The following is a 70670-nucleotide window of genomic DNA, read 5'->3' as shown; positions in this document are numbered from 1 at the left end:
AATTACATACACAGTTGTGATGCTCATCTCAAACCAGTGAGTCCAATTTTCTTTTTGTTTAAAGAGCACCTGACTGGAGACACAGAAGAACACCTGGATGTGTTTGCACAACCTACTGAGGAGAGGATCTGTGTTCTGGCCTCATACAGGATACTTGGAGCTGCCGGGGTGTGACCCCCTCAGCTCGAGGTGGAGAGACCTATGATTAATGTTCTTTTCTCCAGTGCTGGGAGGGCGGTAGAGTAATAGCAGTAGTAAGTCGGATATCGGCAAGGCTGCCTTCTTGCAGTTTTCAAAGCAGTTTCACCAACTTTTACTCAATCTTTCAAAAGGTCTTTTGAGATGGAAAGATGAAACTGATACTCAAAGTGCTTAAATGACACCTGTGTCCGAGGTCACACAGCAGTGGTGAGACCCGAACCCAGGCCTCCTGAGTCTCCTCTATCTTGTTTTCTTGCCACCACACTCAGTGTTTGATGAAACCCAAAGACGACAGAGTCCAGTATGTTTAATTCTGGTGGATAAAGTTAAAACTTTAATGAATTCTACTAAATTATTTAAATTCATTTGTTGGATTCAGCATAAGCTTTCAATGCTCTCTTAAACTGTTTAATAGGTCCAATTTGTAAAATCCATCGAAGGATTTAGGATCAAGTGATTCTTAATATCTAATTGGTTTCTAATAATTAGGTGTATCGTATCCTTCAAGAGGACTGAAATTGGTTTCTTTTTTAAAACAAATCTTCCTTATGCATTGTCTCATTCTGTGAAGGTTGAAATGAATACTCATATTTAATTTTAAATTTTCCAAATGTGCTTTAGCCTGTGACTCTCTTGCCATATTTCCAGTAAATTTTTACTTGTCAAATTTCAAATAAGCCCATGGGAATACTTTTTCTTAAAGGAAAGAATGAAGTTCATAGAAAAACTACCTTGATTATTAACCAAGTTGGAAGTCTAAATAAAGTATGTAAAAATAGTTAAAAACATCGTGCAAAATCAGGGTCCTGCTAATATTCTCTTTATAGTGCTAAGCCTATGTTAATGCAAACATTAGGAAATTATTTTTGTATATATATGTATGTGTGTGTATGTATCTGTGTGTATATGTATGTATGTGTGAACATATTTTTTAAATAGACCCTTTTCCTGGTGCTAAAAACTTGCTTGAATTAGAGTTATCAACTGCTGGCTATCCAATGTGAAGTGACTGGGTTTGCCTAAAAAGCTGCCTTCAAACACAGTAGGACCGCTAATTCGGCAAATCGGTGCCACTTGATAACATGGGGCAGGTCAGGGATAGCAAGCATAGGGTGAAAGAAGAACTTTGTCATCTCCCTACTCATAAAAATGGGGTTATCAATATTTGCCTTTCAGGTTGGTGCTGTGGGTTCCACTGGAGTGTAACTCCCGGACAGTAGGGAATTTGTTCATGGCTGTATGTTTTCACTGCCTAGAACAGTGCCTGGAACATATGAGGCATAAACTAGTTTGTTACATAAATGTATTAATGGATGCAGATCGCTCTTTATGGTACACAACAGAAAGTTTTCAGACTTAAAATCATCAGAGGTATCAAAGGTGTTAACTGGCTTGACAATCAGTCTTTATGTATTTGCTTCCCTCCCTTTCTCTCCCCTTCCTACATTCTTCAAGGGAAGTATACATCCTCTCCTGACGTTCTTTACCTCTACAGCATAAGGTCATGAGAGCTTGTGTTCTGCCAGGAGGCAATAGCTCTCTTCCGTTATCTATTAATTACCAAGGACCTGCGCTGAGCCAGGCATCATGCTAGGCACTGAGATGACAGAGTCCATTGAATGGCTCCTGAGAGGTTCCCAGGCCAACCTGCTCTGTGTGACACGCAGAGGTGATCACCAAGTTATTATGATTGCAGAGATGCTGACAAGGCAACAACTCTGGAGAATCAGTGAGATCCCAGGTATTTTTCTTTCTGGATTATTTTCCTGCACTTTTTAAAAGTGTGTGAATATAAAGTATAAAGAAACCTATTGTGAATATAAAGATTTTTTTTATCATGTCAGACATTCAAATCCTCAGACACATAAATCCAAATACAATTAACCCTGAATCATAAATTAGACCTAAGAATTTGAACAAGAAAGTTTTATGGAAATTGAGATATCTGATTTATATATTTTATCCCGAATGAACTAACTTTTCACAAACCTAATGCAGTTGGACACTTATTTATTTTAAAGTTATTCATACATAACTTCAGTTATGAGGAATAACTCCAGTGCTTTTATAACTAACAGTGCTTATTAAAAACTTACAGTGTGCATGTTCAAGTTTGTCTAACGTGTAACCTAAATTTTCCCATTCCTTGGCCACCTGATATTGCTGCTTCTGTCTCCCCCACCCAAAGAACCTTGTCAAATCAGTTCTCTACTCCAGTTGCTGGTGAAGCCAAGAACAGGAACATACATACCTTTCTAGCAAGCAGCCTACTGACAGCAAGGAGAATCAAGGCCAAAAAACAGGGTCATTTTTATATATAGAAAAATAGATGGAAGCAAAAGGGACCCAGTCAGCTCGGGCCAACAGTCCGGTTACCTATATAGGCAGAAGAAGGGGAGAGAATAGTAGTAGAGATTTTGTGGATTGAAGTAGAGTGTTCTGAGTCTTAATACAGAATGATTTTACAAAAAGACATTTAAAAATATTGTAAGGATATAATTTTTGTCCAAATGAATGTCAGCAAAAATCATTACACCTACTTTGAAAGGTAGGCAGCCTTTTTGCTTCGTTTGCCTTAACCAGGGAAAAATATGATTGACTTCTCTGTGTGTGTGTGTCAACCATATTTTCTTTTCTTTTCTTTTTTAAGATTTTATTTATTTGACAGAGAGACAGCCCATACGTAGGGGGAGTGGGAGAGGGAGTAGCAGGCTCCCCGCCGAGCAGAGAGCCTCATTCCAGCTGGATCCCACACCTTGAGATCTTGACCTGAGCCGAAGGCAGAGGCTTAATGGACTGAGTCACCCAGGCACCCCGTCAACCATATTTTTGACTTGGTTGGGAAGTACTGAATTCTCTTGAATGGTCCATAACTATTGTGTGAGCCTAACTTTTTTTTTTTTTTAAACCTTAGGGATTTGATTGAATTAACTACTAGCTTATGTATTTCGATACATAGGTAGAGGGATACCTGGGAAGTAATTTTAATCCTTTCGGTCCCACGTCTGAACATGGAAAATGAATCCACATTGGGCAGACAGTGGAAAACCATGCAGCACAAACACGGAAGGAGCTGTGGGTTGTTGCCGGCATTAGAAGAGATGTTTCAGTTCCCAACTGGAACACATCATTTAGTCATCTGACTTTTACTGATCAGGTACTATGTGCCAGACATTGAGCCTGGCCCTGTAGAAGAAAACCTCCATTCTTTTCACATCAAACCATCTGTGAGGTCCAAGGCGGCAGAAGTCCAGGGAAGGGAAGATGAAGTGCTAATGGAAGGCCTGGGGGTCCTGCAGTTTCTTGTATTCTCCAAGCAGACAGTCCCTATATTCTAATGGAAAGCTCGGGAACACTTCAATAAAGGTTGGGATGTGTGGTGAGTCAGAGCTCTGCAAGACAAATTTTGAAAGATTAATTAGGAAACAAGGGAGAAGTCCTCTTCCCTGTAAGCAGTTTCAGACTGGGCGTTACAAGTAGTGCAATTTGGCTGGATCTGTGCAGCAGTTTAATTTCCTCTTTTCAGGTCGTAACCAGCGTGATGGAGCCTCTCTCTGTCCCTCCTCTTCAAGGCAAAATTCCAGAAGGCACTTGGAGTACCTTGTGTGTGTGGTCCACCTCCAGCAGCGAAGACCTTCAGCTGCCTGCCCCCTTCCAGAAGCGTCTCGGCCACAGAGCGCTGCTGGGCCCCATGGTAGGCGTCGTCCTAGAGCTGCGCGACTCCGAAGGCTGAGGCTTGTGGCCAGTCAAGGCCCAGCGGCCCTGCCCCGGGCCCCGGCGCCGAGGGGGGGCACGCCGGCTGCCCTCTGAGCTCAAGCCGGCTTGCTCCGGGTCCCTGCAGACGAGCGCCCCGAGGGCTGGTCTACAGGGCACATCTGCTTCCCTAGGAACCCCGCTGGCAACGCTGCTCCGCGTGTCCGGAGGGCTCGGAGGCTGGTGTAGCCACCGAGGCCCTTTCTGAAAACAGCGTCCGGACTAACCATCTTTGTGTTTCTGCCCATCACGGACGACGGGCTATTGGAGGCCTGGGGCAGGAAACCCAGAGCCGCCTCCAGGGCTGTGGTTTAAGGGAAGGATCGTGGAAAGGCTCAGCCTGATCCGAATGAAGTCAGGGTGAAAAGCCCTGCTGGGAGTCAGAGAGCTTTGGATTCAAATCATGACTGTGTTTGAATTTGGATGAGTTATTTAGATACTTGAAGCCTCCATTTTCTCATCTGGAAAATAGAAATAATTAAAGTGCATATATTTGTGGTGATGATTGAATGTTAGCAACAGCGGTGACGTGGTAGACTCAAATGTATCAGCACCCTCGTTTAATGCTGAAGTATTCAGAGCCTGTTTCACGCAAGGCAGTCCCAGGACACAGCATCAACTTGTCCAGCTCTCCGGGGTGTGAGGATATAAGGGTAGAACCCATAAGACCACACAAGTGGTGGCTGCCACCTGGGCTGAAGAACCCATCCTCTGATCCTTTTGGACCTTTGGGACAAATGGGACCAAAGTCAGGCCACCAAGGCCTGGATGATAGTGTTCTACAGCCAGAGGAGTCCTGTGTGTGGGAACTACCGAAAGACAAATACTGCACGGTCTCACTTATACAAGGCAACTAACAGAGTGAAGCCCGGAGAAGCAGTGTGTAGAATGACGGGTGCCAGAAGCTGGGGCGGAGGATGGGGAACGGGAAGAGGTTGGTCAAGGGGTATAAAGCTTCACTTCTGCTGGATGAATGAGTTCCAAAGATCTAACATACTGCAAAATGTTTACAGCTAACAATACTGTATTGTATACTTGAAACTTGCTAAGAAAATAGATCTTAAGTGTTCTCACCATACACACACAAAAGGGAAAAAGGAAATACTAACTCTATGAGGTGATGGATATGTTATTTATCTTGATTGTAGTGATCATTTTGCAATGATATGTATATCAAAACACCCAATGGTACACCTTAAATATATACAATTTTCATTTGTCAGTCATACCTCAATAAAGCTGTGGTGTGAGAGAGGGAGAGAGAGAGAGAGTCCGAGCTCTGCTTTCCATATCCCAGTCCTCGCTCTCCTTGTCTCCCAGCTGAGGATGGAGAGATCCAGACTTGACGAGTATGCATTCTTGGGCAGGAGCAATTTCTTTCTTTCTTTTTTCTTTTTTTATTAAAGATTGTATTTATTTTTTTGGCAGAGAGAGAGAGAGGCAGCCAGCGAGAGAGGGGACACCAGCAGGGGGAGTGGGAGAGGAAGAAGCAGGCTCCCAGCGCAGGAGCCCAATGTGGGGCTGGATTCCAGGACCTTGGGATCACGCCCTGAGCCGAAGGCAGACGCTTAACGACTGAGCCACCCAGGCGCCCCAGGCAGGAGCAATTTCTAACAGACCTCGTGCTTCCACTATACTTCCCTCCAATCTGCTACGGTACTGTGGTGGTGATCTAGGTAAGATGAAATAATTGCAAAAGAAGTGGGGATAGGAAGCAATAAATTTCATCTAGAATAACTACAAATAATATATATCACATCCATAGCTATTTGCGACTTATTCCTGACAGTAGTTAACACATATATCTTTGCAAAAGGTGTTCTTTTTCATAGAGTTAATGGCATCCCTATAATGATGTTCCTTGAGCTTACGTGAGTGATTCTGATAGCCTTCCTTGAACGGAAGAGAAATGAGTCGGGTTCCTCCAGGAGACATGGAAGGAGGTGTGTCACACTTTCAATATCATCCATTGTGTATGGGAGCAGGAAAAAAGGTTTGAGAGCCGCTAGGACTGAACTAGGAGTTGGGGATCATGATTTTCTTCCAGTTTGGTCCCAGCTCTTGGATGCTCCCGTTTTATCTTAGTAAATACTGTCCAGGAGTAGCTATCTGACATATGTGACACTCAGCTGGGGAAGAAAGGATGTTGAGTCAGGAGTCTCTAATTAAGAATATAGAGGAAAATGAATTAAAAATGGCAATAAGTATTTTTTAGTATCTTTTATTAACAACCTCTTCCGTCTGCCTTTTAACCAAAGTCAACTAAAGATAGCTAAACACTTACCAGTTGGCCAGTGAGGCAACCAGAGCCACTGGCAGAACGGGAATCAGCTCTGACCTAAGGTGGCTCTTATTTGCAGAGCGCTACCCCTCTTGCTTGGGTTTGGGTTGAGATGGTTTCCTTGAATTGGTTTCCACTGGGGCACCTCAGGATTTCCCTTCACTGAGATGGTATATCTGTCACAGAATTTTGACCCTGAGTTATTAGCATAAGCTGGAGGCTAGAGAGAACCAGAGAATGCTGAGGCATAGTGCACAGCATCTTGTATTGTGGTTAACTATACGGGCTTTGAGATCAGAAAGTCTGGATTCAAACCCAGATGTAGCTGCTTATCAGCTCTGTGATCCCGGACAGGTTAATAGCTCAGAGCATCTGGTTTCCTTTTCTGTAACATGAAGAGCATAATGATAATCCTTATTTCACAGGAAAATAGGCAGGATCAAATAAAACAACGTAGGTGATGTATTTGGGAGAGGGCCTGCCGCAGAGTAAGTATGTAATACACACGCGGTGCTTGCATTATTGTTATTAGTGGAAAATATCAGGACTTGGCGTTTTGCAAAATAAAAAACAAGTACCCATTGTAGCAGTGAAGATCTGAACATTATGTGAGTTTCGAAGACGGGACTTGGGGCAAGAGAATCAGACTGTGGACACAAGGGCCATTTTTGCAATGGGTTATGTCCCAGGAAGCTGTCGGCAGAGCCTTCAGCTACGTGGTTGTCCCACACTCAGCCGAGATCCGTCGTCTGACGGGCGGGGCTGCGTTTCTTACTGCAGAGCGCTGAGCATCCTGGGCAATACCTCCTTCCACCTGGATTGGGTTACGAGTGTTCCTTACAGGGCTCTCTTCCCCAAGGGTAGATGGGTACTACTCACTTATTTATGGAAATTAAATCTTTCCTTTTATATTTAATCCACCCTTCAGAGTTGGCACTTGGGATGCCTTTTTTTTTTTTTAATGAAATTTCCAATTTCTGAGATTAGGGTATGCACACTTAAAAAACTTTTTATTTTAAAATAATTTCAAATTTACAGAAAATTTGCCACAGATAATACAAAGGACTCCTATATATCGTTCATCATGATTTCCCAACTGTTAATGTAGAGAACGATTCAGAACCTTAGAGTTGGTGTAAAGATTATTTTAAGCTGAAGATATTTGAGTATCAAGTGATGCAGGAAGAAACCTTCTTGGGGCTTTCCTTATCTGACTAAATGCAGCAATTTCTGGAAAGTAAAGCTACCATAAATTCCTTCTTTTGGGAAGATCTACTGGGAAAACATGAATAAAGGCTTCCCCAAATTCCTTCCTTGAGGAGTTTTATGGCCCTGGGGGAGACAAAAAGACCATTCCTACCTCTGTAGACTAACACTATCACTTTCTTATCTCAATTGTTCTCCTAAAAACCCATTTGTTTTTCCTAAAGAAAACTATTTATTCTTCCCAGAAAAGCCTTTCTCTCTCCTTTCCCTCTATCAAGTTCGGTGTATAAGCCTCTCAGTGAAACCATTTAAGAAGCCAGCTACTTCTTTGGCTTGTTGCCAAGTGTACACGAATAAATCTTTTTCTTCTGTTAATCTGTCTTTTGTCAGCTTAATATGCAGGCCCCAGGGAAAGAACCTCACAGGACAGATGACAGGTTTGCTTCCTTTACAATTAACATCTTACCACGTTTGCTGTATCATTTCCTCTCTCATGGATGTTCCCTAATTTTTTCTAAACCATTTGAGAGTTGTAGGTATGAGCCTCCTTTGTCCCTTAATACTTCAACGTGTATTTCCTAAAAAATAAAGGCTCTCTTTTATATAACCACAACAAATTGATGTTAAACAATACTATCATCTAATCCTCAGACCTCACTGAAAATTTGCCGATTGTCCCAGTAACGACCCAGTGATGCCCTTTATAGGCCCAGGATCCAATCTAGGATCATGTGTTGTATGTAGCTGTCATTTCTTTTAATCTTCCTCAATCCAGAACAGTTCCCAAGTCTTTCCTTCTCTCTTAAGACATCGACAGTTTTAAAATTTTACTCTGTAAAATATTTCTCAATTTGGTTTTCTTTGGTGTTTCCCCATGACTGGATTCAGATTATACACTTCTGGCAGGAAGACTACCAAAGTGATGTGTCCTCAGTGTATAAAATCAGGAGGCACATAGTATTTATTTGTCCAATTACTGTTGTTGCTTCCTTTTGTCATGTGATTAAGAAGGTATCTGCCTGTTTACTTTATTATAAAGTTAGTAACTATTACTCACTGATCTATTAGTAAGCAATGAATAAGCATTTTGTGGAGAGATGCTCTGAGATTATCTAAATATTACACTCCTCATCAAATTTTCACTCATTATTTTCACATCCATTGACGATTCATGATTAAATCAATTAGTACCATGACAGTTGCCAAATGGTGATTCTCTTATTCCATTATTCCTCTGTATTTGGTATTTAGAATCCTCTTATAAGGTAGAGTTTTTCATTTCCTTTCATTTATTATATATATAATATATATAATATTTATTTATTTATTTATTTATTTATTTATTTATTTATTTATATCCATATGGACTGATGGACTTCTATTTTGTGCAGTGTGTTATAACCTGTTCCTATTATTATTTGTTAGCCCCTCAAGCTGGCTCCTGGGTCCTTTTGCCATGACCCATTGTTCTTTGAGCATTTCTTCATTTCTGGCACAACAGGGTGTTCTAGGCTTACCTACTATTTCCCTGCAACAGCCCTGGAATCAGTCATTTCTTTAAAGAGTTCTGGATTCTTTTAGTGGAGAATGGAATTTAGAAATCATGAACCTGGTGCTCATTGGTACTGGAATATCACTGCTCTTAGGTCTTCTCAGCAGACTAGGAAATATGACACACTCACACGTATACACACATCCATCTGTCCGTCCATCCATCCACCCATTCATCTCTCTATCTATCTGTACATCCTAAAAACTGTGAATTTACACTGATACCTTCAATTCCAACCCAACAACACAGGGTTTATCCTTTGTTCTCTAACCTATTTGTAACTCCCTTCTCCATCACTGAAAAACCTGGCTCCCATTAGCCACAATACATTTACTTAGTTGGTCAATTCTCCTTTGTGTAACCAGTGTCCTAACCACACAGCCAACCTCTTTGGCTCCAGCCCCACTGACCAAATTTTTACCTTAACTACAGGAAATGGAAGGGGAAGAGACGGTGTATTTATCTTCTTTAATGAAGCCTGAAGTGGAAGTTCTGCTACTTAGCGTAACGTAAAATGTTCTTCCTACTTAAACCCAATTCTAAGTTCAAAGCAGACAAGTAAAAGCCTGAAGTGAAGGTTCACATTCAATTCTTACAGCTAGTGGTTGACTGGGAGAGTGGTTATGTCCTGTGCTTATTCTTATCATCAGAGGCTGATGTAACACCCCACTGAAACCATTAGTCAATCATTTTTATTACCTTATAGACAGATCTGCCCATCTTAGTGCAACCAGTGTGTTTGATTAATGTAGGAAAATACCCAAAATCAGATTTTGCCACCAGTTTACACATCTCAGATTGCACTCATTTCGAAAATTATAACCACAGTTTTGGAATTCAGCACTTCAATATACTTAAACACTGTTCTGGCTTAAAGTATTATCTACGATATACAGCCCGTGAAGCCTTAGTAGTTTGATGAGTTTGCTTAACCAGTCCTCAAACTTTAACGAGCACCCAAACGCCTGTGGTGGTGGTTAGCAGTGCGGGTTCCTGAGTCCACACCCAGAGAGTCTGACTCAGTAGCGCTGGGGATTGCCTCCATTTTCCTGAGATTCCCAGAAGTTTCAGGAGCAAGTGGCCCAGGGACCACACCTGGAGAAACATCGAATTAGCACGTTTTCACTCAAGTTCAGGAGAATTCTAGTTTAGAAGCGGTAGTTGATCACAGGTAGTCACGTGCAAGGTAGAATCGGTCATTAGTGTAGCTGAGTGGCAGGTTGCAAGAACACCTGGCTCCGAGGACCCCAACCAGACCGGGTTCGGCCACTTGTCTGCTGACAAAATCCAAAGACAGAGACACGAGTGGTGGTAAAACAAAAAAGGGATTTATTTCAGTGAGGCCAGCACCGGGAAGACAACAGACTAGCGTCTCAAAGCCTGTCTCCAAAGTGCCAAAAATACTTGCAGGTTTCTATGAGGAAAATGTGGGACAAAGGTCAGTGGGTACGTGCAGGTGAGCAGTGAAAGTCAAGTCGATCGTTGTCTTGGGCTCAGTCACACAGGGTCTTGCTGGTTCAGCACAGTCCTTATTACGTGAGGGGGTAGTTTCAGGTCCCATCAGGATATGCTTTGCCTGAAGAGACTTTTGCCTGAGTTAAGAGATAGGCTGGAAGAAAGAACTTAATCAATTAGAAAGTTTGGGGTCAAGATGGAGGTGGTTGAAGTCCTTTTTCACGAGGACCCATGAAAGTTTTTGTAGTCAACAAGCGTTATCAGTGGGATGCCACTTGGCTTCTAGCGTGTACAATTACAGGATGGGTGTATCAGTGTGTTCTTCAACGTTCATGTGTCAAGGCTGTGCTAGTGTTGGTCTGACAAGGGTGGCGTCTAAGCTGGCCTTGGTCGACCAGGCAGAGCTGCAGCATGCCGTCCCCCAGGGGGCGGACCCGAAGGGCCAGGCTTCCAGGCCTTTGGGTTTGGCTGACTAGTGTTCTTATTAACTAAGACGCAGAAGTGACTGGAGACAGACTGAGTACACATGTCACATGATCCTGGTTACAGTCTGTTTCCTTTCTTTGGTTTTCCCCGTGGCACAAGGACAGATGACTGAAAAAAAGATCGTCTTCAGCAGAAAGAAAGCAACTATCAATCAGCACGTAGTTAATCATTTATGCTGAGCGCTTTTACAAGAGTGTTGCGTTCATCGTCATAAATTACCTGGTGAGGAGGTGACTTTACTATCGCAGTTCCACAGATGACGAAAGGGAGGTGCAGAGAATATGAAGTTTGCACGTGATCACACGGCTAGTAAGTGGGCATAAAGAGCTTTGACTCTTGGTCTTCTGTCTTTAAATCCAGTGCTTTGTGCAATGAACACCACATCGGGCAACCTCTTGTATTTTGATTTTGCTTTTCCTTTCCAAAGGCTGCTATTCAGGAAAACAGACACTGTCATGGATGAAAGTAAGCCTAACAGTAGGACTTGTGCGTACTAGGAGCATCCACCCTAGCCTACTTCTCTCCTCTACATGTCTATAATCATTAGAGAAAACAGTAGATTCTTGTCTGCTACAATCCTGGGTCTTGCCTTCTCATGGTGGAGTGGGAACCAGGCTTTGGTTATGCAAAGTGAAAGCAAAGATCCTCTTCTGAAGTGGAAATATTTCATAGAGGGTTTTTTCCTTTACATTTGTACAATAAAAAGGACCACTTGCATGATTTCACAAGAAAAAACCAGCTCGGCCTCCAAGGAATACTATGGAGCTCATCACTTCCAGATCTAAAGTGCTGCTTTGGATACCTCCCACCTCCACCAACTTCTTCCTCTCAACATTTCAGTTCGGTGCCCATTATAGGAGTCAAGGGTCCCATGGTCCTTAGACTTCAATGGCAGCACTTGAGTTCATGACCCAGAAACTTGAACTGACCAACATCCCCCTGCTTGTAAGAGCCAGAACCAGAGCTTAAGCCAGATCTCCTGACGTCAAGAGATTCCTCTTTCCTCAGAGCCTGTCAGTGGGTGTGAATGTGTGTGAGTGTGGTGGGTGGGGCTGTTGGGAGGCTAGACAGTAGTCCCCAGCTCTCTCCTAATAGTCTCCCAGAGTTTGTGTAAAATACTTGGATCAGTTCAATTCATGGTCCCTTTTCCTGGCACCTGACAACTCAACCCACGCAGTGGTATACCAGCACAGCAGCCCCTGAAACTCAGTGCTTTGTGGGGTACCACAGAAATAATACCAAGAGTATAATATGAAACATCTATACCCATCATCAGATCTAATCCATCATTAAGTTGGACTAATTTTACTCCATAAATATCTGCCCAATGAGTCCACTTCTCTCCATCTCCATTGCCACTATTCCATCATAAACCACCATTGTTTCTAGTGGGGCTGCTGCAAGAGTCTCCTTCGGTCTCCCTCCTTTGTATACTCTGGTGCTCCCTGAATTGTATTCTCCTACCTGCATCCCAAGGTCAAGGGCTTCTCCCTTGACTATCCTAAACAGCTTTCCCCTAACCGTTTTGTCTGTGTAATACCCACTTATTCTTCAGATCTCAGCACCAGCAAGAGTCACTTCCTTAGGGAGGGTGGGTGTCCTTGCCTCGCAAGTTCTTGTGCTGTTTGCTGTTATAGAAATTTCCTCTTTAACTTCACGGCATTTACCTCCATTGATGATTAAACAGTCATCTGCCTGAGTATTGCGTTAATGGATGGTTCCTCTACTAGCCTATGAAATCCACAAGAAACAGGGATACATCTGTATCATTCTCTTTCTCTCCTTTCCCTCCTCTATTTCTCCCTACTTCCCTTCTCCCACCTCACTTGTTTTTTTCCCCTATAGGAATTCTGTCTTCTCAATGAGCAAAAGGTATGAAGTATTCAAACTATTCTATGTTGAAAAGGAAAAGATGGAAGTTATTCTCTTGAAGGGCAGGCTTCCAAAGAAAGATCTGAGATGTTCCACTAAAGTCTAAGCCAAAGCAATTCTGCCAGGGCCCCCAACCACCTTTTATGCTTACAACTCATTTCTCTCACTTTTGTTTTTGTTTTTGCTTTTTTCACTCTTCCACAGTTTTATTTATTAAATTTTCAATGGAAAATTTCAAAATTAAATAGGCGAAAATAGTGTTATGAACTTTCATCTTCTGTCACCAGCTTTAACAATTAACCACGTCTTGCCAAGCTTGCTCCATCCTTCTCCTTCCATTTTTGTTGGTGTTGGTGGTGGAGGCGAAGTAATTTAAAGCAAATGTGGACATCATATCATTTTGTCCGCAAATAGCTCAGTAATTAACACATAAGGATTTTAAAAAACATGACCCCTAACAATAATAATACTTTCATGTAATTTTAATAATATATAATTCCCCATCCGTGCTCAAAGCTTTACCATTTTCTAAAAAGGGCTCTACAATTGGTTAATTTAGGTTAGGATCAAATAAGGTCCGTACGTGGCATCGTTTCCTAAGTCTCTTTTAACCCATAACTATTCCCTCTCCTCCCATCGTTTAGAATTCCACTTATTTGTTGAAGACATTGGGTTGTTTATTATGTACAATTTCCCATCTTCTAGATTTGGCTGGTTGCCTCCTCGTCCAACTTGGTCTTTTACCGCCTAGTTCTTCTATTACTTTCAAACTAGCACTGAGATCTCTAGACTTGATCAGGTTCAGATACACCCTCTTCGGCAAGCAGAGCTCCTAGGTGGTGCTGCGTACCTCTTGCATCACATCAGCAGACAGACGATGTCCCATTTTTAGTGATGTTAAGATTGATCTGGAGATTAGACTAACAGGAGACAATTCTCCATGGGGCTCTTGCATTTCCCTAGGTTTTGCAAGACAGGATTTTAACTGCCTTTTGTCTACATTATTTTTTCAAGGATGTTTGCATATGAAGAAAGAGATAGTGTCCGCTGGTGGAACAAAGGACAGACAAGCTTGCTATACAGCATCAAATACAGAGTTCCCTGCGCTTGGGATTCCTTTCCTGCAAAGCAACCCACTGCGTGTACAAGGTCATCTGACCCTTTTCCTGTTGCTCTATTAGAATTGAGGCTCAGGGAACCCGTGTAAAAATGATGATACTAAAAATAGCTGCGGCTCTTGCTGTGAGTAATTGATGGTCCTTGGTCTCTGTATTAGACTGGATTCTGCAGAGAAACACACACACACACACACACACACACACACAGCAGGAGGTAGGCAGGGAGAGAGACAGAGACAGAGACAGAGGTGTACTGTGAGGAATTAGCTCACATGATTATGGAGGCTGAGAAGGCCGAGACTGCAGTCACGCAGCTGCGAGACAGAGGAGAATCACTGGTGTAAGTTTCAGCCCAAGCCCAAAGGCCTGAGCAGCAGGAGAGCCCACAGTGGGATAGTGGGAAGTTTCAGTCTGATCCAGGTCTGAAGGCAGGAGAAGGCTGCAATGTTTCAGCTTGAATACAGAAATAATTTTTTTCTTTCTCACCTTTTTGTTCTATTCAGGCCGTGGGTGGAGCGGATGAGGACCCCCAAGAGGGGAGGGCAATCTGCTTTACTCAGTCTACCCATTCAAATGTTAATCTTATCCAGAAGCACCCTCCCAGACACACCCAAAAATAATGTGTAAGCAAATATTTGGATACCCCATAGCCCAGTCAAGCTAACACATAAAATTAACCCTCATACTCTTTAACCCAGAGTCTATACTTTTAATCAGTTTCCATGAAATTTGGCAGTTTCATCTGTAAGTTTGTAAACAGAGTAAAATCTCAGACCCTTCACAGCTCTTGATGCATACTTGAATAAAAAAAAGAAAGATTGGTCAGTGGGTTCAGTTTATATCAGCCTGATCGCTCCATGATGAAACTTCCATCACCTTTTCATCTCAAGATTTAGTGTCCATTGATTTTCATTGCTTAGATTCATAATTTTATTAAGGGCTGCAAAGTGGTGTCCATCTAATTCTCTATCATTCTGTTTGCATTTATTTAGTAGGAATGTTTCTACAAAGAAGAATTTTCTTTCACGCTATTTGGTTATGCTGAAATCCAATTTATTCAGGAAAGGCAGGATTAATTGCTAGTTCTTTCCCGTTATTTACTAATTTTAGGAATAATGAGTTGGTGTGGTAGAAATCTCCAAAGTGATCATTATGTTTGTCTTTATTATCAACAAATGGATTTCTTTATATTTCATGTTTTTAATTCATTGCAGTTATTTTCTTTGGCCATTTGGAACCCCTTTGGATGGCTACTGTCACTTTTAAATATGATCGCAATAGCACTTGACAATTTCTTTACTTTCTTGCACAACAAAGTGGCCCAGGTCATCTTGCACCCTCCGGCTGTTTACTGGAATTAGTCATTTCTCCAAGCAGTACAATTTCTTTTGGTAGGACATGGTCTTTAAAAGACATGATTTGGGTGGAAGGGGTGCTCAAAACTACTGGCTTGTTATTGTTTCCAGGGCTTTTTAGTGGCTAGAGCTGGGAAAGATACATTTTTTAAAAAGATAAAAAGAACCATGCATTCATATTGAAATTTCCAATTCCAATTTTGGAGTATAGAGTTGTACTGAACTTCTTCTTACTGAACTTAAATTTGTCTTTTATGCTGAAAAACTTGGTTCATAATTATTTACATGTTTTAGTCTATAACAAACACATGATCATTTCAAATATTACTACTATCAGTAAGATAACCAGGATGATTCATTTTCCTTATGGTTCTTTTACCTACTTAGGATTTTATCTTATATCCCGCTCAGGATATGGAGTTAAAATGCTGTGTTTCAGACTTACTTGAAACAATTATTCTGTGTGTGGTTATGCCACCAATTTGATATACTTAGGTTTATTTGTTTTCAATATTTAGACAATGCTTTTTAATTTTTGATTTAATTTTATTTTTGCTTATATGAAATATTGATACTATTCCAAATCCTTTACCTATTCTGTTCAGCTGCATCAAAACTTGAGGTGGTCTTTTCCGACCACCTATTCATTCATTCATTTATTCAGTCAACAGACACTTGTGAAGCATCCGTGCTGGGTTAGTGCAGGGTTTTTTAGTAGGGAACAAACCAGATGGCAATCCTTAGCCCCGCGGAGTTTGCATCTTAGTGTGAAGTTTGGAGAAACCACTCTCCAAACAGACAATCTCTGCAGTTCTCCCTTACACCTTCTCTTCCTGTCCCCCTTTGTTTCTCTCCTCTTCTCCAGGGACTCCGCATGAAGCAGAAGTTGCAAGTGGTCTTGGGCGGTGAAGGAAAAAGAAAATTTCCCTCTGTGCCTTTTTCGGTTTTCTCTCAATTCACATGATATTACCAAGTTACTTAATATTGCTGAGGCTGAATTTATACATATGAAAAATGTATTCCCCATACTCTTGAATCTGGGTTAGGCCTCTGACTGCTTTGACTAACTGAATATGACAAAAGTAACACCATGCCAGTTTCAAGTCCAGCCTTTAGGAGGACTGATAGTTTCCATTTCCTTCTTGGAAGCAGTTGCCATGTCATAAGGAAGCCCAAGCAGCCACATGGAGAGACTCTGATTGAAAAGAGGGAAAAGAATGGAAGTCTTGGGCTGACAGTTCCCAGCTGGTAGCCATCAACAATTTGCCAACATGTGAGTGAGCCATCTTGGGCGTGAATCTTCTAGTACCAGAAGTGCCCCAACTGTCATACGGTACAGAGATAAGCTGCCCTAGCAAGCCCCATCCAAATTGCAAAATTTGAGCAATAAATAATGATTTGAAGCCACTAAATTTTGAAGTGGTTTGTTGGGCAGCATTAGAGAAGTAACCTAGTAGGTACTCATTGGGAAGTAGTCCTATTCTAGAATATTTAAAAGTATTTACAAGGCTTAGATGAAGCTTAAATCTCTGGCCCAAAACCACGAGTTTCTGCTCAGGGTCTGATGCAACTGTGTGACATCAAGGATTTCTGTTACTATCTTACCATTTAGATTAAGAAACTGTGACAAAGACTGTCACCTACAGTTCAAAGATTTCTAGCGCTGGCAATACTTTTTCTTGTCTGTATTTGCTACAATCTCCCTATTCCTTGTCTTTGCACCTCCATGTTGATTTGCTGATGACAAGTTTAATTATCATTAGTATGGTGACTAACATAACCTAATAAAAAATTTTAAAAAAAGTTTTATTATCATTATAATCATAGCCCTTTACAAGTCATAGTTCTTATAGGTCAGTCCTCATTAATTAGTTTTCATTTATTGAAAAAACTTGCAACTCATTTATGTCTATATGAGTATTTTTAAAAATTAATTTATTTGAGACAGAGAGTGAGAGTGTGAGTATGTGTGAGCAGGGGAGGGGCAGAGGGGGAGGGAGAAGGAGAGGGAAAGAATCTTAAGCAGACTCTGAGCCAAGCACAGAGCAGAGGTGGGGCTCCATCTCAGGACCCCACGACCACGACCTGAGCTGAAACCAAGATTTGGAAGCTCAACCAAATGATCCATCCAGGTGCCCCAATATTAGCATGTGGGAAATCAGATCTGCAGCGGATTGATTGATCACCAGAGAATCAGACGACCACAAGGGATTTCAAAACCCCTCTGGCTTAGCTTTCCCTCACCTGTAGACAAATAGACAGATAGTTCACCTCCTAATATTTCCAGGCAGATGTCAGCCTGCAGGGTAAAGAAAGAGATGGAGAGTAGCCCAACAGATTCTGAAGAGGAGATAGAGATGGGGAAAAAACAAAAAAATGGGAGTAGGGAAGGCAGACTAAGTAGCGGGAGGACTCTGCCCTCAGAATTCAGTGGGTGATGCACTTTGTCCTGACGTGGCCGCAGCCTGGTCTGCGGGGCTTCACAGCACCTGGGAATGGGGTAGCACCTGGGAATGGCTCTGTGTGTCGGCCTCCGAGAACTCCCAGCTTACTGGCCATTAGATATTATTTTCAACACTGGGTATGTCCTACATAGCCTATATTTAGGAATACCTCGGAAACACAACGTCAGGAAAGAAGCCATCAGCTAGATAACATGGACTTTGCAAAGAGTAATGGGAAAACCGAAGCCAGCTCAGTACAAAGCTGAAGGTCAGGGACAGATCCACTGACCCGTTTTCCAGAAAAGGGGATAAGGAATGCCTGGCAGCTGACTCAAGCCCCAGAGAGGAAAACAAGCAGGGAAAGAAATGCTGGAGTGGGTGAGAGGACTGAAAGATGGTAGAAAACAGTCTCACTGTTTCAACCTTTTGTGATTACTTTCCTTTTTTTCCCTCTTAAACGAAGAAGAAATGTAATGAGGGTGGCCAGCAGAGGGCCTTCAGATGAACATTAGCACTGAACATTTTCAGAGCTGTGTGAGATCGTCGAGCTTTTGGTTCTCTTCCCTATAGGATTTTAGTTCAAGAAAATGAAAAAAAAAAAAAGCCTCTTCACATTTTATTGGGAAGTGTTTGTAAAAGACTACAGACCTCGATGCATGTTGCTGGTATTGAATTATGACTGCAGGATTTCAAGTAGAACCAGGTACTTCAGCAAAAGGTCAGTAGGTGGCAAACTCCTACAATCCTTAGACTGAAGGCCTGTATTGAGTAGATCCCATCCTAGAGAAATACTGGGGGTTCTTGCTTCATTTTGGGGGGGATGGGTGGTGGTTGGTGTGTGTGTGTGTGTGTGTGTGTGTGTGTGTGTGTGTGTGTGTCTGGGTTATGTTGTAAAATACACTGAGTGAAAAATAAGTCCCTTCAAATAGTTATTAAGACATTTACCAATTAAACGAAATCGGCATGTGTCAACATCAGTCACCCAGTCTCTCCTGAAGGTCACCTCTGAGTGCTTGGTTATCTCAACCCCTGTGGGAGAGAGGGTGGAATAGAAGGTCCCTAAATTCTCCTTCATTTAGAGACTGTGGGGTGAGGTGTTCCACTTGATCCTAAGTCTTACCTGCCCTTAAGAATCCTCCCTGTGTCTTATGAGCCCGAGGTTGATGGAGAGAGTACCCAAAGTTACATGGTGAGATAAAGCTTGGATTATATTTTTGGAGGAAATTATTTTTGGGCAATGCTGAAGGATGACAGGAACATCTGAATAAGTCCATTGGCGTACAAAAAAAAAAAAAAACACAACAGGACATTGTCAAATAACATTGTGTTTCTTTCCTGAAAACCTGGATTAAACGTTAACACCTTCTTTCATTCCTGGAATCTCCAAATTTAGAGTTTGTGCTAATGAATTCTGAAGAGGAATTATTTCTTTATTGTTCTCTCAGAGGGGCATTTCCTGGTAAAAGGCTGTTTCAGAACTCCCTCTATCTCCTCCATCACTGACGTGTTGTTCTTGGATGGGATGGTGCCACTGCTTTGCTTTACACCTGCGTGATGTGTTAGGGACATAGCAGTCCCTAAGCATCCATTTGTCGTGGGCATCTGCTGTTTTATTCCGTGTCCTTGAATGCCTTCTTGGGGAAACCGTGCATCCCAACTCCATGTGGTTCTGCAAGGCTCTCAATCACCTGGACCTGCCCTCCCAAGGGAGGGGAGGTGATGCAGCATGGCCATCAGATTCCTTTCGGGGATTTGATTTTTCATGCTGGGAGGGCAAGCAATAGGATATTTTATTTCCATCCTTGCTAAACTTGAAGGATATGTAACTTTGGCTGCTAATGGTGATGATGCCTGTTCTGCACTCTAAAGTCTACTTTGTCTAATACTAATGTGGCCACTCCAGGCTTCCTTGGATGAGTGTTGGCATGGTACACCTTGTTCGTCCTTTTACTTTTAACCTACTCGTGACATTATAGTTAAAGTTTGTTTCTTGCAGAGAGCACAGAGTCAGTTCTTACTCTTTCATTCAATCTGGCCATCTCTGTGTTTAAACTGTGTTGTTGGGGCACCTGGGGGGGCCCAATGAGTTAAGTGTGTGCCTTTGGCTCAGGTCATGATCCCAGAGTCCTGGGATCGAGCCCCGTGTCGGGTTCTTTGCTCAGCAGGGAGCCTCCCTCTCCCTCTGCCTGCCATTCCACCTGCTTGTGCTCTCTTTCTGTCAAACAAAAAAAAAAATCTTAAAAAAAACAACAACCCAAAACTGTGTTGTTGACCATTTACATTTTAACATGATCATTGAGGGATCATGTAGAGATTACAGATAGATTCTTACTCAGTAAGTCTTATCTAGAGAACCGGGCTAGAGCCATACTGATTGATTTCTGCCTGGGCTCTCTGAGTATAGTTAAATATTTTGACTATTACTGCTGCCCTTAGGAAGATTTGTTGGTCTAAAAGCATAACAGCTATGTCTCTGTCTGCAGGGTAGATAGAAACATATATTTTGAGGGGGGATTTTAAAAAAATAAAAATCGCGGACCTTCTCTGTAGCTACATCTGGGGGCTGCAGCCGGGTGACAATGGCAACAAAGCATGTTTCTGCAGACAGGGTCTTCCCAGCTGCACCCCCTAAGCCTTGACTCCTGCAGGTTACAGACAGAATATCGGAAAAGGTTTTCCAAGGCCTCCAAAGAGGGATGGGAGGGGGATGAAGACTGAGAGCCATGGGGACTCCGTACAGCACGTGGGAGGGACAGCGTGGAAAACGGAGTTGATTCTTGGAGGATGAATAGCAGTGTCCAAAGTGAGGTGGGCCCCAAGTCAGCAGGACAGAACCACGGATCTTGCACATGAGCCATCATCCCACAGGCCCGTGCCGAGAATATGGTGGGAAGTAACATCAACCAGGGAGGCTGGGGTGAGTCCTAAGGACAGGGAGGTCGATGCCCAATGTCATCAAGATGAATATTTCTCAGTTGAAGCCAGAGAGGACAAGGTCACCCCTCACAGGGACAGGGTCATCAGCAAGGCCTGTCCTTCTTACCCGACATGGACCCTGGCTGGGGAGAGAACAGGGGGAGCCGGGGAGAATCCTAACAGAATGCATTTCCAGCTAGAAATGCTTGAAGTACTTTGAAGTGGTAAGAGAACAGACTCGACCAGTAATGGAAATGACAACTTGAGAGCTGGGGTTACAGAGAAAGAACATTCCAAGAAAGTATGCTCTGACACATTTTCCTTAGTAACCCCACTATTTATCCTTGAACATTTATCTTGGCACATTGGTATTTTGATTTCTGTTGGGTAAATTCTGAGAAATGATTTGCAAAGGCTGTTGACTTTAAACTATACCTCTTTTATCCAGACACCGATTTAATTCCATGATTAATTTTAAAAGTTTTCCAGTTGATTCCTAGGGCCGTGTAGGCATATAATCACCTCATCTGTGAACCATGATACATTTCTTTTCACAGTTCCATCCATGATTATGTACTTCTAGCTTCTGTTTCATGTCTTGGTGAACAGACCAGACTTCTAGAACCACAGAACATTCTAACTGTGTTTCTAATTTCAATGGGAATAATACAGCTACCTAACTAACAGGTACTGAGCAGTCATTATGCGTCCGGTACTGCCCCGAGCACCTTCTAGGTCTGATCTTATTTCGCTGTCACTATCCTAATTCCATTTTTCAGTGAGGAGACTGTGGCCAGCGAGGTTAAATAGCTTACCTAAGATGACAGTGGCTGAGTTGGGATGTGAACTCTGAGTCTAGGGCCTGTTGGTCTTTACTTGAGATGGGGGTGCTGCTAAATGTTTAACACCCAGCTTCTGAAGAAAAGCACTGACTTAGAACATTTGCCATTTTTCGGTGACATAAATACTCCCTCTGTGGCGGACATGACATCACCGAACCTGGATTTGGAAAGAGAGGTTCCTAATTCCACTGGCGAGCTAAGACTGGGCACTGTAGTGAAATCCAGCAACCACAGCCTCTAGTGCGACGCCATAAGGCAAAGAGGTGGTGTTGTGTAAACGTATCTCTTAGTTGGATTCTTCGGTTTTAAGAAACAGAAAATCAAGTGAAGCTGGCCCAAGCAGAAGGTGGAATTTACTAGAAGGATACAGTGTTAGAATGAAGAGCAAGAGGGGCGCCTGGGTGGCACAGCGGTTAAGCGTCTGCCTTCGGCTCAGGGCGTGATCCTGGCGTTATGGGATCGAGCCCCACATCAGGCTCCTCCGCTAGGAGCCTGCTTCTTCCTCTCCCACTCCCCCTGCTTGTGTTCCCTCTCTCGTTGGCTGTCTCTATCTCTGTTGAATAAATAAATAAAATCTTTAAAAAAAAAAAAGAATGAAGAGCAAGAGGCAACAGCCCTCTCAGGAGGGCTGGGAATGAAGACCAGATGTGCTAGGGGGCCTTGAGGGGTCCCTCGTGCCTCAGTCTCGGTTTACTGCAGGGCAGTGCTCCCGTATCTCTGGCCCACAGGGCAGAACCCTACCATCCATTGCTCCTGGACTTACTCGCTGAGGTTCCTGCCACCAGCAGAGACCAAGGTCCTCTCTGATGGGCTCAGCTGTGTCAAGAGTCAGCCCCAGGTCAGTCAGCTATGGCCATGTGGCTTTAGTGGGTCTCTGTGCCTCTGTTCATGATCATTGGGGATGTCAGTCTAGATTAGGACCAGGTCCTTCTGCCTTTGAAATTCCGTTACACTTAAAACTCATCATCACACTGTGGTCCTCCGGGCTCCCCTTCACCTGGGCCCCGATGACCTCTCTGACTGCTGTCATCCCTGTCAATCTCCCCTATGCTCCCTCTGCCATCCTGGCCTTCCTGTTGGCCCTTGGGCGTTACAAGCTTGTTCTCATCTCAGGGCCTTTGTACTTGCTCTCCCCCCGGGCTTCTCATGGCTCACACCCTTCCTCCATTCAGAGCATCCCTCCCTGAGCACTTGCTTGCAACAGCCCATTCTATTCATGCCACCCTCCTACCTGCTTCATTTTTCTTCAAAATGCTTAAGATGACCTGAAACTGTATCGTGGATTCGACTATCTGCTCCCCACTTGAACATGATTCATGGGCATCAGAACTTTGTCCTGCTTATGGTTTGTATTTTCTGCATCTGGAATGGTGCGTGGCATGTAGTAGATACTCAAAACCTATTTGTTGAATGCATGATTCAATGAATGAATGAATGTATGAATGAGTTGTAGACTTACTATGAAATATACACTTAAAAATAAACCTTAACTATTATCTTAGTTTTCAAATGTGTTTTTGCTTATTCTGTACTTGAATAAAACAGTGTTTCTTTAAAAATGAGATGTAATTCAGATTTTTAGTGGTCTGACCTTTCCTAATCTATCCCTTAGCCCACCTTCTCCCAGCCTTTGCTAGAGTATTCTAAATTAGTGACATTTTGCAGTAATATGTGGAAATAGACTTTCTTTGTTCATTCAAGGCAGAAAATAGTTGATATTAATAATGATTTGATGATAGGTATGCTGTCCTGGTAAGAAAGGGAGTGGCTTGGAGAGCTGGTGTTTTGTTTTCCTTTTTGAAAGGCTCCGAGCAAGCAGAAAACAGTATCTATTTGTTTACATGACTATCTCACAGATGATTTTGGCAAGAGTCATCTTGAGTTAAATCCCAGCATAGTAACCCAGAATTATCTTCCAAAGAGACAGGAAAAATGGCCTCCTACCTGAAAAAAAAATTGAAAAAAAGCACATTTCCAAAAAGATGCAAAAAATAAAGGAGAGACATTTCTCTTTCTCATAAAAATTCAGAGCAAGAAGGACAATATTATTTTCACAAGGGAAAGCATGCATTAGGCCATAGAGAAACCTTCCTCCCGCCCCCCAGCAGGAGATTTTCAGTTGAAGAAAATTGACAACTTTGCCTCCAGGCTGAATTTTATAGTTTTCACCAGCAGCAGCTGTGTTTACTGATGGCCCTACGTTGCCCCCGAACAAATTCAAGATTAAGTAAAAGACTGGTGTTCTCAGACAATCACCAGTAAAGCAGACGTTCTCTCACCGTTTGTGGAGCTCCAGGCTTCATGTCCTTACCTTTGAACAATTACGTCAAGTGTGGTTGCTTTTAAAGATAGAAGTTGATATATCCGACAAAATAGAATGTTCGTACCGCTCAAGCTGTCGTTTTCAACCTTAGCTGCACCCTAGCTTCACCTGGGAACTTACAAAGGTGGTGTTTTGATAGGGATTGCATTGAATGTGCAGATTGCGTTGGGTAGTATAGGCATTTTCACAATGTTTGTTCTTCCAGTCCATGAGCATGGAATGTTTTTCCATTTCTTTTTTTTAAATTATTTTTTTAAATATTTTATTTATCTATTTGAGAGAGAGCGTGAGCAGGGGCAGGAGTAGAAGCAGACTCCCCGCTCAGCGGGAAGCCAAGGCAGGGCTCCATCCGGGAGCTCTGGGATCATGACCTGAGCTGAGGGCAGACGCTTAACCACCTGAGCCACCCAGGTGCCCTGCTTTTCCATTTCTTTGCGTCTTTTCAGTTTCTTTCCTAAGTGTTCTATAGTTTTCAGAGTACAGATCTTTTACCTCTTTTGTTAGCTTTTGAGAACTTAAAAAGGAAACACCAACCCAATGCCAGAGCGCTACCCCAGCCCAGGTAAATGGGAAGAGCCCATTGATCGGAACTGCTGTTGGTTTTCCGGTTATCCGTCACGTGATTCTAACCGGTGGCTGCATCTGGAAGCATTGTCCTCCGGCCCTGGCCCTGGGGTGCAACTGAATCCCATCCTGGATGGGGCGTCTGGGGGGGTTGCGGACGACTCTGCTCCCGCCAAACCGTGAAGTAAGTTTTTCCTGGCTGTGCTCTCCTCTGCGCTTGCGTGGCCCTCTCCGCATTCCTGGAAACTCTCTCCTGAGCTGTGGCGCTATTTCTCAGCCATCCTCATCCCGTGCTCTGACCACGGTGAAGCTCTCAGGCTCCCGGGAAACTCTTTCTTGCTAAGAAATAATCCCACAGAGCTCTCCCCCTTTTCGGTGTAGTATTATCCCTCTCAAAAACAAACAACAGAAAAACACCCTAAGAGCCAAAAAATCCACCACATAATAGAAAAAAATTGTGAAATGCCACATAATGTAGCGGGTGAGTTGGAAACAAAATGGAGGAGAGGGGGAAGGTGCGCCTGGCTCCCATCGGGTCCCTTCTGGTCGGCAACAGTCTACTCCAGAGGGCCGTTCTGGGGGGTGACTCTGGCAAGTTACTTAACCTCTCTGTGCCTCAGTTTCCTCATCTGTAAAATGGAGATGATGTTAACACTGACACACAGAGTTGTCGTGAGCACTACAAATGGAAAGCATTTGGGGAGTATTGGCCACGATAAGCACTCAATGCCCATTAGCAGTTATTACTATCATCAGTATTATCATCATTTCAAATTCTTGAATTTATAATTAAGTGAGGGGGAGTTCCACATGGAGTGAGCAAATACATTCAAACACAGAAAGCGTTTCTTGGGGAGAGTGTTGAAAAATATTTTGAGCTGTGACATCCTCACTGGCATATGTGTCTAGATCCAATATCCCAAGGCAATGTTTAATTTATGCCCTCCATTTAGATGTATAATTTCCAAAAGCTTTTGAAAAAATCCCCCCCTTTTTTAACTGTATCATCAACCTTGTATGTCTGTGAGTCTTGGGAAGTGATAGAGATGAGAATGAACAAGGGCATAGCTGGGCAGAAACAAGCGCCTCTCTAATTGCCTGGTTAACTCAACACAGAAATTAACGAATTCAAGAAACATTTAATAATCAACTCTGTGCCAGATGTCGTGCTTAGGAAGTGGGGGTGCCACAGGGAGGAGATGCGGCCCGCGCCCTGATGGCGCTCACAGTCCAGGAAGCCGAGAGAAGGGGTGTCCTCCAATCTCAAGTCAGCCCAGAGCAATGGAGACCTGCTTAGGCTCCCCCTGTCGTCAGCATTTGTTCTAAGCCTTCCAGATAAACCGTAATGTGTGAGGACATGATGAATAGGTTGGACTCGTTTCTCCTCTCAGAGATCTTGCTTTTTCAAGAAGGCTGGCTGGTCAAGCAACTTATGTATTCCTTTGCAGGAAATCTGCTTCTCACCAACCACAGAAAAGTCGGAAGTGGGAGCAGAAATGCCCAGCGATGACCCACGTGCCTTCTGCCCTCACAAGAACATGAAGGTTTGTCCCCTGACACAGCAGGCTTCTTGGTGTCTGATCTGAATGCACTGAATGTCAAATTTGGGTGGTGTTTCCCTATTTTTTTCTTTTGAGACATTTCCTACAGAAGGCTTAAACGGATGTTTTCATTTTATTTTGTTTTTAAGTTTCCCCAAATTCTTAGAAGCTTCTGAATGGCTTAAAAGTATTTTTAGATTATGCTAAGAGTGGATCCTAATTTTACACAAAAGAAGCTCTTAAAATTACCTAAAAATCTGATTTTTGTTAATAGAGTCACTTTGGGACTGAACATTTTTAAGATTCCTTTTAGTTTTAAAGAGTCCTAAGATCTACATCATAATCTAAGAGATCTTTATTTACTTTTGAAATTTCATTCGCCATGACCTTCCACACCTGACCTTACTCCACCTCTTTCCTGCAGCCTCTGTGTTATAACAAGCGGCTAACTCCCAAGGAGAGACTTCTGTAGGCTTAGTGTCTAATGGAGTATTACTGTGACTTTTCTTTGAAAACTCATTTTTATTTGTATCAAATCTACTTTCCCATCTATTTGTTTTATAAACTCCAATTTGCTTTTTAAAAGTATGGTGTGGTGGCAAGTCTCAAAGATGAACCCCAATAGACCACGCTTTGCGATTCGCGCCCTATGCAGCCCTCTCTTTCATGGACAGGGACCTGGCCTGTGACTTGCTTTAACCAACTGGATGTGGTGAGAGTGGTGGGGAGCCCATTCTGTTTCGAGGGTTTAAGAGGACTGGCAGGTCTGTTTCCTCCTCTCAGAACATTTGTTGTGGGGAGTCCTGGGCTGACATAAAAGTAAATTCACTACTCTGATGGAGGGACCACTTGGAGAAACCATGTAAAGAGGCTCTGAGACTACAGGGGGAAGGAGTCAGATCCAGCTGCCTCTACGTCCTGGCTGAACCTCCAGATGACTCCAGTCTAGCTGCCATCTGACTTTAACTACATAAAAGATGCCGTGAGAGGCCAACAGAAGAACCACCCAGCTGAGCCCTGCAAGCCACAGAAAAGAGGGACAATCAAATGCCCTAAGTCTGGAGGCAGTTATGCAGCATAGTTAATAATATAGGACAAACCTGTTAACTGTAAGACTCCAAATGAAAAGACAGTGAGTGGGTGTCCTCCAAATAATTCATACAAGTAATCTGAAGAATTTTTACAGGGAAGCGAGCTTTCAATGCACTCAGTTTCTAGGTTAGTGAATAGCATTCAGTTTCTAGGTTAGTGAATAGCATTTTTATTCTCGGTCAAAAAACTCATCAAAAAGTGGGATTCTCTCTGTCCTGGTCCTCACCAGTGCTTGTGGTTTCCTCTCACTTTTTCTCAACTCCTCTGAGTCAGAGCTAGAACTGTCCCAGAGAAGCTGGCCCCGGGCCTCTTGTTCACGGAGCCACGTTTCCATTTTTCCAGTTTTCCGGGGACAGTAGTCATTCCTTGCTTGATGTTCCCCCAAATCTTCATTCTGTGAATTTCCTACAAAAAATTTAAAGTTTAATTAATTTAATTTAATTTAATTAATTTTTTCTCCTAACAGTAAATATATATCATATTATATATGATATATATGTATACATATATATATGAGTTCAACTTTATATATGTATAAAGCTCTGTAAGCATTAAAAATGTTTTTTTTGTTATTTAAAAATTTTTTTAAATCTTCTGAAAGCCACAAGAATAATACAATACATACCTATATATCCCAACTCATTGACAACATTTTGTCACAATATTGCTTTCATTTTATACACGCACACATACACGCATGCTTTTCAGCCGAGCTATTTGAGAATTAGTTGCAGTTACATCCCCCCAAATCCATCACCACAAATCTAACAGCAAGGGCGCTTTTCCACCTTAACTACAATACAACTGTTATACTTAGGAAATTTAACATTGATATATTACTGTTTTCTAATATATGGTCCACTTTCTAATATTCATGCTTGTCCCAGTAATGCTCTTTATAGCTGTTTTTGTTTGCCTGTTTGTGTTTTATCTTTTAGATCCATGATCCAATCTAGGATTACGTATTGCATAATCTTCCCTGTTTCTTTTCTTCTCTTCTTTCTCTCCCTCCTGCCTCCTCCTTCTTTTCTCTCTCCCTCATTCTCATTCTTGATCCCTCCCTTCCTCTTCCTTCAACCTCCCTTCCCTGTCTTCTTCTTTTTCCCTAACACTGACATTCTTAAAGAATCCAGATCGATTGTTTTGCAGAATGGCCCTAAATTTGGGTTTGTCTGTTTCCTTGTGATTAAATTAAGGTGAAGCATTTTTGGCAAGAATATTGCACAGGCGATGTTACCTAGTGCTATTTATTGGACAACTGCTATGTGCTAGGTGCATGATACACGTTTTTCCTGACCTTCACATGCACCCTCACCTCATATAGAATCGCACACGAGGCCGTCTAGAAACACGACTACTGGGCTGCACCCCAGACCTATAGAACTAGGGAGCTCCAAGGGTCATGCATTTTATTTTACTTTCTGTACTTTCTAGAAGAGATTTAGTACTTGATTTTTGGCATAGGATTTTATGTATGGATGTATGTATGTAGCTTTTTATTTAAGCTCTACCTAGTGCCCTTTTAAAATGCACTTCAGGGCGCACCTGCGTGGCTCAGTGGGTTAAGCGTCCAACTCTTGATTTCAGCTCAGGTTATGATCTCGGGGGTGTGGGATCAAGTCCTGAGGCAGGCTCTGTGCTCAGTGGGGAGTCTGCTTGAGATATTCTCTCTCTCTCTCTCTCTCTTCCTCTCTCTCTCTGCTCCCCGCCCCCCTACTCATGTTCTCTCTCTCTTTCTCCCCCTCAAATAAATAAATACATCTTTTAAAAAAATAAAAAGTAAAATGTACTTTAGAACAACAGGTGCTTTATTCAAGCAAGGCTGGCTTCTAAGAAAACAAAAGCAATGACCACTTCTGAGCTAGGAAAATCATCCTGGGCCAAACCCAGAATGTCTCCTCCATCTGGGTGAACCAGCCATAACGTTTGGATGTCCTCTTAAGGATAATTGTTTATCAAATTGTACAGAATATTTTATTTAAGCCCGTGATAGCTGACATTGCATACTGCTTCACGAGGAAGTCAAGCATTTCAATGCCAGCGTTTGTGCCTTGTGATTCATCAGTTTCCTTTCTGCCTCAGTGAGGGGCTACCCTGTTCCCCACCTTGGATGTTATTATAATTATTGCTATTGTCTATACATGTAGTAGTGACAAAGACCATAGTTAATCCATGTCTGTGGCCCCAATCTCTCTCCTGAGCTACAATACACTTTTTTTTTCTGTATATATAATTGGATGCCTCCATTTTTGTCTCCTGGCAACCTGTCAGACTCACCTTCTCTTTCTTTTTCAAACCCACGTCTTCTCCCGTTACCGTAATTCAGCAAATTACCCCACCTTTGCCCCATTGTCTGCCTAGTTCTTCAAGAGGAACCCAAGAAACCTCCTGGTCTTCTTGCTCTCTCCACACACTCACATCTGATCCATCACCAGGTTCTGCCAATTTTAGCTCCTAAATATCTCACATCTGGCTCCTTCTCTTCTGTCACCCTGCTCTCCTGGTCCAAGCACCATCTCTCACTTGCACTTCTGCTATGTCCTTATCACTTGTCTCCCCACATCCTCTTGCATTCTCCTCCCATTCACCCTCCACAGGGTAGACAGAGTGATGCTTAAAAATGTAAGCCTGGTTATGCGGCTCCCCTGACCTTTCGATGGCTTCCTGTTGATCTTAATCTCAAGTTCAAAGTCCTTATTTGACACAACTTGCAAGACCCTGTGTGCTCCGGAGACATCTCTGATGGCTACCTGAATCTTTCTTTCCCACCCCGGGTCTAGAATCTGCCAGGTTCCTTCCCACTCAAGAGCTTTTGCATGTACCGTGACCGTTAACAGTTCTGAATGTGCCAGCACCGTGGTCCTCACACGTACATGGATTCCTATCGCCTTTGTCCAGCTACTTCCTGTCTCAGCCTAAATATCACTCCCTCATGGAAACCTTCTGACTCTCTCGGATTGTGAGGTCTCCCAGTTATACTGTCATCGGACTTCTCCTTGTTTGTTGTATGTACTATCGCAAAGCCAGAAACCACATGTAGGAATAGACGAGTGAACGAGTGAGCCATCAGAGAACTTGGGGAGGCGAGAAGTACTGTGGGACTGGGAAAGACTTCATTCTTTGGGGCCAGGGGGTGTAATCGTCTCTGCTCTGCAAGCGAGCCAAGAACTACTAGAGGCATCATTCAGACTTTGGCAATTTTCTGCTGACTAAGGCAGGAGCTTTGAAACAGAAAGAGAATGTTTGTTCATGGTGGGATCTAATGCAATATTAATAATAGCTATAATCCCACACCACTCTCGAGGTTATGATAATGCAGGCCTAAAGTTAGTGCATGAGGCCAAATTCACATGTTCAATTTTATCCTTGAATATCTCTTAAATCATTCATAAAGTATTATATACATAGTTTTGTATACATAACATTAAAGTTTAAGAACTTCTCAGGTAGATGTCTTTTTACTTGTTACATTTTCATAAATCCCTGCTTGATTCTCTGGGGTTGCTAAACTTAAGGAAAAACAAAAAGAAAAATACGTTTAAAAACCTAAATGGGTTTTGGGTGAGCAGAACAGAGGAGCATGTGTCCAACTTCAAAATTAATTTGGGAAGAGAGAAAAGCAACAGAGGCCAGTGGAGGGAAAATAGGGAGTGATTTTAGGTGGTACACGGATTCTCTAAAGCATTAAAAATGTTTGATGGTTATGTATTTTATAATACATATATGTTTTAGCAAAATGTATCACCATGGCATCAAACCCATAATTTCACAGTTATTTCACAGACAAGGCTAAATTTAAAACATACACACAAAAACCCTCAGGATACTTTAAAGAAAAATACTAAGTAGATAATGGTGCCGGTGGCCTGAGAAGACCAGAATTGTGAAGATGACAGTGTTTTGAAGGTGCTGCTTCCCCTGAAGTAAACGGCTATTTTCACTATAAGACCTCAGTTCTATCTTTCTTCAGTTGTATGTATTTCCATGCATGGGTCTGGCACTTTACATTTAAATGTGCTTTTACACCTATTGGATTAATTTTCCCATAAACCCTACATGGCAGACAAGGCTTTATTCCTATTTTACAGATGTGGAGACTGAGGCTCAGAGAGGTTAAGTAACTAGAGTTAGCTATAACCTCTGTCTATATGTAGAATAAAGCTATCTAGACAAATATATAGCTAACGTTTATTGAGAGGCTACTATGTACGAGGCACCATTCTAGAAACAAAAAGAGGCCCCTGCTCTCAGGGAGTTTATTGAGAAATGTATTGCTTGGGGCTCAAATGAAGAACTTTGATTTCAAATTCACTGCTTTTTCTATCCACTACCTTACACTAGATTATGGTTTCTGGAAAAGGCAGGAGCCACATAAACGTGATAAATCTCATGAAACTGTACACCCAAAGAACAATGTTTGCTTTGTGTAAGTTAGGGACAAGTGAGCCATCATCTACGTTATAAGTAATGTATTGTATGACTTATATGTAATTATTATACAATTATACAAGTCATGAGTAATTCATTGTATAAATAGATACAAAATGTATTTAAAGAGTGTAAATGTAAGATATATGTAAAATTTCATTTTAAAGAGGCAGCCGAAAACAAAGAGTGACTTCTATCTTATAAGAAACCTTTCATTCTCATCCCACCTTCTCAAAGAGGGAACAAGAATGGGCAAATATAACATTAAATAGAGGAGGTGGGTACAGCAGAATTAATGACCAGAACTGGACGAGCAGAGAGCTCCTGTAAATCTATGATCTTGACTTTGCTCTGCTTTTAGGAGAAAGCACAATGAATTGCTTTCAGTAGACAGAGAGAGAAAGCAAAGACGCTACCTGGGAATAAGTAAAACGGAATTATTGCTCAGCACAGGCCTATCTCAGGGGGTGAAACCAGTAGGCTTAGCGGAGGGGCAGCCTGCTCTGGACAGATAAGGTTAGGAGTCACTCCCCTGTGTTTGCAGACTTTGCCAAGGTTGTCCTGGGCAGAGCTCCAAGACCCTGGATTCGTGATGAGGGTGTATGAGGGGGTGGGGGTGGCGGAGTGAGCCTTTGGAGTCAGAGAGACCTGGCCTTGAATCTGGCTCGTCACATGAGAGCTCGCACTGACTCCTTCTGCACAGGCCGTGTGAGGATTAGGGCAGCAGTGCTTGTCGCAGGTGGACGACAGCACCGGCTTTATAGCGAGCACTCAACAAACCTTAACTAGAGGGGCGCCTGGGTGGCGCAGTCAGTTAGGCGTCTGACGCTTGGTTTCGGCTCAGGTCATGATCTCCGGGTGGTGAGATCAAGCCCCACGTCTGGCTCCCCACTCAGCACGGAGTCTGCTTGAGATTCTCTCTCTCCCTCTACCCCTCCCCCCACTCAATGCTCTCTCTCTCTTCCTCTTTCTCTAAAATAAATAAGCAAATAAATTTTTAAACCCTAACTAGAACAAGATGGAGCAGCTTTGAAAAGCCTCAGGAATGCAGAGAAACCCCCTTCTGTGTGCCACCATCCTTCCTGGGCCCCTCCAGATCTGGGGCATCTTCCAAAGATTCTACCAACGTTGGTTTTTCTTGGCTTGCCCTCAAGCAACGACTAAGGATCTAACTTCAGCGGAGACCTTTTTGGGGTTGTTCTGGCAATATGTTTTATTTTTTTAATTAATTAATTAATTAATTAATTATTTTTTAAGATTTTATTTATTTATTTGACAGAGATAGAGACAGCCAGGGAGAGAGGGAGCACAAGCAGGGGGAGTGGGAGAGGAAGAAGCAGGCTCCCAGCGGAGGAGCCTGATGTGGGCCTCGATCCCAGAACGCCGGGATCACGCCCTGAGCCGAAGGCAGACGGGTAGCATAACGACTGTGCCACCCAGGCGCCCCTGGCAATATGTTTTAAATCATAAAAGTTGTTTATCTCTGTGCCTCCTGAGCATACTTCATCCTGGCACCGGGAGTATAGGTTGAATAGATTCCCCAAGTAGTAAGTAGATTTTCAATTATTCTGCCTTTTCTTATTTAATTAACTTATTGATGAAGCATCCTGTCCCTCTGAGCAGGAGCAGCATCTCTTTCAGCTGGCAGCCTTGCATCTGAGAAGCTCCAGATCTCCAGAGACATGGCCAGCATCTCTGTAGATGTCTCAGTGGTCAGTCCCGCTGATGTGGGGATTTGGCTCACAGCATAGCCTGCTGTATGTGGGACCAGTGTTATATATTCAAAGGGTGGCTTTGCCCTGGGTGATATGGACAGAACAAACTTAATGGGGCTGTAACTGGTGAGACCACACAGCACAGAGGGTATGAAGATGATGCCTGTTGGAAATCACTGAGCGGTCTGCCCTGGTTGGAGGCGAAGTTGGGCACAAGAATGGCAGCAGAGACAGCCACAAAGGGAGGCAACCAGTAGATCCTGAAGGCTCAGAGTACCAGGGTAGAGAGTTCATTTTTTAAATTTTTATTTATTTATTGTTTTTTAGAAAGGGGTGGGCCAAGGGAGAGGGAGAATCTAAAGCAGTCTCCATGTCCCGTGGGAGCCCTACATGGGGCTGCATCTCAGGACCCTGAGATCATGACCCGAGCAGAAGTCAAGAGTCAGATGCTTAACAGACCAAGCCACCGAGGCGCCACCAGGGTAAAGAGTTTAGACTGTGTCCTCAGGCAGATGGAGGCTCACTGAAGATTTTTTTCAAAAGATTTTATTTATTTGAGAGAGAGAGAGAGAGAGAGAGAAAGAGAGCATGAGCAGGGGGAGGGGCAGAGGGAGAAGCAGATTCCCCGCTGAGCAGGGATTCCTGACATGGGACTCAATCCCAGGACCCTGGGATCATGACCTGGGCCAAAGGCAGATGCTTAACCCACTGAGCCACCCAGGCACCCCTCACTGAGGATTGTTTTTAAGCAAGAGAATGATATGGTCAGATTGCCATTTTATAAGATTACTTGGCTATTAGCGCTGTGCTTCTGAAACAATCATGCTTCAGAATCACCTTGGCATCTTGATAAAATGCATACCCTGGTTCAGTAGGTCCAGCGTATGGCTTGAAATCCTGCATTTCTAATAAGCTCCCAGGTGATGCGGATGCTGCCGGTCTGTGGCCAATACTTCGATTACCCAGCAGAGCAGGGGTTCTTAAACTTTAGGGGTATCAGAATCACCTAAGGGGGTGTTAAACCCAGATGGCTGGCCTCTGCCCTTACATTTTCTGATTCAGTCACTCTGGCTGGGGCCCAGCCACTCCCCGGGGTGATGCTCGTGCTGGGGGCCTGGGGACTGTAACGAGAACCATCAAGACAGAGGGCTGATGGAGGAAGGGGAAGACTTGAGGAAGGAACACAGTCAGGAGGCTGGAACAATAGCCCTGGTGTGACACGGTGCCCTGCGGGTGGCACTGGGAATGTGGGAAAGGTGAGAGTTTGGTGCCAGGACTTTGTGACTGACCAGCTGCGAGGAGAAGGGCTGGAAAGGCCCCAGGTCTCTGCCTTGAGAGCGTGGAGGCCTCACCCATACCTGCTGGTGCAGCAGGAACAAGCCTGGGGTGGTCCGTGATGTTGGCTTCAGTTTTAGATGGTCCGAATGAGCCTTGGAGGGCTGCCGAGGGGTTGGGGAGGAGGAGGGAGGGTGTCTGCAGATGGCAGCAGACTGGCTGATACCGGTTTGCTACCTAATAGAATCCCCCGTGCTTCATTCTCTTTAACTACAAGTTGAAGCTCTTGGCCCCTTCTCTCCCTGGGGATGGAGCAAGGATGGCGGATGCCCGCGTAGCCCCAGAAACCTCAAAAAAGAGACCCCTTCCTACAGTGTTTGAGTTTCTGTCCTTTCCTCCCAGCTGCCCCAAATTACATGACAGTGTGATCCCTACTTTCCAGGAAGTACAGTATCAGCAGAAACCCAAGGCTACTTGCTGTCCCTCCACCCCCTACCCCCCACCAGAAGTTTATTTGATAAAGTTTTAACAACACTTGAAATATTTTATTTTGCTAAACAAATTTACAGGACTGACCTGGACTTCTTCTGTTCAAGGTCTCATCCGGCAACAAGGTTGGAAGATCCCTGTCATCATTTCTTGGGATGCTTTGAAGGATTTTCTTGGCTTTGTGGTCCCTTGGTTTTTGCTGATTAATTCTTGCCTCCCTGTGAAGACTTTTCTTCTGAAAATGATCAGCTATAATGGATTAGCGTTCTCCCCCTGAGCTCCTGTCACCAGAATAGGTCACCAGATCAGCCACTTCGCAAGTGTGTGCTTATGTGTACTCGGGTCCCCTAACCAGGACACAGTTTTCTTTTTCCTGTTAGAAGGTACAGAAACTTTCTCTAGGCACAGGCTTGTTAGGAGAGAGGAGAGCATGCCCACAGATTCAAAAAGGTTTGGGTTGATTTAAGAGGAGGACTTCTGTAAAAACATTTGTTGGTAGGCCACCAATATACTTGGAATTGCAAAAGGCAGTGACTTTGGCTTAAATACCAGAGTGAGGAATGGAATATGACAAGTACAGCAGACATTATGGTAAAGGGGTTTGTTACAAGAGATGGTTCTTGTAGGATGATCCCATGGGGTGCGTTATAGAGGATGCCTAGTTATCAAAATAAAGACCGACTCACCCCTCTCTGTTTTCCTAAACCAAGACAAGTGATCTAACCTCATTTTCCTGCTAGAGCCAGAATGTCATGCGAGCAATTTGTGAAGGAAAAAAAAAAAAGGAAAGAAAGAAAAAACAGAGAGCCTTGGGACACAGATCCATCCTTGTGACTGAAAACAAAGAAAAGGCTCAACAGGGTCGGTAACAGAAGGGATCCTGCTGATGCTTCCCAGCTCCGGAAGTTGGGGCCCCTAACAAGGACCAAATTTAAAATGCTAAGTAAAGCCTGGGGACGGATGCTAAACCATTCAGGGGCGAGGGCAGTGATTATGTGGAGTAAACGTGGTAAATACGACACTCTTCCCTTTTCTCATACTTACCTCTTGTCTGTTCCGGTTCATTTCCAGCATTTGCATCTTATGTAAATATTGTCTTTTCCCAGGAGTGTACCCTGGAGTTTGCATCTTCTTTTCCAGTTCCTGCTGTGAACAATGACACACTCATTAGAATGGGGTAATTTGTTACTGACTCTGCAATCCACAACTTGCAATTTTTTTTTTGAACAGAGTGAGATCTTAATCAGCCATCAGTTATAATCCGCAGAGCTCTCTTGTGATGTCAAAGATGGATCGTTGTAGTTCCCCCACCCAGTCCTTCGTGTAGCTGTCAGTGAACAGAGATTTGCTGTGTGTATAATGTAGTGTTTAAGGCTCCGGTGGAGTTTTGCAAACCTTAAATGTAACTATGTTTCCACATCTCATTTTGATGAAATATCGCTTACCCTGTCAATAGATGCTTATCGCTATCTCCCCAGAAATGTGTTCTGGTTGGATAATATTGTCTTCTTTCTTCCCACCTCTTCTGCATGGCATTGTCTGGCTATGAGATCAGAGGGGAGCCACTGAATGGCTAAATGGAATCCATTTCTATAGCCTGTACTCCCATATACCAATACGAGCCCTGGTATATTAGAAAGTTGATTATTTGTGACTTTGGTAATCTCCCCTGGTGCATCAGAAACCCAGTGGGACAGTGTAGACAGTAAGGGCACCCAGGGGTGAAAACACCCTTGTCCGTTACTTGCTGTGGCCAGGAGAGGGAAGATGGATATGCAGTCAGATGTGCTCAGTGATACCTTTTTTTGCTGTCTTGTGGACAGGGACTGTGTTGGCTGTTGCGAGCCTCCTGAGGGGATCATCTCTACAGTGCCGTCTGCACTGCAAACCTGGCCTTGACATCTGACCAAATTAGCCATCCGAGCAACAGCACCTAGCCGGCTCCAAAATGAATCAGGGGTGGAAAGGGCAGAAAATCTACTACCTCCCAATTTTCACAGCTACACGAGGAGAGTTTTCTCAGCAGAATCTGATGAATGAATAAAAGGAGAAAGCTCTTCAGAAGCCCTTTTCCAAGGACTCCTTTTTGGTGAGGTGATGGTAAAAGTTAGGAACACCTCATAGAGATAATTTCCCCTAAAAACTGAGAATGAAGAGAAAGTTTCACCTGAGGGGAAGAATAAAAGGAAAGAGTTATGCTAGATTTTGCACAAATTTGAACACTTCTAGAATTACCAATGTCCAAGTAAAATTCCTCTTTCTTATCTGCAACTTCCTGTCTTCACCAGGAAGTGGAGAAGGGCCCAGAGTTTACCTCAGAGACAAGAGTCTTTGCCACTTGGAGGCAGGCCCAGGAGGGAATGGATAGCTTTGGAAGGTCCTAACTCTGAACGACTTCCTGGTTTGATTTGTCTTTGAGGTCTTCTGTGCAGGAGTGTATGTAATGGAGAGCCCCCACCTCCCCCGCCCCCTCCAGTGAGCGCTGCAGTTCACCTTTGCTCTGTGAGTTGTTCTGGCTTCGTGCTGGCTCAGGAGCGTTTCAGAAGTAATTACTCGTGGCAGGTCAATGGGTTCAAGCTTCTAGAAGTCCAACATTTAGAACATTCAGCATTCCTCATGCCATGAGATGATGAAACATAAAAGCCAGACATTAAACTATCTTAACACTTTGCAAAAGCAGCACTTACTCCTGAGAGCACGTAGGGAAGGCGATTTCAACAGGATTACGGTTGTATCCGTGCAAAAGACTTTTCAACTTATCTGGGTTCTTTATTGTTCTATTGCCCTGCTGCCAGTGACTTACTGATCTAAATATTGGTCAGAGAGTCAAAACGCTAAGAACCTTTTTCTGTCTGCATCGAGGGACCAAGTTCAAAGTTATCAAGCAACATGGGTCTTGGAGTCTTACAGATGAAAGAGGCACAGGAATTTGTTTTATTCATTCCTTAACCACCCAGCTGAACTCTTCCAGTGCTTAGGGACGTGACCTGTATTTAAGATCTCCAGAGAAGCTCCCTCAGCCTCCCTCCAGAATAATCACTGGCAGCCACGAGGCACATTTAAAATGAAAGTGCAGCTTACAATCTTAGACTTACGAGTCTTAGACTTATGAATCTTAGACATGGGATTTTTTTTTCTAGAAGGGGCTTGTCTTTATGGGGAGATCATGTTGGAGTTTCAAGGGGTCACTAAGCCTGGGAAGCCAGTGATGAACCGGTGGACCTGCCTTCAGCCCTACTTGCCTCGGATGACTTAATGCTCTGGAAGTGGTTGAGCAGGCCTGGGAGACAAAGGTGGGTGTCTCCACACTGACGTGTGGGCAGGGACCTCGGAGGGCTGTAGAATTTATTTATTTACTCAGCAAGTACATACTGAACAAACTAGTGTGTGCCAGGCACAGAAGTGCGATGGACAACAAACACAGCATGGTCCCTATGGAGCTTACAATCTGTGGGGGAACAAATACATTTTGCTTGTATGATTATTCACTAACAATCATGAACTGTGATCAGAGCTATGGGGCTATGACGATAGACAACTAGAGGACTCCACCTGGGAAATGGGGGGTGCTATGAGCTGAATTGTGCCCCCCACCCCAATTCATATGTTGAGGTCTTAACCACCAACATCTCAGAATGTGACCTTATTTGGAAATAGGGTGCTTGCAGGTGTAATTAGTTAAGATGAGGTCATACTGGAGCAGGGTGACCCTTCATCCAATATGTCTGGTGTCCTCATTAAAAAAGAAATTTGGGGGCACCTGGGTGGCACAGCGGTTGAGTGTCTGCCTTCGGCTCAGGGCGTGATCCCGGCGTTATGGGATCGAGCCCCACATCAGGCGCCTCCGCTATGAGCCTGCTTCTTCCTCTCCCACTCCCCCTGCTTGTGTTCCCTCTCTCGCTGGCTGTCTCTATCTCTGTCAAATAAATAAATAAAATCTTAAAAAAAAAAAGAAATTTGGACATACACCCACATGCATGAAGGGACAGCGCCATGTGAAGATGAAGGTGGAGATCGGCATGATGCTTCTACAAGCCAAGGAGTGGCAAAGATGGCTAGGAAACCACCAGAAGTAAAGAGAGAGACACATGGAACAGATTCTTCCTTTCAGCTCTCAAAAGGAACCAGCCCTGCACACATCCTGATCGTGGACTTCCTGCACCTAGAACTGTGATTAATGCATTTCTATTGTGTTAATCCCCACAGTTTGTTGTACTTTGTTACAGCAGCCCTAGAAAATTAATGCAAGGTGGGGAGGAGTAAGGGGGCAGTCCAAGAAAGTTTCCTGGGGCAGTAATTTTTAGCAGAAGTTGGACATCTAGGAAATTTTAGGGAACTAAGGTGTTCCAGGTAGGGGGAACAACATACACAATAACCCTAAGGTAGGAAAGAGCAGGATATGTTGAGGAAACTACAGGAAGTCAGTTGACTACAGTTCCGAGTGAGGGGAAGAACTGCTCAAATGAGGCTGGAGAGGTGGTAGGCAGGGGCCAGGTCTTGCAGTGCCCAATGGAGCATTCAAAAAATCTAAACATTCTTAAGAGCAATGGGAAGCCACTGACATATATCAAGCAAAGTAGTGACATGATTACATTTGCTTTTAAAAAATGATCACTCTAGCTGCACTGTGTAAACTAGAGAAGAGCAATCACAGACGCAGGAAAGGCAGTTAGGAAGACAACGGTGATGGGCTTGGGGCTCATGGAGGGACATCGATGGGCTCTACAAATAGTTAAAACTGCCCAAACAAGATTTGTTATAGTTGCTGAGGAAGAGTGAAGGGTCCAAATGGCCTCCAAATACAAAAGATGGATGGTGTTATCATTCACTGAGATGGGAACCCTAGGGAAGACAAGGTGTGAATGGGATATAACAGGAGGATACAAATTCAGTTAGAGCAGGTTGAGTTTGAGGTGCCTTTGAGGCATACCAGTGTAGATGTTGAGTAGATAATGAGCTATACGAGCGTGGAGCTCACAGGGGAGGTCTGTGCTAGAGCTGCATATTTGGGGATCATCCCCGGGTAGAGAATACTTGAAACCATAATCATGGATAAGACCATCTTGACCGTAAGGTCAAGAGTGAGAAGAGCAGAGCCAAGGACTGAAGACTGGAGGAGCTCCAACACTGAGAAGCTAGTGGATGGGGACAAGCTGGCCAAGGACATGGAGGAGAGATGGCTCGAGAAGTAGGAGAAAAACGAGGACACCATATTGCGGCAGTGTGAGCACCACTCCCACCTTAGTCCAACACGAAAGGCAAACGATGACTTAGTTTGACATTATTTTTCATTTTAGTCTGATTGGTCGCATTATCAAGGGGTAGACCTGGAAGCCAGCTTGGCTGTCAAGGTGACCAGAGTGGAAAGAGTGGGGGAGGCTGGAAATGGATGCTGAGCAGCCAGCATTCATGGCCAGCATGACCTGTGCCTCCTGCTACTTCTCTGTAGAACAATTTCCTGGTTTCTGGGCTGGGCCTGAGCTGTTCTGGGGTAAACAGCCTGCACTCCTTTCTGCCGGCACAGCCCAAACTCACCTGGCAAGGAAGAAAACGAGGGCAAAGGATTTGGCGACAGGGAGGAGAGACAAAGGGCAAGAGCTCATCTTTAGGTTAGACATGTGCCTGTGCCACACAATTTGCATTTGTGGTAGGAAGTGGCTCCCTGTTCCATTCTCACCTTGGTGGAGTAAGTGGGGGTTTTAACATAAGAACTGCGCAAGGGTGTAATGAGAGTCTGCTTCTCTGTTTCTCTCTTGGCCTCTTGCCCTGCTCATTCTTTCTCTCTCTCTCTCAAATAAATAAATAAGTTTTAAATTTTCTCCATATATTTTCATAGCTTGGGAGTTAATTTCTTTTTAGTGCTGAATAATATTCCATTTTATGGCTGTACCACGGTTTCTTCATCCATTCATCTCCTAAGGACATCTTGGTTACATCCACATTTTGGAAATTGTGACTAAAGCGGCCATACACATCCCTGTGCAGGTTTTTGTGTGGACATCAGTTTTCAATTCATTTGGGCAAATACTAAGGCTCGGAATTGCTGGACTGTGTGGGAAGAGGATGTTTAGTTTTATAAGTTCTTGTTGCTCCCCATGCTTGACAGCGTTTGGTGTTGTCAGTGTTTTGGATTTTGGTTATTCTAATATGTGTATAGTGGTATCTCATTGTGGCTTTAATTTCCATTTCCCTGATGACATGGTGTTGAACATATTTTCATATGCCTACTTGCCCTCTTTTATCCTCTCTACTTGCCTTCTTATTCTCTTGACAATGTCAAGAGCAGAGCAGAAGGTTTGAATTTCAATGAAGTTCAGCTTCTCAGTTGTTTCTTTGGAATATATCTCCAGGGGATTCTGATGATTTTCTAGGTTGGGGTCCACTGGCTCCCGTACCGCCTCAAGTGAATAAAGGGACTACAGCAGAGTAGACCACAGAGGATTGTTTGTGATGCATTATTGAAAAATTGAGTCTGAAGACTCCAGCTATTTAAATATTTTCAGCTATTTAAAATAACCTATCCATAAATTCTTAGGGCCAGCTTTTTCTTCGAAAATGTAAGTATATATTCTTCTATTTTCAGCCTCATTTTGTTTAAACCCATAATTCTGATAAGAGTTAAAGGCTGTCTTTAAGAACTCTCTCCAGGCAATCACTTTCTTCCTGGCCTTTGAAAAGAACTGAAGCGTCACACTCTTCCTCCACAAAGGGCACTAGATGGCAGCAACCAACACTGCAAATAGGATCCCTCCCACAAGTATTTGCGCTTGGCCTGAGAAGCACTGCAGAAAAAAATTGTTGGAAAATTGGCTTCTCTAGACAAACCAGTCAAATGAAATTGCCCCAGAATTCTGAGTTCATATCAATGTTCCTTTTCCCTGCTTGGGAAGCAAACTGCCTCACTTCATCATCTTCACAGAGAATACAAGGAAAGGAATTACTGGAGAATTGGTATGGTAGAATGAAACTTTCTTTTTTTTTTTTAATCTCATGTTATAAAAAATGTATTATCTGTCTAAGGGTTTCTAGGTTATTTGGTTTCTCAAGTGAAACAAATGGTCAGGCGAATCAGTTGAAGTGTCAGCTGGGAAACTCCGAAATGGAGATTAAATCCAGCAGAAGTCACTGAGCTTGGTGACATACTAACCTGAGATGGTTGCATCTGTGTAGTAACAGGAAGAAAAAGTTGGGCAGGAGAAGCTCAAAGAAACTGTAAAATTTGTTTGGCACCAAGACTTAAGAATGTATGTCCTTTAAGGTTCTCAGAAGAAGGTAAAGGTGTCCAGGGCAGCCTTGAAGCAAGAAATCATGAGCCCAAGGAGGAATGTCTGGTCAAGACATTGCAACGAGTTCACATATCAATAACTTTCTTTGTCCCAAACATCTAGCAATGGAAAATAAAACATAAAGCCAAAAAGATGTGGCTGGGCTTGAATACAAGATATATATCTCCAGGGCCCAGAAAACAAACCGAAATACATACCTAGAGGAGGCTGATCCATAAGGTGTTTGGGGCTCCTGATGGCTGTGAGTTATTTCTAGAGATTAAAGGGGACCTAAAAATGCTCCATGTAAGATGGCAAACTAGAGCCAGGATCACAGCTTGACATCAAGGGCTGCGTTGTTCTCTATGCTTCTACCCAGTACAAGAGAGCTGCATCACAATGTAAGTTGGAAGATTTGTTTTCCAAGTGTTATCAAAACATTGAACGTGAAGAATATTAAGTAGCCATGAAAAAGGATGAGATCTTGCCATTTGCTCCAACGTAGATGGACCTAGAGAGTATAGTGTCAAGTGAAATAAGCCAGACTGAGAAAGCAAATACCATGATTTCACTCAAGATATTCCTAACAGGAGGGAAAACCCCCCATAATGTTATTTTGATGGTCAACATTGATTTGCCTAGGCTACAACTCCAAGTTATTCAAACACTAACCTAGGTGTTGCTGTGACATTATTTTGTAGAGATGATTAAAGTCCATAAGCATATGACTTTTATTTTTAAAGATTTTATCTATTTTGAGAGAAAGAGAGATTGTGAAAGCAGGGGGAGGGGCAGAGACAGAGGGAGAGAGAAAACCTCAAGAGGACTCCATGCTGAGTGTGGAGCCTGATTCCGGGCTCGATCTCAGGACCCTGAGGTCACTATCCAAGTCAAAATCAAGAGTTGGACACTTAACTGATTGGGCCACCTGGGTGCCCCCATAATCATTTGACTTTAAGTAAGGAAGATTATTTTAGGTAATCTGGGTGGGCCTGATTCAATCAGTTGAAAGGTCTTAAGAGCAAAGCTGAGGCTTCCCTGAAGAATAGAAATTCTACTTATGGACAACAGCTTCAGCTCAGGCCCTGCATTTGCAGCCTGACCTCCCCGATGGCCTGCCCTATGGATTTCAGACTTGCCCTGCCAGTCTCCACAATCAGGTAAGCCAATTCCTTGCAATATATATATATATATATAAAATCTTCTACTGGTTTTGTTTCTCTGGTTGAACGCTGACTGATATAGGTACCTAGAAACAAACCTAAAAAAAAAACCAAAACCTCACACAAAACCCCCATGGAGAAATTATGAAACATTATTAAAAGATCTAAAAGAAATATCAGAGTAAATGGGGATTTATGCAATGTGTGTGGTTTAGAAGACTCAGTATTGTGGTCAATTTTTCCCCAATTAATCTATGAATGCATTTCAATCAAAACGTTAGCAAGGTTTTTAATGGACTTGATAAAAAGCTCCAAACTTCCCATGGAATAGCAAGCACCATAAATAATAACGATAATTCTGAAAAGGACTTGCTGTATTAGATATTAAGACTTAAAGATAAGTAATTAAGACAGTGCAGAATTCCTATGGAGATACACAAATAGGCCAATGCAACAGAAGAGAGCCTGAAAACAGACTCATGAAGCTCTGGAAACTGACTATAGGGCAGAAGTAGCTTTTTAAGTGAATGGTCAAAGAAGGATGACTCCATAAAGAGTGTTGGGACAATAGAATATTCAAATGAAAAAAAAAAGTAAAATTAAATTCCAAATTCACATCTGCACACAAATGAATTTCAGACAGATTAAGACCTAAATGTGAAATGGTAAATATCATAAATTTCACAAAGAAATAAAGAAGAGAAGCACCTGGGTGGCTCAGTTGGTTAAGCGTCTGCTTTCAGCTCAGGTCATGGTCCCCGGGTCCTGGGGTCAAGCCCCGAGTCAGGCTCCCTGCTCAGTGGGGAGTCTGTTTCTCCCTCTGCTCCTCCGCATGCTTATGCTCGCTCTCTCTTACTCTCAATCTCTCAAATAAATAAAAAAAATCTTAAAAAAAGAAAAAAAAAGTATATCTTTATGAACTCGAGAGAAACAAAACTTTCTTAGACAAAATGCAAGAAATACAAAACATTGGGGCTCCAGGGTGGCTTAGTCGTTAAGTGTCTGCCTTCGGCTCAGGGCGTGATCCCAGGGTCCTGGGATCGAGCCCCGTATTGGGCTTCCTCCTCCACTGGGAGCCTGCTTCTCCCTCTCCCCCTCCCCCTGCTTGTGTTCCCTCTCTCACTGGCTGTCTCTCCCTCTGTCAAATAAATAATCTTAAAAAATCTTAAAAAAAAAAAGAAATACAAAACATAAAGACTAAGATTGAAAAATTTGACATTTAAAGTGGAAAACTTTGTACACACACACACACACACACGCAAAATGAAAAGGCAAACCATAGATGGAGAAAAGATATTTGTAATACATGTAAGTAACAAAGAGCTAGATCTAAGATATATAAAGCACTCTCACAAATCACAAACAGATAATCGAAAATGGGCAAAGAGTTAGAAAAGGCAAGGAAAGGAAATACATTTGTGACTAATTATGTAATACCGAAAACAGCACAATGAAACCATCCAGGTCGGAACTGCCCTCCTTATCTCCCACCAGCAGGGCTTATACTCATCTTTCCCCCTTTGCATTCATTCATTCAACATTTATTCACCTCATATTTATCGATCACCTATTATGTGCCAGATACTGTTCTAGACACTTAGATACATTAGTGAAGACAACAGACAAAAATCTCTGCCTGTGGGAAAGATAATATTCTAGCACTGGCGGGGAGGTGATGAACAAAATACACAGTGAACATAATAGAAGTAAATTGCTTGGTGTGTTAGAAGTCAGTGTTCTGAGGAAAAGAAAAGATAGTGGCAGTTCATGGGGAACCAGGAGTGTCAGGGTAAGGGTTGCAACTGTCATGAGGTTATTGTGATAAGCCTGTAGGACAGTGAGATTTAAGCAAATCTTGGGAGATGAAAGAGGGAGTCACCCGAGGAAATCATATTACATTGGAGCCCTGGGGGTGGGGGCGGTTGACCATCTCCGCCTTAGGTGGGACCAGAGATGGTTGGATGAGAAGGTGAATCAGGCCAGGAGGGACAGTGGTGATCAACTTTTCAACACGAGATGAGCACATTGGATTCAGAGTTTCCTGGCAGAGGCTCTCAGAATTCAGCAGCCCTGAGCTGGAGAACTTTAGTTCATGACCTGCTCTTTACTTGAGGAGTAGATGTTTAGGAAGTGGAGGGTGCCAAACGTGCAACTCAAATTATTTAGGATGCAATTAGATTTGGTTTAATAATTAAAAATACTTTTAGAATTTTCTCTGGCAGAGATTAGGCTATTAATTAGCATGTCATGGGAACCCAGCATTTATTATTCTCTCAAAAACCCATTTGTGGTGGAAAATGTGCTGAGCCTCATTTGTGAAGATAATTATAGTTGATATCTTTGTGAGTGTCTGCCAAGTTCCCAGTGATTTCCCTCTTCTCTGGGAGCTGCTTCCAGAATTTATCAGGGTGGGGGAGGGGGGCTTCTCTGCCCACATTTCTGCATGAGCATATCCTCTGGTCATAGCTTATTGGAACAGAACTGGAATCATGAGCAAAGCTGAGCCAATAAGATCTTTCCTCCCAGGAATTTCGAATTGGAGCCAAGAGAGCCAGGCTAATCTGTGTGTTTGACTGAAACTATAAAATGCAAATTCAGGAATTGAGGGTGGCCATATGTCACCAAGTGGTCTTGAGGAGCAGAGAAAGTCAATTTGTAGGAAGAATAAAGCAAATGCACAGAGAAGAGTTAGGGGAGACACACAGAGTTGTGTCTTTTGGGTTCCAAGGCAAAGCTGTTACCTGAAGCCCAACTGCCTCCCAGAATTTGGGTTCAACAAACACTCCTGTGTCTTCATAATTCATGACATGGGCATCTAGTCCATTAGACATACAATTCTGGGATGCTACAGGTCTGCAATAGCAGGGAGAAGGCATTTTGATTTTCGTTCCCACCAGGAAGAATGGGGCTCCTTGTCATTCATTCACCATTCATTCATAAGCTTTTTTGGGGGGGTGCATATTAAGTGTTAGTGACTGAAGATAGAAGATGGAATAAGACATAGTCTTTGCACTCAAATAATTCATTTGTCTTGATTTTTAAGGTGGTTGGCTGGGATGTGGGGATACAGTCTTTGGTTCTGAAACACGAAAGTTCTCCTTTTGAGCTTGAATTGATTTGAGAATCAAAGCCTAACTTCATCTGCTTTAGGATTGGTAGGTATAAAAAGTACGCTGTGAACTACAAACTGCTACCCAAATACTCGTCACTGGTTATAGCAACATCTCCTGCTCACTGCCTCCGCAGAAACACGTATTAAGCACCCTCCTTTGAAGAGGTACTTTGATTTAGGAATACAACGTAAGTTTTTAAATTGTCCAGTTTAGCTGGAGATTTGCTCAAAAGTTTTAAATTACATACCAATTTGATGTAATTATACTTTATTTTTATTTACATAAAAATGTTTTGAGGTTTCCAATATTTTGGGAAAAATGCTTTTTTTGTGAACAAAAGATATTATCACTTCAAACAATGATTGGTGAGCTTCTGGAGAAAACAGGTAAATAAAAACCAACTGAAACAGAAATAATCCCCAACGAATGAGCTCAGATACCTCTGGGATTTGTTCAGACGTCTGGGTGAATTGTGTAGCAGGTGGGATTTGTTTCCAATTCCTTTTTCTTTTTCTTTCTTTCTTTCTTTTTTTTTCCAATTCCTTTTTTCAAATGTCAGTGATAGATCCTGCTCACAGGGGAGCCCAAGCAACCCCTTCTCTTAGCTGATGCTCATTTTCAAGGACCCACTCAGCTCTCTTTCCCCTTCTAGGATGAGAGTTCTTAGAATTTATAGTTCTCTAGAGGGAATTCATTAAATATTTATTAAGGTGAATGCATTAAAGCTCTTGCTTTGCTGCCTTGGAATCCAATGTCCTCAATTTCAGCAACCAGTTAACATTTAGAACGATAGAAGGTTAGGGATAGAAGGTCTGTAGAGATCAATGATGCTGATGGTTAAGGGCATGGGCTTTGGAGACCTGGTTGATATCTGACCTCCACTGTCCTTGGACAAGTTACTTAATTCTCTAAACCACATGTATTAAGCAAAGATAATACCTCCTTTCTCTTAGAGGTGTATAAAGATTAAATGACTGACATTGATCAAGTTGCGCCGAGTGTATCTGACTTGAAGTAGGTGCTAATTAAATAGTCCTAGCCGTAACGATTGTTATTATTGTTTGTTACAAGTGATTTCTCCGTAGTCTTCTAGCTCATCAGTGCCAAATGCAGGTCTTTTGAATCACATCGTGCCTGTGTCTTTGATACTATATGTTCCCTCCTCTTGGTGGTGGTCTTAAAAATGAAATCATTACAACAGGAAATCCTAAAGAAATACGGTCTTTGCAACTGACAACATTCTCTTTAACAACATTCTCATTCTTATTAATTTAGTCATTTTCAATATCCCTCCTTTATGATTAGAGTTAAATAGGATGTTACCATGAAATCCAAGAAATTCCTTATGAAGCCTTTTAAATTCATCTTACTTGAAGCCTTCGGGGTGGATGCCTTTTAATAATACTTGTTTCTCCGTGTTCCAGTGGGATGTCAAAATACATGGCCCTGGACACTTGAAGGATTGGGAGAGAAATAAAAGCAAACCATAAACAAATTGACTATTAAATTAGGCTAATCATTAGACTTCGTTAATACAATTTGGTACCTTTTTAGTTATATATGTCCAACCTGTATGCTAAATGTGAAGATGAAACACATAAGGCAGAGGTCCTACATGAATGCAAATGATAAAATATTAGCCTAGACTCAGGATTTAATTTCTGCTTCCCTCATTTCTTCTCTGGATTTTTATTGGATGGAATTTATATTGGATTTATGTTATAATGGATTGGAAAAGTCAATACTGTATTGACTACAAATATTGTTCGAACATAGAATTTGGTCTGGAAAATGGAAACTTTTTCATTTGTTTTAATTTCATGAAATCTCTCCAAAATGAATTGAGGAAGTCAGAAAAAATATATCTTTAAGAAGTGAAAATAAATTCTCTTTTTGGATGAAATAGATGGATGGTGGATAGATAGATGGGTGGGTATTAGATAGAGAGATGATAAATGGAGCATGAGTTTGTGATTGGAGTATGCGAACTTTAGCATTGTATGTTCCCAATTAAATAGTTCCCCCAACTTGGGAAAGAAATTCCCACAAATTGTCCTATAATACAACTTATCAGTAGTCTTTCCTGATGAAGAGAGCCAGGGCTACAGAACTAAGCCTTGTTAGGAAACAGAGCTAGGACTCGAGAGGTCCATTATGGGTTTTATTTTTTAGCTTGATTACTCTGGGGCCTTAGGACTGCTACCACGATCAATGCTGCATGAAGAAAATTTTGTCTTTTCCTCTTAGTAATCTGGAAGCATTCTAATTTCTAGATTGTTGCATAGACTATCCTACAGTTTCACTTTGCATTCTAAATGGAAAAATCCCTGCGTAATTATGTGTTTCTATCCTTACAACATTTGAATGACCACCTTAAAAACTTCACCATGTCTGTATTTTCTTTCAAAAGATTGCTGGCTTATTGAACAAGACAGAAACAACAGCAATGAAAACAAAAAAACATTTTTGATTAAAAAATGTAAGTATTTCTGGCAATATTTTTTTCAGCAGCCTGACTACTCCTTATTTTTATACTATGATTTGAGTGATAACACCTCATTATTTAATTCAATTCATCCCAAATTGTAGAGGCCGTGTCAGGCAGCTCTATTTTTACCCTTGATTTATAGGTGAAGGAAACCGATGCAGCAATTTTCCCAGACTCATACAATCTGGCATTTGGTGGGGCTGAGTTAGAGTATGGGTCTGGTAAAATTAGTGGTCAGAATGTTCACCATTCCTTTGTTATTTTTAATGTGATTTTGTCATTTCAAAAATAAGAATATTTTCCACGTGGGACTCTAATGCATTAGAATCAGTCTTCTCTGTTCAGTTACCAGAATCTTAAAACTCTGGATCCAGGGTTTGGATAAAAAAGGAACTCTTCCATGAAACTAGAGGAAAATTCCCATTCACGTGCTCAGGACGTCGGAGACATAGAAATAGGCCAGGTACCCAGTCAGTGTTGTCTGTTCTACAGAAAATAGCCCTGAGAATCAGTCTGGGTGAGATCCACCCGATACTGAAAGAGAGTATGATGCTTTCTGGCCAAGTGGACCAGTAATGGGAACTTATCTGTGTTATTGATCCAGAATATAAGAAAAAAATTACATAGATATACACATAGGTATGCGTTATATACGTGTATTTCTCTTCCCAAGTTAGAATCACTGTTTAATTATCGTTCTGGTTGTCATAAAAATTTTACATGTCTTACAAAATATCCCAGGATGATTTATAGCCACTTCAGACTCAGAGCTTCCAGTCATAATGGGGGGAAATTCTCTGAGTTCTGCAGATGACAGAACTTAGTTCATATTCCGTGTGAAGAATGTGGGGCTGGGGAGGGGGTGACTCATCCTCTCATCTGTAGGGCAATAAATCAATTCTGTTTGGGGTGGTTTCCAAATGCACATTAGGACGAATTCACTCCTAAAGTGTTGCTTTCCGAACAACAAAGCCTGATGCACTAAGTGGTACTGGAGAGAATGATTCAGATTTAGAATCCAACTGAAACATGTGGTGGTCATAATTTATCACATCTTATCTATATAATTTTAATCATCTGGCAAAGCTAGGTATACACATTGAAAGGACTGTAAACTAAGCTGAAACAAAATGATTTTTTTCCTTCTCGTGTGGAATGGTAAAAAGCCCTGGGCGCACACACCCATTCCAAAGTACTCGGAATACTTGACCAACATGCACCCTTGAGCTGAAAGATGTCCCCTTACATTTCAGCAGTTTGGAAACTTTCTGATATGATTATAAAGATAGACAGTCAATACCTCTGACAGATAGTCAAGCTTCCCTTGGCCCAAATCCACAGCCTCACGATGGCTGTTCCCCGTACCTGCACAGTATCTTCCACACCAGGTCTCTCGGAGAGGGGGCAGCTGCCCTTCCAAAGCTTTATTCCGGTCCTGCAGCCTTGCCAGCAGATAGGAACTCTTTTCTTCCAGATTCCGATTGAACGCAGAGTCCACAGGGCAGGCCGAGGGAGTCTCTTCCTCTTTGTTTTGCAAAGGTGCGACTTTGGTCACCCGAGGGTGAGCCTTAGAATGGCTTAGGCCCATTTCACGGCAACGATGCTCAAAGCACAACCGTGAGGGAAGTGGTTGGGGGCCTTGAACTTTGCTTGTCCTAATTAAGAGACGTCGGAATTTTACCTCAGCCCCACAAAGCACTTCATGGCATCTTTCTGGCTTTCTTTCACCACACAGTAAACCCTCTGGCCCCTGCCTGGGAGGCTGGTTTCTATGGAGATGTCCCTTCACTCCTACTCTGCCATTTCAGACCCAAAGAATCCAGTTAAACATTGACTTGGTTATGCCACTTTCTGAAAGGCTCAGTGGTAGGAACAGAAACCACTGTTGATCATTAAACAAATCTCTAACACCAGGAAGGCCATTAAGAGGGACAGAGAGCAGAGGTTTAAAGAAGTCTTAAACTTGACCCTTTTATTGCGTGTACCCTTCAATACCATCTTTGAGAGCTACCGACTGAGAAGAGCCCAATCACCTTCAGAAACAAGGGGATGCATGCTAATCATCACCTGTTAATCTTTAATTTTAATTGAAGAATATCTTTTCCAAATAGGATAGGTAACAGCAGGATGGCTAAAATAATTCTGTTTCTCTTTCAATACCTTGAATTGCCTTTGAAAGGGATTGATACATTACAGGAGGAAAAGTAGACAATAGAATTTTTTTCCTGGGGACAAGGGAACAAACTTTTTCTCCTTCTTTTTTTGAAATATAGTTAAGATACAATTTTATATTGGATTCAGGTGTACAACAGTGATTCGATGATTCTGTACATTACACTATCCTCACCATGGTAAGCGTAGTTACCATCTGTCACCATACAAGGTTCCTACAAACTTACTGACTGTATTCCCTATGCTGTACTTTTCATCCCCGTGACTTACTGATTTTGTTTCTGGAAGTTTGTACCTCTTAATCCCCTTCGCCTATTTCACTCATTCCCCCACCCCTCTCTCCTTCAGCAAGCACCAGTTTGTTCTCTGTATTTATGATTCTGGTTTTGTTTTTTGTTTGTTTGTTCATTTGTTCTGTTTTCTAGGTTCTGCATATAAGTGAAATCACATGGTATTTGTCTTTCTCTGTCTGCTTATTTCTCTTAGCATAATGGCAAGGTCTGATTCTCTTTTATGGTTAATATTCCATTGTGTGTGCGTGCGTGTGTGTGTGTGTGTGTGTGTGTGTGTGTGTGTACCTCCTTTATCCATTCATCTATTGATGGACACTCGGCGGCTGCTTCCAAATCTTGGCTATTGTAAATAATGCTGCAATAAAATAGGGGTGCATGTATCTTTTCGAATTAGTGTTTTCTCTTTCTTTGAGTAAATACCCAGGGGACAAACTTATTGAATAGATGGTTCAAATAAACCTTGAGTTTTCAAAGATAGTTTGTTAATAATGCTTTAAAAAATAGACCAAAAAGACTGGAAGAAAAGGTGCTGAAATGTTAAGTAGTGACTTTTGAATGGGATTATGGGCGATTTTTATTTTATTTTTCATACTTAGAAACAAAACTCACTTTCAAGTATTAATTGTTCATGATCACATATTACTTCTGTTTTCCTCATTTCCCTGCAGAGAGGTTCAGAGAAATATATTTTTTATTTTCTCAAAATCTATTTGCTAAGAGTCTGACATGAATTTAGAAAGTCTCACTAGCCAATAGAGTTCACCTAAAAAGATATCTGAGTTTAATTTTTTCCTACTTACTCCCTTTGCATTTTACACGTAATTTTCTCTGTGGCAGAGAGACTCGTAAGAAAGAATCACTTATTAACAGTATCTGCAAATAAAATTACCTCTGGCAACTAGAGACTAGTTTAATTATAAAGATTAAAATACTTGAACAAAATCTTATTTCTGGATACAATCAGCTTAAGTATTTCTAGGGGCAGGGGTAGTATTGCAAACAACTTCATAACTAGAAATTAGGATGGAAATGGTGCACCAGTAAGAAGGACTCTGCTCTCAATTGTAGTTTTCTTATTATTTAATTTCAAGAGACTATATCTGTGGAGAATATGAGCCTTTGTGGCGGAAGCTGGCTCCTTGTGGAGGAAATGATCAAAGCAGTGGATTTATACCATGTTTGTTTCTCTTTTTATTACGAGCCCCTTCTAAGCTTTATAACTCGCATAGATTACTTGACCGTTCCATGCCTCAATTTCCTCATCTGTAAAATGGGGTTAATAATAATACTTCATGAGGAATGAATCAATTGATTCTATGTATAGCTCTACGAATAATACCTGACATACACTAAGCGCTCAGTAAATTTTAGCCAGTATTCTCCTCCTCCCGAGAAAGTAGTGCATGTAATAGGAAAGTCCTTGTTACCTCTTGTTCAGAATCCATTAAAATAGACATATTCCTGTCTAAAAGAGTTTACACCTAAGTATAAAAAAGACAAATGAGGGGGGCGCCTGGGTGGCGCAGTTGTTAAGTGTCTGCCTTCGGCTCAGGGCGTGATCCCCGTGTTCTGGGATCGAGCCCCACATCAGGCTCCTCGGCTAGGAGCCTGCTCTTCCTCTCCCACTCCCCCTGCTTGTGTTCCCTCTCTCGCTGGCTGTCTCTGTCAAATAAATAAATAAAATCTTAAAAAAAAAAAAGACAAATGAGGAAAGGATACATTAGTTGGGCCTATTCAACGGAGAAGACAGTGGTACTTAAGGACTATTATTTAAAAAGTGTTCATGCGCTAAAAGGATATTTATAAGGATGATGGCGAAAAATGATTTCAATTTCATTAAAAGAGGAAACGGAGAATTTAATCTCACCAATAGCATTACATGTAAGATGTAATTTCTTAACCATAAGAGCTGGAAAACATTAAAAAGTTCTCACTCACCAAAACCTGGACTCCCAGACTATCCATGATGCATGCAATGGTCCCTCCCAAGTTCAAGCATGGTTACGCACACACATTACTGTGTGTAAAGGTGATAAGACATGATGCTATTTGTAATAGTCGGAATTTGTGAATATGAAATAAGAATGTAAGTTTGCCAATCTCTTAAGGCAGAGAAAGGATTAGTTAAAATTTCCTAATGCTCATAGAGCCCAGAGAAAACTTGACTAAGACAGAATGCACAGAGAGGACAGGAGGTGGTGTGAAGAAGGACCCAATAGCCAAGTGTGCTATTCTGGCGAGTGAGGGATTGGAGTCCCCAGCTTGGAGCAGCTGCAAGGGCAACCGGGCCATGGAGCTCCCAAGTAATATCCTTGCACCAGCTCAGAGCACATGGACCTTTCTTTGAACACTTCCTTCAAGACGCTCTGTTCTTCAAGACCCAGAGTGAGCCAAGCACCTATTGGCCCTACTCTTAACCTTCTTCTTCAGACTTTAGATGCAAGGGAAGAAGGAGGTAAAGCTACAAAGCTGCTTCCCACAGCCAGAAATCTCTGCTTTTGTTCTTGGTCCACACCTAACTGGCCTTGTGCGAAACTTAAGGAATCTTGTGTTGGGGATTTATTTATTTATTTATTTTTAATATGTGACTAATTTAGATTTTATTTTATTTTTTATTTTTATTTTTTTAATAATATTTTTTATTATATTATGTTAGTCACCATACAGTACATCCCTAGTTTTTGATGTAAAGTTCCACGATTCATTACTTGCGTATAACACCCAGTGCACCATGCAATACATGCCCTCCTTACTACCCATCACCGGCCTATCCCATTCCCTCACCCCCTCCCCTCTGAAGCCAAATTCTACAGAAATTCAATACACATTCATAGGAGATACATGGATTTTCTTGCTCTCTAATAGTAGAACATTTCACATTTCAATGACAGAAGGCTTTATGGAGGAGTTTGGTATCAGGGAGTGGGTGAGGTGACCTCTATATTTCCTTACAACTTTTAGAGCCGGCAAGACAAAGTGATTGTTTTTCTTGTGTGAAAATGTTTCCTACCTTTGTCTATAGGATTGTGATTTGAAAACTCTCGTCTTAGTTTTGATGGACTTCCCAGGGGCGTCCCCACTCTCTCGGCCCTCCACCTGGGTTGAGACGGCACTTGGAGATAAGGAGCCTGGGACAAAGAAAGGCAGGTTTTCTGCAGGTAGCTCACCAGATACTACGTGATCAAACAGGATTGCTGACTGCCGTGACAGGGGCTTCTGAGCAGCGACAGACAAAGAGAAAATTATTCGACCGCTCCATGACTGTGAATGTTAGTGCGTAGTACGTTACAAAATTTAAACAGCCTAATATTGGACAAATGAGTTTCTTAATGGGCTGTGGATATATGCATTTGGATGTTTTATATTAAGCAGGTGATGAATGGTAAGGCGATATTCCTTAGGATAGGATGGTGGCGGTTTGGAGTCAGGTTGGTTAAGACTGCCTTTTGATCCTTTAGCGTACAGTTTGCTTAGAAAGGCTTCAAACAGGATTTAAAACAACATGTATATAAATATCCCTTAGGGTTGAATTTAATTTCACACATGGGTTAATTGCTATGTATTGGCTATTCAGTAAGGGAGGTTTAAATCTTAAATGTTCGAAGGATTCCTAGATTATGCTTCTAATAATGTTACAGCCTTTTCTGCAATTGATCTGTAATGGATAAGCAATCACTGGCATCTTTTCAGCAGTGTGAAGTATGTGTTTGGATGCCAGCTAAGCAGAGTTGATGTATGACCCAAACCTTAATTTTCCTCCCACAGATTGTTTCCCACTGTATTTATCTATACATTGAGTGTGAGGGTGACAGTACAATCAGACCTACTTGATATGGAAATGCTGAAGCAAGACAAATGGAAAAAAGGTAAATTGAAGCTTTTTTTTTTCATAAACTGATAATGAGATCAGTTAAATCAAATTTATATCTTTACCCAAATCTGCAAGCGCATCATTGAATTAAATGCTAAAACCAGACCATCACACGCCTGCTACTCTGATGACAGCCAGTGCATATGTGAGTTTCTTAAAATGGATTGCTACCATGGATTTCACTTAGGCCAGGGAGTTTTTGTATATTTTGTTTCTCATTGAGAGAGCATCAACCTTTGGTTATCATAATCCTTTTAAAAACATCTTCAGGAAATCTTCCTTCTTCCCTCCTTCCCTCCCTTTCTTGCTTTCCTAAAACAAGGTTACATTTTAGCTGTTGTTTGTCTCAAATACTTATGCTGAAATTTAACCTTTAATATACGGTTTCTGGTCTAAACAGTCACTCAGGATAGGCCTAAATTGCAGAACGTGTATTTTCTTCCCCCTAAGGCAAAAGGCTTCCTCATACTAATGTCTACTAAAAACAAATTTTAGAGTCTTTTTGTTCCCCCCAGAAATTTAAATTGTGGACCCAGAAGTGAAAACGTGAGTTTCAGATGCCTGGGTGGCTCAGTCGGTTAGGCATCTGTCTGCCTTTGGCTCAGGTCATGATCCCAGAGCCTCAGGATTGAGTCCCACATCAGGTTCCCAGCTAACCGGGAGTCTGCTTCTCCCTGGGACCCTCCTCCCTCTTGTGCTTTCTCCTTCTCACTCTCTCGTTCAGAAAAATAAATAAAATCTTAAAAAAAGAGAAAAAGAAAATGTGAGCTTCTAGCCTTCAAGAAGGCATAAACACAGGGTGGAGAGGCACGTGATAAGCCAGATGTCCTGAAGTTCAGGGTGGGCCAGAGTGGCCCGGAGTGAAGCTTCAGCTGGCGGCTGCTGTCACTGAACTGAATGCTCGCCTGGCCAGTGCTAGTGTCCCGGTTCAGAAACCTATGCTGTCAGGGATGTGTTGTAAAATGCATCTGTCCTGCATTCTGTTCTGGGAAAGTCTGTACTTTGTTTATTTTTAATTGCTTTGAGATGAAATTTAGAGGACACCAAATAAAGAGACCTTCCCAAAAGACTTCCCTTTCCCTTTGCCCCCTCTTTAATTACTTTTCTTTGCCACTAAATGACACGCTAAGCAATACAGAGACACCCTCCTCTCTGCTCTGGCCCTCTGCCTGACAGTCTTCCTCTGTGCAGGTGGCCCAGGAAACCTGGCCAGGGCCTTTGGAAGTGCAATGAGGACAGAGGGCTTCCTGTTCCCTGTGGCTGAGCTCCTGGCCACTCTGACTTCATGTATACCTTTCCTCAGGGCAGAAATCACATGCCCATGATGACATCCAATCTTAACACAATGCCTACTTTTGGGACTTTATGGGGTCAAGTTTCTGCTTTTCTTTTCCTTTCCTTTTTTTCTTTTCTTTGTAAGATACAAACAGAAAGCAAATCAGCACAATTGCTAAACAAACGGATATAGGCAAAGAATTTGCTAATCTTAACCTGGCTCTCTTGCTACCAGTTTGTATCCTAGTAAGAGACCCAGATCTTGGTGTATCTTGCTTAGAACAATAGAATAGAACAACAGGCTCAATCTGTTCATTCCATCTGCTTCTCACGAGAAGGAAAAATATGTTACCCAGAAGTTGTCAGGGTTCTATGAAGATTTTCCCAAGAGTTTCCCATCGTAATACCCACTTGGACCCATACTCTTTCTGAAGTCGTTCCAAGAGCAGTACACAAAGCCTTGCTGATGGTTTGGCCAGCTGCCTGACCTTAGTGCTTATGGCTTGTTCTGGGTCTCTGGGTCTTGTCAGCATGCTCAAGCATGTTGAAGCAAGGCAGGGCCTTAGCATTCTCTTTATGGGCACAGGGCAGTTTCCCACGGGTCTGTTCCAGGGCTCTCTCAGTTATCCTGTCGAAGGTTAGGTCCCTGGCGCTGGACTCACAGGCGGCCAGGGGCTCCCTCAGACCTTCGTCCCTTCTAGATGTTTCTTGCTATAACTGGCATGATGCCCTTTATGATTTTACGCTTAGACTTCATATGTCTCCAAGCAGAGAGCAGTAGTTAATTTCTATGGAACAGTTCACAGCCAGGATGTCTACCCTGTGTAAGCAAGGGCTCTGGGGGTACCTCCGATTTCCTTGCCTGTTGCCCCTGGGCAAGCAGGATGGGGAGGCTACTGTTGATGAGAAGCCTGAGGCAGCCCGCTGTGCCAGGCACCACATGGAAAGTATCTGAGGTGAATGAGACACAGCACTTAAAGAGTCCTCCTGGATTCAAAATCCAGCAGTGATGATGGAAAGGCAAAGAGTGGGGCAGAACTTGGATCTCTGGGACACGTACTAATACCTACAGTCTAGTGAGTACCTCACCAGCTTCCCACTGCCCTTAGGGTAAAAGTCAAACTGATTTATGTGGTGTTAGACAAAGCTTCCATTGCAAGTGGATTTAGGATGTGCTCCTAGAAAACCAGGTGGCGGGTGGGGAAAGTAATTGGGAGAAGGAATTAAAGCTAATAAAGGGGGTATTATCTCGCTTGTTCTACTCTGAGTGAGCGGAATTTAGCCCTGCTGTGGGTTGGTGAGCAGTGGGGTAGAGGACACACTGGGGAGCTATCCCGGTGAGGGGAGGATGCAGGGAGCTGGGCGAGTAGGCGCTCTCGCCCGCCCGTCACTGGTCCAGAACAGCCAGGGTAGGGGAGAGAGGTGCTGATTTCGGGCACTTCCAACTGGCCACACTCTTGAGAGCAGAGCAGCCTCTAGCAGTCAGAGAAAGCCCCAGATCCAGAGTGATGAGTGCTGGCAGGGTGCCCTGAATTGGCAAAGGCCTGAGTAGCAGGGGGGCTGCAGGACACCGCGAGCCTCTGCTAAACGAGTCTCACCGGATCCTTGTGCAGGCAGGCCTCTGGTGACTTTTCTAGCCTTAACTCAGGAAGACCGAGCGTATGAGGGCCTTTTGTTTGGGGAGATGATAGTTCCAACAGGGTGCGTTCAGAATTGTTATGTAAAGGCGCTGAGAAGTGGTAAGCAGGAAGGCCCACCACTATGGGACTGTCCGGCCTAGGGACAACGAGGTGAGTACCCGGATGTCTAGTGTGCGCGCGCCGCCCCCTCCACGCGGCTGCTCTGGCGCCCTCTCCTGGACGCGCGTGCATTTTTTCAGTCTTCACCACAGCCCCATGTGCAGTACAACTCATTGTTCTCTTCCTCCGGGCCAGGAGGTCAGGATCAGAGCAGCTCAGTAACTTGTCTGAGGCCACAGCCTTCTGTCGCATTCTGTGGTTTTGGTTGTTCTATCTCTAAAACGTCAAATCTTCTTTCTCTCAAGCAAACCTCCCACCTTTCCTGCCACAAACTTGTTGGAGAGACTGTGGAATGTCCCATATTCTGGGCCAGGTCGTTTCCTCCTGGTGTCATTTCACTTGTTTCTCTAGCCCCTGAATTGGCTGTGAGCTGGGAGGTAGGTATAAAGGCTTGTTAGATGCAGGTGCACTCAGTGAGCGACTCGGATTCTAGCTGCTTCTCTACGCGGCACACTGCATCACGGGGCGTCTGGATGCTAAGATTGATCCAGGGGCCGCGAGGTGACTACTGAGCCATCAACTGCAAAGCTGCTTTTTCTCCCCGACCCCAAGCAGTGAGTAACCCGCGGGGTGATACTTTCAAAGCCTGTGCTCCTAGCCATGATGCAATGGAACTATTTCACCCTCAAAGTTGCAAATTTGTGTGGACCATGACAAATCCGACGCCTACCAAAGGACAGAGCTTGTTCTGACAGAGCAGTCTCAGGCCTTCTTTTAAAATAAATGGAGGGGTGCCTGGGTGGCTCAGTCGGTGAAGCATCTGACTCTTGATCTCGGCTCAGTTCCCGGTCTCACCGTGGTGAGTTCAAGCCCTGCATTGGGCTCTGCGCTTGGTATGGAGCCTACTTAAAAAATAAAAATAAATGGAGAAGGGGCGGGCTGGGTCCCCTTTGCGTTTCCCTAGACCTGGCCCTCATAGAAACATTAGGACCTTATCTTTTCAGGTTCCATGTGGAGATAACAATCAGGCCCTCGGGTCCACAGAGGTTGCACCTTGAGGAGTTCAGGACAGAGCCCAGGACACTGGCCAAGTTGGAGGAAGGGCTTCTCCTTTCCTGCACCTGCCCAGATTCATTCCAGATGATGCTTCATCTCTCATGCCAGATGCTGCAGGCCTCAAAGAAACTGCCAGCTTCCACTTCCGATTATGTCAAATGGGTCTATTATGCAATCAGATCCGGTCGAGCCCCAGAATAGACCCCAAAGCACCAAGTGATTTGATGATATTCCCACGCATTCTGTTTTCATTAACGCTCCGCCTGGCCTGGTGAGCTGCTCTACAATATCCAGGTGTGTCCTGGGGGCCAGAACGCTCCAGGGGGAGCCCAGGGCAGACTTGTTGCTACTGCTAACCTGGAGGCAGACTCCTCCGGCGGGGCCTGTCATTTTCCCTGCATCCTCGCTACGTTTCCTTGACACCTGGGTCCAGGGAAGAAGTTCATTGGCCCCTCCATTCCAAAAACGTGATATCTAACTAATAATAATTGTGTTCACTCTAAAGGGCAAGCATGACCACGAGGCCAGCCCACCTAGAAGAAATTCTTAATCTCCTTCCTCCACTCACACATCTTGCCAGGTCAGCAAAGGACACATGGAAATACCCCTAAGAGAGAAAAATAGTTGCCCGACTTTTGATCATATTTCTGATCTTATCTTGTTTCTGGAGGGCAGGAAAGACGTCTGCATGAAAGAAACAAGTTTTAAAGAAAAATGTTAAGGCTAAATGAGGACACAATGTGATTAGCAGAAAACTAGCATAGGCTACCCTGTGGTCAGGGGACCAGGGAAGGTGGAGTTGAGAGTAAGATTTAGTTAGGAAGATTGTTTTTGCTTTTGGAGGGGCAAAGTCCTAGGAAACAATGCATGAGGTCAGGTCCAGAGCCCAGGGAGTGGCCAGCACGAAGACAGTGGGGTCAGGCCATGTGGCAGTCTAGAGGTGGGGCTGGAGTTGAGATCCTTTGAAGAGAAAAGGAATCCTTATTTTAGGAGAACTCACAGCTTTCATTCTTGTCAAATGCTTTCTGAAACTTCCAATCTAGGAGCCAAATCCCCTCAAAGTATATTCCTGTTCGAAAGACTTGTATCTTTATGAATGTCGTCTTCGTGATCACCGTGACTCATGCGATTCTTATCTGCTTTTGGTTATTTACAACAATAATAACCAACATACAAGGAGCTCTAACCATGTACTAGACCTTCCATACAGTTTCTTACATACGTTATCTCATTGAATTCTTACAGCAACACTGCGGTGGGGAGTCCTGTCATCATTCCATTTTACTAACGAGGAAAGGGACGCTGGCAGAGACCAAGTCACTCACCCAGAGTCACATGGCACATATTAACTAGATGAATTCAAGTGCTCTGACCAGCCTAGAATCCTAGCTCTGTCCCTTATTATGTAGTAAATTATCATTCCTGAAGGATAGTGATTATACTCTGCTATTCCCCCCCCCCCCCACCCACCCAAACACTTAATGCAGAACACTTAACAGGTCCTTGTAAGTGTTTATGGAAGGAGTGGACATCTTACCTGTACCCCACCCCCGCTTCTGCCCCAGGCTCTGTGGAAAAACACTCTGGGTTTCTAATCAGTGCTACAGCTTCAGAATAACATAAAGAAAAGCCCTTCAGTTCTTATTAAGCTCCTAATGAGTTTTATTACAGGCACAAAGGGGGAGGAAGAGCAGTGACCATCTTGGATCTCGCAGCTGTTGATCCGTGATTGCCTTTATTGTCATGCACATTGCGAAGACTCACGCAAAGCATTTCAAGTCCCTCCATTTGAAGACAATCTTGGGTGCTGAAGCTGCTTTTTTGAATGCCGAAATGTGCGTTGGGGTCACACGTGGCCTGAGGAGCGTGGCGTGCCCCCTCCCCGGAGAGCGGAAGGGCCGCTTCCCTTCCCGCGGTCGGTCTGTGTACGTCTCTCCCAGCTGCGTGGCGGCAACCTGCGCTCCGGTCCATGGCCCCTTCACTGAGGCTGCTGGCGAGGCCACCTATCCTGGGCACGTGGAGATCTTCTCACGTGGAAGGTGACACTCACAGCCTTTAAGTGGAGATGGGCCAGCCTCCTGGAAAGCCACTAAGGAGCTACTGTGCCCTGTGCCCATGATGCGGGGTCACAACAAAAGAGATAAAAACCAATTGCCTTGCGACTATAAAAATGAGTACAAAATCTCCACAGAACCAGACAGACTACCAAACGGAGACTCAGGCTCCCCTCGTGTTAAGCAATCTTGACTCAGTGCACCTCCAGTAGAACAAACGAGCTTGAAGGGGGGATTGACCGGTGGGCCATGAGGCCCCCGGGGCTTCAGAAGTCCTCATTCCGAGTTTCACTTGGGCCCCGAGTTTCACTTGGGCCCCCACTTCCGCTGCTGAGAGAGTAGCTGGGTTTTCTGTTCTGTTTTTTCATTTTTCCTTCTCCTCCAGGGTAGCTCAGAACAAGGTGACTGATGCAGTGCGGTGTAAAGGGATAAACCTGGCCACCAAGAAGCCGGTGTTCAAGCTCCTTCTCGATCTAGTGAGAATTGTTCCCACTTTGTTGACCCCTCGCCACGTGCAAGGCATTGTGTCAGGCACTTCACGTAACCTAATTTAGAGGCAGTAGACCGAGTAATTAAGAGCCTGGACTCAGGATCCAGCCACCTGCTTTGAACCCTGCTCCCATCCCTTCCTGGTTGTGTAACTTACTGTTTCTCGATGCCTCAATTCTGCCTTGTAAAAAGTGAATAATAATAGTTCTTACAGGGCTATTACGAAAATTAAGTTAGTCTGTGTGAAGCACTACAAGAGGGCCTGGCATGGTGGATATTTATATATGTTCATTAATAATAGGAGTAATAATTATTAGAGAAATAGAAACAAAGGCTCGCCACTCTCTGAAGCAGGCCGCTTGTATTTCCAGTTCAAAGATGAGGAAAGAGTGGCTCAAGCCGTTCTCACCTTTCTAAGTGATGGAGTCTGGATTCCAAACCAAGGGCTTCACCCGCAACACATCCCTAGGCCTCAGGCTCCCCAGCTGTAAAAGAAGGGGGCAAGGTGGCTCCCAGTTTCCTTTGGAACCTCAACATTCTACAAGCCCACTGTTTTCTACCCCTGTGTTCTCCACAGTTTCTTTTTCTAAGGGTTTTCTCCCTTCCCACTTCAAGTATATGCCCAGATCTCCCTTGGTCTAAAAATTCTGCCCTAGACCTTTCCTTCTGAGACAGCTTGGTTTCCTCTCTTACCCGTAAGGCCCAAGGGAAGAGGTGTAGAGACCACGCCCACTAACCTGCAGTCTTCTCGCGCTACTGCTCAGCCGCGGGGGCTCTCCTGAAGGTTAGGGATGGCCCCCTTCCATCCCAAGCTATCTGCCTTTTCTTAGTTCTTCCTATCTTAGAATCTTTGCAGTATGAGATATGTCAAAACGGAATGATCTACAATGATTGCCAGAATCCTCTACATTTGGCAGACCTCTTTCTCCTCTCACAAACATGAAGTTTCACGTTGTTGACAGCATTGTGCCACTTTTTATCTCCCCAGCTCAACATTATGTACTGGAGATCTTCCCATGTCAATCACTTAGAACTTCCTCATTATTTTTTATTGCTATGCATTATTTCACTATGGATGCATGTGATTATTCCCTTATTGATGAACCTGAAGGTTGTTTTCAATTCTTTGGTTGCCAACGATGCTTCAATGAGCATCCTTGAATATGCTTCTTTGGGCGTATTCGGTATTTTTCTAGAGTAAATGCCAAGATGGACTTGCTGGGTTATAGGATGTTGTATTTTAATAGATTCATTTTCTTATTTTAACTGCCACCTTCTAGCTCAGCCCCACTCAAGTCTAGAATTAGGGCGTGGTCCTAGTAGGGAGGCTCTAAGGAGATCCTACTTCAGCAGCCTGTGTGTTTCATTCCTTATTTCAGCGACTTGCCCAGATTTCCCCCATATCTGGGCCTCTGAGCCCTGCACCTGCATCCCAGAAACTTCCAATACCTACCTGTTGGAATCTCCACCAATTCCTGCTCTTACATCCTCCCCCAGCACCCTGGCCAGGGTGGACTCACCAGCACTTGGCCTCTTCTTTGAACTTGACTTGTAGGATTCTTTTTTTTTTTTTTTAAGATTTTATTTATTTATTTGACAGAGAGAGAGGCGGTGAGTGAGGGAACACAAGCAGGGGGAGTGGGAGAGGGAGAAGCATGCTTCCCGCTGAACAGGGAGCCCAATGCGGGCCTCGATCCCAGAACACTGGGATCATGGCCTGAGCCGAAGGCAGATGCTTAACGACTGAGCCACCCAGGCGCCCCATGAACTTGACTTGTAGAGTTCTGATCTCAACTGGCCTTTTCCCTTAGTCTAACGCATTGGTGTCACTGTCTCCATTAGAGTCCATATTCCTCAGCTCTAGTTGTGATCTTAATACCCTAGAATGACCCTTTTTTTTTTTTTTGGACCTCCTGCTCTATCCCAAAGTTCTGTATGAGCTCAGCCACTTCCTAGCCTGGTGGTTGTCCAAGCCTACGCACTGTTATTAGTTTTCACAATATCACACAATACTGATTATCTTCCATTTCTAACCATGACTATATTTTTTCCTCAGTAAAAACTTCTTTTTTTTCCTTTTCCCTATTCTTTGTTATTCCTCAACCCTGCATCTTTGCCCTCCTATTCTTTCTGAGCACTTCTTCAATATTTTCCTACTTTCACTTGCCTTAATAGGCTTAAATACAGTTTATCCTGAAATCTACGTATCCAGTCTTGACCCTTCCCCATGTTCAATTACTGCACTTCCAATTGTCTGCATAACACATCCATTTGGATGTTTCCCATCGCTTCAATTTCAGTATGTCTAAACCCAACAGAACCATCTGTTACCATCCTCGCCCCATCTGTTCCCTTTCCAGTTTTCCCTCTTTCTGTAAATGACATTGTATTTTCCTGATCACCCAAGACTAGAAATCTTGGAATTATGTCTGACTTATTTCTTTTTTTGCCTCGTATATTCAATCCATCACTGAAATCCTACTGAAATTTTCTCCTTTGAAAATAACTTTGTGGGTGACTTCTGGTTGAAAAGTGGATTGTGCACATGCATTTATCTCTGTCCCTTTCTGAAATATAAATAAAATGGCAGTAAAGTTATGTTTTTACAGGCAAAACCCTATGCAAGACAGGAAAAGGAGGAAACCGTAAGTTGGAAAGTACGTGGATGAATAACTTGTTTAGCACACCCCTGAAAAAGTTAACTGTAAGCCAAGAGCAAAAACGACCCTAGGAGCATCCCAATTCTTACATCTTTGAGCGACTCAATGGTCCAGAAATTTGGAGGTATTTGGATACAACAAGAAGTGGGGATGAAGGCAGGGCTAAAGAGATGGACAATTTGAAAGCCTTTTAAAGACAGTTTGAACCCTAGTTGCCCTCCCCACCCCACAAAAAGACTAGAGATTTCTTCTCTGGAGCAATGAGTTTCTGGCCTAGGGACACCAGTAACTGTTATAAATTGGTGCTGTACCACAAACAAGGTGCTCAATTAAAAGTTTATATACTGAGTGCTGAGGCTTTTGGTTCTCTTCCCCTGTTGGACCCCAGAGCTCAAGCTTCCCTGAAGTAGAAAATGGAAGTTATCTCTCCAGAGATTCTGGCTAGCTCAAGAGAAAAGACCTAGACATGGTGACACCAGAGAGGCTCCAGTGACATGGTCTGGCCATTTCATCTGCCAGGGAAGCCTGCAATCAACAAACACATCCAATCAACCTTTTAGTGCCCCACTCTTAATTTTGAACAGACAGAGAAGGAGTGCCAGGCATTTGAAGAAAGCCTTTAATATGAAAGATAGAAAATAAAACAAACAAAAGATAAAGTGAAGGAGACAGACCATAGATGGGAAGAAAATTGGAGGGAAAGACCAACCTCTTAACATTTTCAAAAGTCTAGGAGAGTATTTTACATCCATGAACAAGACTACAGATGTTATGTAGAAGAAGGAGAAAGAAGAGGAGGAGGAGGAGGAGGAGTGGAAGGAGGAGGAGAAAAGAAGAAGGGGGAGAAGGAGAAGAGGAGGAAGAGGAAGAAGGGGAAGAAGAAAGAAAAAAACATTCAGAGAATAAAAAAGAGCTCTTGGAAATTAATAATGTTACAGGAGAAATTTTTTAAAAATTCTATGTAGAAATTTTAAGAAATTAGTTGAAATTTCTACAAAATATAAGGGAAAAGATAAGGAGAAAGAAAAGAGGGAACAATAGAGAACAAGAGCCGCGGCAACAACAGAAGATATTTCAGAGAGACAGCAGCAAAAACAGAGGGAGGAAGTTATCAAAGAAATAATTTATGAAAATCTCCCAGAACTGAAGGATGTGAGTTGCCAGACTGAAAATGTCCACTGAATGCATAGCACAATGGATGAAAGTGCTAGGTCGTCATGGTGAACCTTCAGAACACGTGGGACTGAGAGAAGATCCTAAAAGCTTCCAGAGAGAAAACTCAAGTTTTGAACAAAGAATCAGAAAGTTACCAAACTTCTCTACAGAATTGTCAGAATCTGAAAGACACCTGAGCAATGTCTTCAAATTCTGAGGGAGCAAGATTTCCAATGCTGAATTTTATACCTACTCAAACAAGCACAATTTAGCATGAGAGTATGAGAAAAACCTTTGCAGGCATGTCATCTCTCAAAATGTTTACCTGGGCACCTTGCTAGCTAACGTGAATCAAGTACTTGCTAAATACCAGACACTTTAGGGGCTTTATATATGTGATCTCAGTCCTTGTCCTAAACCTGTAAGGTTGGAGCCGTTATGATCGCCATTCCTAGCTGAGGCCGTGAGGCACACAGAGGCTAAGAGCTTGCTCAGCAACACACACGAGAAGCAGGGTTGGGATTTGAACCTAGTCTGACTCCTGGATCGATGATTCTGACCACTGTGTTATTTAGTACAGGAAGAGTTAAATTCTCCCCATTGACTCCCCATATATAATATCTCCTATATCCATGTGAACATGAAAAAAAATGTGGCAAGATGCACACATAATATATATATATATGCCTTTTTTTCCTTTTTAAAAAAATCAACCCATACTGCATGCTTTCATTTATTACACTTAACATTTATCAAGTGCACATTTTGTGCTTGGCACTCTGCTGGGTATCGGGATGACATAAACAGGAAATAGTTCCTGCTTCTCGGGAGCTTCTAGATTAATAAATTGAATATCTTGGCTTATTGAGAGTTATTATGATAAAATACTGGGTTTTTATTTTTCAAATAATTAGAGTACAGTAAATACATTCAGTGTTCACTTGTATCACATCTAAGCTTTTCTTTGATTTAAACACCACTTTATACTCTTGAGATACCTTTGTCTTCTTAGTATGAACATCCAAAATTCTTAAATAATCAGCAAAAAATTCTGTCTTTGAATTTTCAGGTTTTTGGACTCTAGGGAAGTAAGTCTACACAGCGTATGTATTTAATCAGCCTGTCTGCCAACCCTCTTCTCTTAAATGTCATCCTCCTCCTGGCCTCACGCTGTGCCGATTTCGTATCCTTTCCTTGGCCATGGGCCAGATTCCATGTAAATTTTTTTTTTTTTTAAAGCTCTAGATAATGTTGTCTGGATTGTTGGTGTGTCTAATTCTTGGACCTGTGACAAACTTTATGGTCTATTTAGCAGAGATTTTGCTTCATCATTTCACCCCTGAAAGCATAAAATGGTAATAACTAAAAAATAAAGCCTGTTTAGTCAAAGACAAGTTGTTGGCTCATGATGATCCTTGTTTGCTGAGTGTAGCAAAGAAAAAGTAAGGAGGTCTTGCATTTGATTTGTCTTGAGAACTGCCAGGCTTTTTCTTGTATGCGTTGGTGAAGCTCGGTTAGAGACAGAGCTTGAGTCAGAGCTATTTTTACTGGAATGTGAAGATTGTCTTTTTGGAATTACTTGTCTTGGAGGTAACTGGCTACCTTTAAATCTGGGTACACTTCCTCATTTGTAATCTTTATCCTGCATAGCTTTCCTACAGTCTTGCATTTTGTGTGATAAAAGGAGAAAAATTATGGGTGTTAAACTATAGGAGAGAGTAAGATGATAGCTCAGTCTCCAGTTCTTTATCTGTAGAATACAGTATTCCATTGCAGGTGGTCGCAGGCTCTTTGAGGTCAGGGAATACATCACATCCCCCAAACAAGAGCTGAAATACGATCTTTTCATTGTGACTGATGTTCTAGCATCTGGGAGCGTGTTTACTGGCTGTCACCCAAGTCCAGAGGCTGCTGTTGAACAACTGGGATTGCAATCCACAAATGATTTGTGAAGAGGAGTGTCTGAGCATGCTGGGATCAACAATTTATTCTGCTTTTCTTTTGGATCAACTTTATTGAAATACAGTTGACAAATAATGAAATGATAAATTTTAAGTGTGCATTTCAACAAATTTAGACAAATGTGTAACTACCGCCTCCATCTATATGCAGAATATTTCTATCTCCCCCAAGAGTTCCCTTGGCCCCCATCCTAGTCATTCTCCTCTCCATTCCCCACACCCCAATCTCAGGCAACTGCCGGCCTACTTTCGTGGCTGCGGATTAGATTCGTAATTTCTAAAAGTTTGTGTAAACGGAATCATACGGTACGTACTCTGTTTTGTTCGTCTTCTATGGCTGAGCATAATACTTTTGAGATCCGTCCGTGTTGTTACACGCATGTGCAATTTATTCCTTTTTGATGTTAAGTCATACGCCATTGTAGGACTCTACCACACTTGATCTATCCGTTTGCCTGTTGATGGCATTGTTTTGAGTTGTTTCCAGTCATTGGCTATGATAACTAGAGCTGCTGGTCTAGTTTTGCGTACAGGTCTTTGTGTGGGCCCAGGTTCATTTCTTTTGGGTAAATGTGTAAAAGTAGAATTGCTGACTCATATGTTGAGTGTATATTTAATTTTTTAAGAAACTGCCAACTGGGCTTTCAAGGTGGTTTTACTATTTTACATTTCCAGCAACAATATATGAGAGTTCTCGCTATCCTACGTTCTTGCCAACATTTGGTATTTTCAGCCATTTAAATTGTAGTCATGCTAGTGGGTGTGTGGTGCTATCTCATTGTAATTTTAATTTGGATTTCCATTTGCTTACTTTACATCCATCTACCTTCTTTGGTGAAATATTTGTTCAAATCTTTTGTCCCTTTAGAATCTTTATTGTTGCCCACTAAGATTTTTTGGTCTTCTTATTCTTGAGTTCTAAGTGCTCTTTATGTGTTCCAAATACAAGTTTTGTTTTGCTTTATCAAATATACACCTTTAAAATATTTTCTCCCAGTGTGGGCTTACCTTTACATTTTCTGAAGAATATCTTTTGAAAAGCAACAGTTTTTAAACTTCAGTGAATTCTTATCTTTCAAATTTGTTTATGATTTTTTGCTTTTTGTATTCTGAAAAATGTTTGCCTAACTGTTGTGCCGCTTTTTAAAGAACTTTTCTTCTAATAATCAAAATAAATTATTCAGAGATGGTACAACTATGTTCTTAGAAAGACCAGGGGCATCTGGATGGCTCAGTTGGTTAAGCGTCCGACTCTTGGTTTCAGCTCAGGTGGTGATCTCATGGGTCCTGAGATCGCCATGTTTGGCTCTGCGCTCAGCAGGGAGTCTGCTTCTCTCTCTCTTCCTCTCTCTCTTCCCCTCCCCCCACGCTTGCGCATGTGCGAGTGTGCGTGCTCTCTTTCTCTCTGGAATAAGGAAATAAATATTAAAAGAGAGAGAGAGAGAGAGAGAAAGACCAAGGCAATCAGCTTAATAATTACAGAAGCTAATAAGAAAATTAAAGAAGGTGACCAGAATGAGACTGAAATCACAACTTTCTTTCATTAGTCAGGGAGCTGGCAGGGTGGCCCACATATGTCAAAGGGGTGACTCAATGAACTATTTACACAGCTGGGGGTAGGGTTAAGCACTCAGTATCTAACAACAGCAGAAAGACTGGGCCTGAAGTGTCAAATTCTAGAACCCACTTTCAGAGGGGTTTATAGCTATAAAGAGGTCCATCTGATGGGACTGTGGTCTTCGGTAGAAGAATACAGCCACTGTCGGTCAACCCATGACCCAGCAGTGAGGGAGTCAGGTGAGTAAATACTTCCGTCTCTCTCTCCTCCCACCCTGTGAAGCTTCGGCCAGTGCCTCCCACTGGTCAAAGTCAACTGGAAGCCAGGTGGTGAGGATGACCAGATGACATAGTCAACAAAAATTGGCCTCTCAGAACTGACTGTGGACTCATTAGCACAGAGAACCCAGACTGACTGGAGAGAAATCCCAGCTTCCAATTTAATGGAACACTGACTGTGTTTACTGGTGGAATCCCTTCTCCTTCAGGCAGGATGCTTTCCAGAACTATTAAATTCAAGGCTGCAGCATCAGTATAGAGCCCACACTCCTTACCTGGGCTATTCCATCTAATTCAGAGAACAGCTACTCCCACTTTCACCCCTTGCTTCTTGGACACAAGCACGCTAGCCGTGGGGAGGCGGCACTGTATATCGGCTTCTGGTTTACTGCGGATACTTTACCTTGTAGGAAGGCACCCCGCCTGCAGGATTAGACCCTACGCTTGTCTTTCAGAACTCTCAACCCTGCGGCTATGGAGATATGGTTTCCTTCCAAGCAGTCATAGAGGCTTTCTGATAACTTCTGCAGATCTTTGGTTGGAAATGCAAAGCCCTAAGCTCATCAGTTTTTTCTCCAAGCTCTCCACTCACGCAGAAGCAGCCAGCCCCATAGTCCTTATACCGTATTTCCACTAAAATGTTCTCTAGCTGCAACTACTTGGTCATCCGAAACCTTTACGTTCTGTAGGGACTTGACTCCAGGTGACGACAGACAGTACTGTAGGTGACGTGTTGGTCACCCTGTGCCACCCTGTCTGTGTACCTATTGCCAGTGGAAACATGGCCATCAATGCCTTTAAATCTAACCAATCAGAGAACCAATGCCAGATTCCCATCCTTACCCTCTGTTCTCCTGGAACTATTTCAGTAACTTTTTCAATGAAGGCTTCGACAGAACAGCATCCTTATGAGAATGATGGGATGAGGGGTTTGTCATAGGAATTAGACTTTACGCAATTATGGGGGGAGATACAGAAGTGAAGGTCGGGAAGCGATAGTGCCCCTTCAGCCTTTCTAGTTTTTACAGCAACTTGTATCCATCAGCTGCAGATATTCTTGCACTCTGAAGCCAGTCACTAGAGGAAATTGTGTTTTGTCCTCCTTTGCTTTGTGTCTACAGCAAAGCTGCAAACTCTATCAATGAAATAAAAGCTCACTGTCTTCTTTTTTC

At 42.9% G+C, this 70670-nt stretch overlaps 1 protein-coding gene across 7 annotated transcripts; it reads right to left on the bottom strand.

Moving 5' to 3' along the window:
- Positions 1–25487: 25487 nt before the first annotated feature.
- On the bottom strand, positions 25488–50745 carry CCDC198 (coiled-coil domain containing 198). 7 transcript variants are annotated; one of them, XM_045810413.2, is made up of 6 exons: positions 50303–50739; positions 47820–47902; positions 37402–37488; positions 35953–36054; positions 34996–35143; positions 25488–27406 (listed from the first exon to the last, which is right to left on the bottom strand). In XM_045810413.2, exons 1-6 carry the CDS (start codon positions 50523–50525, stop codon positions 27171–27173), a joined length of 879 nt encoding a protein of 292 aa, XP_045666369.1. In that variant the 5' UTR covers positions 50526–50739; the 3' UTR covers positions 25488–27170. The 7 variants fall into 7 exon arrangements, with proteins under 7 accessions (XP_045666369.1, XP_045666372.1, XP_045666367.2 ...); XM_045810416.2 differs by having other exon boundaries at positions 35953–36051; XM_045810411.2 differs by lacking the exon at positions 25488–27406 and adding an exon at positions 27455–34583 and having other exon boundaries at positions 50303–50745.
- Positions 50746–70670: the final 19925 nt, after the last annotated feature.

The sequence above is a fragment of the Ursus americanus genome, chromosome 26 (genome assembly GCF_024610735.1).
Source record: "Ursus americanus isolate L20-20 chromosome 26, mUrsAme1.1.p, whole genome shotgun sequence".
In the NCBI taxonomy this organism is placed as follows: domain Eukaryota; kingdom Metazoa; phylum Chordata; class Mammalia; order Carnivora; family Ursidae; genus Ursus; species Ursus americanus.
Note: the sequence above shows the minus strand (reverse complement) of the source record. Positions and strands in the feature narration are given on the sequence as shown.

Coding starts and splice junctions, on each gene's coding strand:
- CCDC198 (XM_045810411.2), bottom strand. CDS start 50,525: ATGGGCCTAAGCCATTCTAAGGCTCACCCTCGGGTGACCAAAGTCGCA. Junction 37,489..47,819: donor ATCCACCCCGAAGGCTTCAA/GTAAGATGAATT, acceptor TTGGACTTCTAG/AAGCTTGAACCCATTGACCT. Junction 36,055..37,401: donor GAACAACTCACAGAGCAAAG/GTGAACTGCAGC, acceptor CATTGTTCACAG/CAGGAACTGGAAAAGAAGAT.